At 43.3% G+C, this 71211-nt stretch overlaps 5 protein-coding genes across 5 annotated transcripts; all 5 read right to left on the bottom strand.

Annotated features, from left to right (window-relative positions):
• Positions 1 to 46547: 46547 nt before the first annotated feature.
• On the bottom strand, positions 46548 to 48318 carry LOC137915818 (hyaluronidase-1-like). The gene is made up of 3 exons (XM_068758937.1): positions 47422 to 48318; positions 47254 to 47343; positions 46548 to 47135 (listed from the first exon to the last, which is right to left on the bottom strand). The coding sequence occupies exons 1-3, from the start codon at positions 48316 to 48318 to the stop codon at positions 46809 to 46811; spliced, it is 1314 nt and encodes a 437-aa protein (XP_068615038.1). The 3' UTR covers positions 46548 to 46808.
• A 2426-nt stretch (positions 48319 to 50744) lies between these two features.
• On the bottom strand, positions 50745 to 52254 carry LOC137915817 (hyaluronidase-1-like). The gene is made up of 3 exons (XM_068758936.1): positions 51358 to 52254; positions 51190 to 51279; positions 50745 to 51071 (listed from the first exon to the last, which is right to left on the bottom strand). Exons 1-3 carry the CDS (start codon positions 52252 to 52254, stop codon positions 50745 to 50747), a joined length of 1314 nt encoding a protein of 437 aa, XP_068615037.1.
• A 2203-nt stretch (positions 52255 to 54457) lies between these two features.
• LOC137915819 (hyaluronidase-2-like) lies at positions 54458 to 56930 on the bottom strand. The gene is made up of 3 exons (XM_068758939.1): positions 56001 to 56930; positions 55400 to 55489; positions 54458 to 54835 (listed from the first exon to the last, which is right to left on the bottom strand). Exons 1-3 carry the CDS (start codon positions 56928 to 56930, stop codon positions 54458 to 54460), a joined length of 1398 nt encoding a protein of 465 aa, XP_068615040.1.
• Positions 56931 to 60825: 3895 nt separating this feature from the next.
• Positions 60826 to 63067, bottom strand: LOC137915820 (tumor suppressor candidate 2-like). The gene is made up of 4 exons (XM_068758940.1): positions 63026 to 63067; positions 62208 to 62440; positions 61622 to 61742; positions 60826 to 61537 (listed from the first exon to the last, which is right to left on the bottom strand). Exons 2-4 carry the CDS (start codon positions 62354 to 62356, stop codon positions 61472 to 61474), a joined length of 336 nt encoding a protein of 111 aa, XP_068615041.1. The 5' UTR covers positions 62357 to 62440; positions 63026 to 63067; the 3' UTR covers positions 60826 to 61471.
• A 187-nt stretch (positions 63068 to 63254) lies between these two features.
• On the bottom strand, positions 63255 to 70771 carry LOC137915816 (ras association domain-containing protein 1-like). The gene is made up of 7 exons (XM_068758935.1): positions 70734 to 70771; positions 69439 to 69791; positions 68893 to 69017; positions 65019 to 65123; positions 64651 to 64936; positions 64458 to 64573; positions 63255 to 64376 (listed from the first exon to the last, which is right to left on the bottom strand). The coding sequence occupies exons 2-7, from the start codon at positions 69755 to 69757 to the stop codon at positions 64230 to 64232; spliced, it is 1098 nt and encodes a 365-aa protein (XP_068615036.1). The 5' UTR covers positions 69758 to 69791; positions 70734 to 70771; the 3' UTR covers positions 63255 to 64229.
• Between the last annotated feature and the right edge of the window lie 440 nt (positions 70772 to 71211).

Below are 71211 nucleotides of genomic sequence, written 5' to 3'. Positions count from 1 at the left end.
TTGAGAGGAGTTCGACATTTGATAACCACCCACTGCTCAGGCAAGTGATTCAGAAGTGTGGCCAATCGATTGCAGACTGGTGCAGGTGAGGAGGAAGAAGAGAAGGACAAAACCTTTGAGGTGTCTGCACACAGCCAGCCGCTCTCACATCAATCTGAACAAGCAGCTATTTATTTCAGACAAACACATATACCAAAGACAAGTTACACTGTCTCCGAATCCTCAAACAGAAGATAGATCAGACCTACACATGCATGCACACACACACACACACACACACACACACACTGCAAATAATATTGTACTAGATGGAGACGAGGAGAAAGGATTTGCAGTGTAGGCCAAATGAAACATCTTCCTCCAACAGGGCCGGAGTTTGAGCAAACCTCTAATCCTGTTTGACACATAATGCTATATTGTCTTCCTTTGACCAAGTGCAAGGCCTTAGTTTCTCACAGAAACGCCACCGCTACCATGAAAGCATCGGCTTTTTGCTTTCATTGAATTAACCCAACGTCAATTAGTTACAAAAAGACTGCCCCAACATGCACCGCAGCGAATGACAGAGGGATTTGTTCTGTGCTGCTATCACTGAAAGAGTTCTCCTCCGACTGGGCCTTCACAGCTCCATCCGTTTATTTCACTGCATTGTAATTAACAAGCTCATGTGAAGCAACAAACTGCAAGATGTTCTAGAATAGATCGTGTCCTCTGAAGATGCAAAACCGGAAACGACAATCAGATTTATAGGAAGGGACGGATCTACCATCAGCTTCAGAATCGAAGGTTTCTGAGCTAACATGAGAATCCATTCCAACATAAATAATTTGTGGAGGATTGATTAGAAATACATTCATCCTAATAAGATTAGCAGGTCATTTTCAATTCCAATTTAAAATGAAATATGTTTACAGTTCTGGAGGCTTTAACAAACAGTTCCGCTGGATGAGAACTTTTCAACACGTTGGTTAAAATCCCAAGCAGAGATTTCCATTAAAATACAAGAAAAACAAGAATAAGAAACAGAAGACAGGAAACCGACACCATATAATCTACCGTAGTTCCATTTCTTTTTCTTAGCTGTCACATTTATATTGATAAGCATATTTCAAGCAATTCCTTTTAACACCAACCCAAAAATATCTGCATGCAGGGCTGCATTCTGCAGATAGATGCATTTTTATTTAAATACACACCGCTAACCAGCGCCAGGCCATCGAGGCAGGGGGCTGAGGAATCCTTGTAACCTTCCCCGGTGTGTGAGAACCAGATAAGTTCTAGGGTTTCCAGTCCCGGGGAGTCTCGGGCTGGGAGTAATGGAACTGACCAGCTCCCACACTGCTTGGCTTTTAGCTTGCTGCTGGTTTTATGTGCCGCTAATGTCCACATTAATTTGCTGTACGTCTGATGTTGTTTTTGTTTGTGGTAAATACATAGGAAATTTTAGAGTTGGCGCACTGGGAAATGTGTGTATGGAAAATGACTTTGGCTAACATACCATGACTAAACTCTCACAACCCTAATGACCCCTCCCTCAAGGGAACGGTTCAAATCGATGAGATTGCTGAAATGGATAATAAGACAAGAAGGTTGCAAAGCGGATGTTATATCCATGAGTCTGCATCCCAATCGGAGCCTGTTAATAAACCTCAGGACTTGATTGTCGCTCATTCCTCAAAGTAATAAAACAAATGATTGTTAATTTTATTTCCATCTAATTAGCATCCAGCCCCTACCTGAGGCAGAACACGCACTTTGTGCTGAGAACTGAACCCAAAAGCTGCAAATGTTCTGTTTGTGGGACGTTGAGCTCGACCGGACATGAATGTCGAAGGTTTGCTGCTGATGTAGACGTGCTAAAATAGCATTCATTATTTACCCATTAATTTAGAATTAAACACCCCGATAAGAGCAAATAGATGTGTGTGTGTTGATGCGTGTTACAAAACAACTGAAGGTTATTTAAGACAGGCATTAAGAGAGAGGAGAGGAGCAGCCCATAAACTGTGTCCTAAACTAGCCTGTGATGTTTCACACAGCCAGAGAAGCAGGAAAGCTGAGAGAGGAGGCCCATGAATCTCTCTCTCTCTCTCTCTCCTTTAAAGGCAACTGCTCATGGTGGGAGAAGGGACCTTCTGGTCTTCCTGTAAACTATCTACAGACATGAGAATCTATTAAATCAAGAAACAAAAGGCACCGATCGGCCTCCACGTCATCGCTCGCCCCTGAGCAACTGTTTCCCCTGAAGTAGGAGAGCGGTCTGAAGAGAAACTCCATGCATCTGCCATGAGTGCTAAAACCACACATGTAGTTGTTGCCTTCCTGTTGTTAATTATTTATATCATCTGTTCGCTCCAATGTCAAGGCTAAGAATTAAAGCAACATTTTATTTGTGCATGTTTTCATTCTGTTCGTGTCTCGATGGGAATGCTTTAGCGCAAGTCAAATGAACACATGCTGCTGTGTTAATTTGGCTGACTTCTCACTATTACTTTTATACTTTCACAATGGCTTCGGACACCAGAAGCATTCAAAGTAAACCGCCAGTTCTTGTAGGAAATAACAACACAGTATACCCTCAGAATGAACCAGAGGTTTCACTGATGTTATCTACAAAACTACAGCCTGCTGGCCACACACACACACACACTGACTGAAAAGCAAAGGGGTATTAAAACATTTGCAGAAGTATAAATGTAATTCCTGCTTTGTCCTTTCCACCGTGCTGTTATGAGCGAGTCAGTACACGCAATGCTCTCGGATTTCCACCAATCAAGAGGAGCAAAAGGAAAGCGGAGCGGTCGTGGAGTGGGACAGACGGATCCTCATAGTGCACAGCTTTCTCGAGGCATTTTGAAACGAGGCATTCAGGAGCAGTCATGTGTATCAGAGTAAATTATTCACGTTGATTAGACCCTTCTTATTGAAATAATATTGAGAGCGTTTCGAATATGTTGCACAGTATTGCCATTTTAACACCACATTGAACTGAGGTGTGGTAAATTCCAATTCACAGATTAAGAGCTAATAATATGATAAACCTCTAAATTATAAACAATATTCACGGAAAATTCAGAAACAGGGATTTCCAACCTCTTTGGCTTGTGACTACTTACAAACAGTCGGACTCTAAAGGGTTAATCTTGATCGCGTGTCATGACTAAAAACAAGAAAAGATTTATCCTTTAAATAACTCTGATGAATTTATATAAATAGCTGAAAGACTAAAGAGGTCAAACATTTCACAAGGAAAAGATTGGAGACAAGTCTAAAGAAAAGAAATGAATCCATTCCTATTAATCCCCTCATGAGCTGTTGGATTCAGGATGACCTGAACCACTGAACTATCAAACGCCAACACGTGGGGGGAAATGCTAATGGTATTAATTTACCGCCATCTGAATTTGTATTCCACCAATGGAGAAAGCATGTTGAGGATATGAAAACAATGTTGTATTAGATAATAATACTGCTAATATATATCCCTCTTTCCATCCTTCCATGTAAAATGAACTTGGAACTAATTTACACACACACACACACACACATAATATCTTTATCTGTGAAGAAAAATGGTGTGTGAGATAGGGAGGTAGAGACAATCTTGTAACCAGCCAGTATAGCCCTGGGAAGATTTCTATCAGACACACGTATAGAGAGGCATCCATTTAGAAAATAGCTTTCCGAAGCATGCTGGACCATTTAGCACACCCTGTGATGGCTCCGGTTTGGGGCCGTGATAAATGTTTCTTCACACCTGTTTTGTGCACACAGAGTCAGGTGGGCCAACGTACGCCGTGGGTAGAATAGGATGGAAACGTGGGCTTCATTGGGGTTGGATCATAGACACAAACTCGGTAACATGTGATGAGCTCAAAGCCACAGAGCTGAAGCACACTGAGCAGTGAATGTCATGCCAATGTCATATCGCTACAGCCGGTCTTTTTTAGCAATCACATATGCTTCACAAGCAGTCAAGAAACACGAAAAACATATTAATCCTGTACAAACAGCACATTCAGCTAAATACAACAGACCCTGTACGAACCGGCTCATCAATAAATCAATCAGCAACTCCCTTTCAAGCACCAATATGAGCCTGAACCTCACATCAGCCTCACATTAGTGACAATTTGCCCCTTGTCTTCGTCTTTGGCTTGTTGCTTGGCTGAACAGATATTTGACGAAGGTCTGTCAGGCTTCAAGATCCTGCGTTGGAGGCTTGTAAATATGTGTGATATTTTACAGGCCAGTCTATTGATAAAACTAATTCAAAGATGAAAAAAATAAAAATAATAATAATCCTTAGTTCCATCCCATTAAAACAAGGTTGCTTTTCAAGCCCTGTCACTTAAAGTCCCTTCAGTGGGAATGCACACACACACGCGCGCAAAGTGTGAAGGACAAACATCTTTGCATGCATTTTCCTGATGCTGGGTGAGTGCTAAAAAACAAACAGCCTGTCTGTGCCATGCAGCCTGAAAGCCTGCCTAATAGTCTCTAATGGTCATCAACTTTTGAGAAGCACAATCCCCGGCACCTCGCGTCCTCCTCTCCGGGATCCACCAGTGTCCCCGCTGCACCGGCCGCCATCGCACTAAACGCAGCAATAGTGACGCATCTATCTCAGGGTGCACGCGGTGAACAAGCGCACGTGGCGCATGGAAATATGATGAGATGGTGTCAATCACACTCTGCGCCACCATCTGCTCCACCACAGGACCGACACGTGTTTGCACACAAGCCTCACACGAGAACACACAACCAGCACCATATTCTTCTCAATCTGTTCCTCTTCTCAAGTTAGTTTGTGGTTTCATTTAATGAATGGCTTTCCCTTTTATTCCCTTTTGGCCTCACCTTAAAACAAGGGCATCTGAAAGCTCAGTCCAAATGCAAAAAGGCAAAAAAAGGTTTTGAAAGGTTGTAAAATGTACATTTTAATTCACATTTTCTGAAACAGCAACGCTTTTTTTTGCAGCGCCTGCACACAACACTGGCACATAAACACACACGCACTTGGGAGATCCAGAGAAAACTCACTGATAAATAATGCAGGATAATGCCCCGTGTCACGTCCTAGCATGACGTCGACTTACCGATCTCATCTGCTGAGTGCCGGTGACGTGCTGCAGCACCTTCTCCAGCTCCTTCTCAATCCGTCCAGCCCAGTGAATCATTCTGGAAGAAAGAGATCAATCAATCAAGCTTCATCGCTCAACATTATCACCACAACACGTCATCACAGGCACATTTGTTTCTCTATCACGGCCTTTGAGTGAATGAGTGTATTTATAAGGAGCTGATAGGATGTGAGTCTACATAATCTTGGTGTATCTCCGTTGTTGCTGTCAACCTGACAGACCCCCCCCCCCCCATCGCATCTTGCATATATCTGGCTGGACTTGGCAGGACTGCCAGCCCACGTGGCCATCTTGGCTTGGATGGGATCAGCGGCTCTGCGATAAAACAGCTCAGGTCTGACAGAAATGCAGCCTAAGCAGGAGCTGATCTCCCGTTAGACAGAGCCAAGTCAGGAATTAAGAGATCAAACAGCTCAAACTCATCGCCGAATATCTCCCAGCAAGCAACAAATGACTTAATGGATGGAGATTTCCCATAGATCCATTTTAGAGCAGCAGCAGGGACTAAGCTATACCTACCTGGACACGGAGAACAGTCGACAAGGACAGCCATCAAGAACTTGTCACTCAAAATTACCTTCCAGCAATCAGATATATAAATTCTGTCATGTCTTTTTACTTCCGACCTTTTCCTTACAGCAGTCTGCGGATAGCTAATCGCTAGCATCAACAGAGAAACACGTCGGTGTCGTCTGTCTTTCATGGCGATGAAATCAAATGCCGTCAGTCAAATGTCAGATTAGCTCAGAAGAGAGCAGGGCAGACGGATCTATTTAATTGCATGCATCGCCATAATAATGGGGGGGGGGGGGGCAAGATTAAGAAAAAGCCAGAGGGCCTCCAAAAGGACACTGCAGAGCAAGACTGCTGGGCAGAGGCCAGTGACAAAGAAAAGGTCACCTCAATATGAAAAGGAAACAACAGCTAGAGCAGAGAAGGACGCTGTGATACTAACAGTGAGGGACAACGCCGCTGCTGCAGACGGCTTATGCAACTTCATTAGTCTACATTCTAAGCACACGCACACACACACACACACACACACACAGGGTATGTACAGTTTTGACAGAACGTCCATTTCAATGATCCGAATGGCTGGCTGGCTGGATGGATGGATGGATGGATGGATGGTCAAAACATTGACCAGATCTGCAGACCTCCAACACACTCACCTTCCACCCGGTGTGTTTCAGGCCCCACACACCCAGTGGACAGTCACAGCAGCTCCCAGGAAATGACTGCTCATAATACAGATTACACGTCACCAGAGCTACACGCACGATACTGTGTTAACACAATAGTAAAATAATAACCTATTGTGATGAAACTGCATTAAAAAGTTAGGGGAGCAAGTTTATAACCACAGCATTTAATTATTAAGAAAAATTATTAAGAAAAATATTATTAAAATAAATTCAATCAAGTCTCATCCAAAATCGCACTCATTGTCCTGCAATCATAAATTAAAGCTCTATCTGCAATAGTCAAACTTTAAAATCAGGTGGATGTGGATTTATAATTAGAGCTGCTCAATAGTGCACAGAATCCAGAAGCTTTTCATCAAAACCCTTTCATAATTTCTTGAGAGCTAAATATATGTTGAAAACACCCAATCTCACATTGTTATAGAAGTTTGTTTGTTTTTATTGTTGTGAAACAAACAAATAAACTATAACATTTCACCAAAATGTGATGGGTTTATCCTGACCAGTCCTCCTCCCAAACTGAACAGCTGGTCGTTTTTATATAATCCTGCTGTGATGCCAACAAACACCTTGATTTGTTCAAGTCTCTTCTTCTTCTAAGGATCAAATCATCAACAGCAACTCAGTGAAAACACGGATTGAAGTGATTTCCCTTTGAAAGTCACCTTGGCCGTCCGGGACAGCGCAGCGCTGAAGATCTCAAAGCGATCATTCGGGCTGGTGCAGCAGGCGGCGTTTAGATTCTTGCGTTTCACTGAACCTGCAGCTGACTCTACAGGCCGCATGCCACGCCCACATCAGATCATACGTCATCGCGTAAAGAAGAGGACGACGCCGGGATTATTGCCGGTGCGCAAAACGCTAAAAGGCTATTTTTAAAGTCACTTTAAAAACTATTAAATATTATATCGCTAATAAATTATTAGTATTGATTTGAACTCTTCCGCAGGAAAATGGTGGTAACGCTTTACGCGGTCTGTTCACCCCCTTGTGTCACAAAGTGAAACAGTTGGAAGGCTCGCATTTCATCATAAATTGCGCTATTTATTTATTGATTTATTTAGATAGTTAGTTAGTTTTGTTATTAGTTATGTACTAACTCTACAGTTTGTTTGTTTTCAAAATAAGACACCAACGAGCGGGCGCTGACGAGCACCAACAGGTTTACGCACAGATGTTCGGCTGTGCCTGCGGACAACAACACAATGATGCCCGTGCGTCTCATGCCTGCAAGACAAAAAATAATAAATACATCATTTTATCACGAAAATAAATAATAATCACAAATTAAAATGAATTGTTTAACAAGCAACGAGCAGTCCGAGTATAGTTTGAGAGTTTTGGAGGAGACGCTTCCAGACTATCCTGGGTGGGACACGCTGAGGTTGTGACTTTCACGCCACATGTTTAGTGTCCAGAGGAGGACTTTGTTTAAGCACCGCGTGTAGCTCTGCATGTCCATCATGCGTAAATGAGACCCCCCCCCCCCCCATGCAGCGACATCAAAACAGCATCGACTCGTGTTATTTTTAGCCCTCTGGCTGTTGTGATAAAGGATTTTTGGATTGCCGGCTGTGACACCTGTGCGCGCCGCATGATGCCATGTTTCTGGTTCATAATAATAAAAAAGGACGCTTTGGACTTTTAATGTCACGGATGTCCCACAGCAAAAGCTACATTGTCGGCTTTCTGGAGGCATCAGAGACGGAAGCTGCGTCCGTGCGTTCACGGCAGGGACAGCAGCGCTGCGTGGGGGGTGGGGGGGGGGGGGGCTTGTTACCCCGGTTTACCCCCTAACTGTGGAGGGTACTTACGTGTAGTGCTGGGGGAAGAGGTGGGTCCCGTCTGTCGGCGTGGAGACGCAAATGATAAGTACTGTTTGGATGGTGAGGAGGCAGAAAACACCGTAGGACTGTGCGCTGATCGCCATTTTCCATTAAATATTCAAGAAACTGGGATAAATAACAGAAGGACCGGAAGGACGGTCTCTCACAGCTGAGCTAAGAATAACCGAGCTCCAGGAGAAGAAGAAGAAAAAGTGTGTGGTGGGAGGTGATGGTTGGTCGCCAGTGAAATCTCAATTAGACACAGAGAGGACTGGCAGGTGAAGACACTCAGGATCAGGATCAGGATCAGGATCGGGATCAGGATCGGGATCAGGGAGATGTTCAGTCGCTGCTGCTGCTGATGCGCCTGCCTCCCTATTTGTGCACCTCGCTGTCCTCCTCGCTCCCTCTCCGCATCCGCGCACATTGGCTCCTTTTCTCTCCCACTCCCCCCCCAATGTAAAGACCACACTGAGTCAAGTTAGCCACGACAAGACCAGAGTGCCGTCATCCTTTCAAAATAAAACGATCCAAAGAAAGCCACGCAAGCGAGAACCGGACGCGTTACACATGGATTCATATCAGGTACCCTTCCCTCTTGTCTCAAAGTAAAACGACTTTATTTGGGACAAAGCGCAACCGACTTGCAGAAGCTCCACACGAGCAGGCGCTGCTCTTAGTTTGGAATTTAAAGTACTACAAAGGCAACTTGGGAAGAACAGGACGAAGAAGAAAGTCGTTTTGATGGAAGCTCCGTGCTGCAGCTGAAAGGCTTGACTCGTGAATGATTGTAATTTGAAAGAACACCGTCCCCACATCCTGTGTTTACTCGGTCTGTCTGTTGTGCTTGACGTCACCGCTGGCAGAAAATGGTCCTTCCTCTATTCCAGGAGCCAATTCCTGAGCGACAGGCGGGGGGGGCGCATCAGAGCGCACTCCTCTTCCTCCTCGTGGCTCTCCTCTGTGCACTCAGTCCTCCTCAAACTCTGTATTTTATGCAGGAATCGTGGGTTTATTTTGATCATTAGAGGCATGACTCTGCATGGAGGGGCAGATTGCATTAAGTGGAGTGTAAATATTACAGATTACCTTGGGACCGCTCTCCCAACTACTCGTTACTGGTTTATCTGATCCAGCGGATGAAACCTTTAATGCCAAAATATTTAATACAACTATTAAATGTAACATGTCATGCTGTCACCTCCTATTGACATTACAGGACATAAAACCTTTCAAATACAACTTTGTACGGGGGGTAGGATATGTCTCATTGTTTCTCGTATACTCGTATAGTTTGGAATATTTCAGTGAATGAAGTTTTCCTCTGGACATCAGTCAGATACTGTTCATTTTAACGGTAAACAAGGAGGAGAGATGCACAGCAACCTCGGAGTAGATCTAATTCAGCATGGAGTTACCCGCCAGAGAAATGAATATCTCCTTCTGTCAGCTGTGTGTGTGTGCGTGTGTGTGTGTGTGTGTGTGTGTGTGTGTGTGAGTTTACCTGTACCTACCATTTCCTGTTTGCTTTCTGATCATCCGATTTCAAATGGAGATGACGGTTACACATTTGAACCTAAAAAAATACATTTATCGGCTTTGAGGCAATAAAGCTTGGCACAGATTTTATTCCAGGTTTGTTTGTGGGCCCAATATTATATTATATTATACAATACTTTGTATTTCTTTTCCATTGTAGAGTCAAAGCTCAGATTCTGGACACTCCATCCTTTTACTGCTTTTGCAGCTCCTCTTTCTCTTTTTGCCTCGTTCTTCTTTACCCAGTCAGTCAGCGGGGGACACGCAGCAGTCGGCAGGGTTGCTGCACCGCCTCCTGTCTCTTCTGTGTCTTTACAGACAGGGAAGACAGCACAGTTTTTGTTGAAAGGACACGCTGTCGGGTACAGACCTCAGCAGGAGGCGGGGGGGCACCTAGTGAGGAGGATGAAGGGCTACAGCAGCGGGCCCCTCCCTGCTCATGTGCTTGAAGCAATGGATCATTCATTCGTAACAAATGTCGTGATCCGTTCCTCAGGAAGTGGAAAACATTTATTCACTTTTATTCACCAGAACTGCTAATTCCGGAGACACAAGACCAGCCGGCCTACAATTGAATCTATAGCAGAGAAGAGCAGCCGTGTTTTAATTCATTCTCGTTTCTGATGCGTAGGAAAAATAACCTGAAATGATGGTTCACTAATTTACTGTGGCACACTTCCCCTTCGTAATGATAAAGGCCCGCCTACTCACAACGAGTATTTGTGCTGACTCACAGCCACCCCTTGATTTCTCTCTTTTCAAATCAAACTCTAACTGCTTGACGGACCTGGAGAATAAAATATGAAGGCAAAATGTGATTTTCCTTTGAAGGTTTTTCTTTTTTTTAATAAGTGCTTAACTTTCCTCTAATGGTAAGACATTTCCGGAGATTTATTTGTGAAGGCCTCGGAGTTTATAGATTCCTGTCTGGATGGCTACGATGCCTCTGGGTGTTCTGAAATGTGTAGGACCATGAAAAGAAATGATTCCTCATGTATGGTTTGGTCACATTCAGCTTTATCACGTTGCTACAAATGAAATGCAAATCACTCACCCTGTGGGAATAGGTGTGGCGTTTGTGGGTGAAAGAATGGCAGATGATTGCCACCCTGGATCAATGAAAACGCTGCCATGCTTATAGAGAAGCTACTCTTTATTGGAGCTGATCGATCAGGCTGGCCAACGGGATTGGCTCAATGAAAACACGCAGATCAATGACCTCAAGCTCTGCTGATCCTCCTGATGGTGAGAAAGGCTGACAAGAGGTGAACCTCGGGTGTTCAGGGTCCTTCTCATTGGCCGTTTCTTTTCTCCTGAAGAGATTGACCTGCCAATCTGTTATTGATCCGGATAGTTGAACAGGAGGAGACATTTTCCCCATATTTGACATCCCTTGGACTCAACCAGACCCATGCAGGTCAAGTCAGATGGGGTAATATTAATCACTCCTTGGTTGTTCAGTCTATGGGCCTTGGGGAAGCTGCCAGTTGAGGTGCAGCCCACACAACCATTCACACTCGAGCTGTTTATCTTCATTTCCCTCTTCCTTATCCATCTTTCTCTCTCCCTCTGTGTCCTGTATGCTGATGTTCTGCTGCGCTGGACAGAAAAGAAAGGGTTCAACGCTGTAAAACCCAGTCACGTCAGCATGCCGAAAGCTAAGATCTTCTACGTCTGATTAAGGGACCGCTCATCGGTTGCGTTCACCACAGGCGATCGAGCCAGCTGCCCTTGTGAGAGAGTCCGGACACTTTCGGCGAACTTCAGCGATCCTCTGCAGTGGTCTCAGTCAGAACAGGAGCACGATATACCGTCACTCATCTATCAAACACTGTATGTTATGACATTCAAGGGCAGCGATGCACTGAGGCCCTCAAAGCTCACCTACTGAATTATTATCTCATTCAGTGTCATCGCTCCAAAACAGAGACATCCCGACTCATAATTAATTAAAAAAAAGAACAATAAATAAATCTCTACATCCTGCAATGTGGTTATTCCATACGTGACATCAAAGGTTTGCTAAAAGAACAACACAGACCTTGCTGCTCTGCATACCTTCTTTATTGTAGAACACAAACACACACAGCAGTGTGGAACCGCAAAGCACTCTGGGACTTTCGTGCTCAAATGTCAGAGCATTTCATCCTGATGACGATGACTCACTTCCCTTGCTCTTATTCTGCATGAAAGGACAACAGCACCAACTAATGACCCAGGCTCCTCTCATGCAACAGTCGGAAAACAACCACTGTATCACACGGAGCAGTGAGGCGCAGGGACAGGGGCCTTCTGTCAACACAGAGCCTCGTGATAGGGGTAGATACATTTAATGCTGCGTTTATCGTTTATCACCCTCGGGGAACACCCCCCACCCCCACCCCCACCCATGTAGAGAAGTGGCTGCATGTGAAAACAGAGCAAGACTCAGCACTCATTGACATGCACTACTAGAGGCCTAATGGCCCCTGGGTAATGGCCTCTTTGGTCTGGAGGAAATCCTCCCTCATGCATACATCAAAGCTGGGATTGAGAAGGATCGGGACTGGAGAGGGACGGGAGGAGAGAGACATCAGTGCCACACGGGGAGAGGAGCGAGGCGTTGGCGTTAACACGCCGAGCAAAGGAGCTCCGAGGAGTGTATTATTGTTTTATATTCATGGCCAGATCAGCACGGCACAGTTTAGACTTGATATTTGCATTATGGCGGCACCATGCTTATCCTGTCAGGGGAGGAGGGCATCAGACCTCAACGTGTTTTTGGAGATGACTGAACGTGTCCTAATCTGGTCAGATCTTGTTTGTTTGTTATTTGATCCTGAATTAATCATGATTTTTGCCATTTTCAAAGATTATTTATATGTTTCCTTATCTCCGGAGAATATTAGACAACTTTTGCTGGCTTTTTTTTCTTTTTAAGAAAACTTTGTTTTTCTACAAAAGAAAATCCTTTTTGAGTCACTACCACAAAGCAATTGTCTGGTTTCAGACTAGCATCAAACAATTTAAATTATTCCACTTCACTAACGCTTTAGCCTCTCTCTACTTTAGTTGTGAATAATTAGACATAATATTCCCTCAGTAATTGATTGATGAGAGGTTAATGTAAAGATCTGATGGCTTTGATGATCACCTCATCACTTGAATCAATCAAAATTGATTCAAAATTTCAGCATTTTGTTTTGGATTGGTCAGGAGAACAATGTCGTGGGTCCAAGCGGCTGAAATGAGCTTCCTCCGTAGGGTCGCTGGGCTCTCCCTTAGACACCGGGTGAGACGCTCCGTCATCCAGGAGGAGCTCGGAGTAGAGCCGCTGCTCCTCCGCGTTGAGAGGAGCCAGATGAGGTGGCTCGGGCATCTATTTAGGATGCCTCCCAGACGCCTCCCTGGGGACCCAGGACACGCTGGAGAGACTAATGTCTCTCAGCTGGCCTGGGAACGCCTCGGGATGAGCAAGAAGAGAGAAGAAGTGGCCGGGGTGAGGGAAGTCTGGGCTTGCCTGCTCAGGCCGCTGCCCCCGCGACCCGCCCCCGGATAAGCGGTTGAAGAATGATGGATGGATGATTTAGACTTAGTTAGTCAAATAAAAGTCATGAATTAAATGTCCTTTCTGGTTCTGTTATCGGCATTATGCATAAATATACACCATTATGTCAGTCTGACATTTTACTGATTATGGAGTTACCTCATCAAGGTTCTTCCTCCTTATCTACAATCCCATCCTCTATTTATCAGTCGCTTTTTTCTTCCATTATATTTCTCTCTCTCTCTCTCTCTCTCTCTCTCTCTCTCTCTCTCTCTCTCTCTCTCTCTCTCTCTCTCTCTCTCTCTCTCTCTCTCTCTCTCTCTCTCTCTCTCTCTCTCTCTCTCTCTCTCTCTCTCTCTCTCTCTCTCTCTCTCTCTCTCTCTCTCTCTCTCTCTCTCTCTCTCTCTCTCTCTCTCTCTCTCTCTCTCTCTCTCTCTCTCTCTCTCTCTCTCTCTCTCTATATATATATATATATATATATATATATATATATATGCTTGCTGACACACAGTTGCTTGCTGACACACAGTTTCCCAGAGTTTCCATCAGGCTGCTAAAAGAGGAGCCGCCGCCTCCCCTCTCTGTCCATGAGCAATCTGCTTCATCTGCACATCACAGATCTGTCAATGCAACCTAATTATAATTCACACTAAAGTGTCCATTTTGACCCTGACTGCATTAGCAAGTTTTGTCTCGCTCCATGTGGTTGGTCCACAGAAAGGTCCTGTGTGTAGGCATGCACTAATGTATGTGGTCTCCCTTCTGCATAATGGTAGCAGGGCTTACTCGACCACCATCAGAGGAACCTGGGACCTTTACGTGTCCTACAACATGCAGCAGAGCATGTCAATCCGGCCCCTCGCTTTGATTTTGAACTCCTCTCCCGGTTCAGGCAAGACTTCCTTTATCCAATGCTTTCGTTTCATAAATGATTTGGAATGAAGTGATCTGAAATGGATGGAGTTTGAATCAAGAGTAACCTCAAGCCTCGCAGTGAAATGAAGTTGTCCTTCGCTGTGAGTGGAGCGAGTAAAATATTATGTGTCTCCATGCGGAGCATAATAAACAGGCCCAGCGTTCGAGGCAGAAGTGACAGCTCGACGGTGCTTTGGCGGCTTGATAAGGCGAACGGGTGGTCCTCGCTCGAACGTGCTCTCGTCTCTTTCTCTTGTCACTGTGGACTGAGCAGTGCATAGCAGCCTGCCCGCCCTGTCGTCACATTAAAGCGCATCTTAATTGGCATTAAAACTGGTGATAAGAGCTTAATGAAGGACTTAATAGATAACACACATTCTGGAGCTTATTCTCTACAGTCACAGTCTGACACGCACACAAACACACACACACACACACACAGCGGTACTCAAACTGGCATATTTTACAACCACAGACGGGGTGAGTGGGAATTCATAGAAAACGGCTGGGCTCTAGCAAGAGGAAGAACCGAGGCAGGAAGGCTCACGTTGCCTTGCAGGACAACAGTCCATCTTTTCAGGCAGAGCAGCCGCTGTCTTGTATGGGATGGTGTACTCTTTTAATCTGATAGCAGTTACCTTTAAAGGTGTGGAAAAGGACTTCAACTTTTATGTGTAGTTTACATCACTCCTATCCTGTTGTTGTTTTATTATTATTATTATTATTATTAGATTATTCATTGTTGAATGTCCCAGAATAGTATAAGCAATATGATAAACAATAAAAAAAAAACATTGTGCCCATCTAGGTTCAAGCCCCAATACATGCACAGATTGTTAACACAGAATATACGGTATATTGAGTATCACATTGTTTTTGAATACAAGTTAAAGCGTTTAGAGATCTATGTGTTCACAGTCAAGAGTGTGTAAGAGTGCCTTTTTCCTACTGAGCCATGCACCGACGTCAGGGAATATTTGTATTATTGAGATTAATCTATTGCCTCCAGAGATCAAATGGCATTTTTGGATTGCCTATTTTGTCTGATTAAATGTTCCAATCCACAAGTATTAAATTCTGATCTGCTAAAACTCGGAAAAGCATGAGATCCTCTAATTTTAGAGGCTTGAATCTGAATGTCTGTCAGTGTTGCTTAATACAGGATGAATCGATTATTCTGTCAACCCTGTTTTATTCACAGTGCTGCTGGCGTGCCATCTCATATCTTATATAAGGGGAGAGTCCCTGAACAATAATTTAATGATGTATCCATTATTAATGGTGCATCCTGTTCCATTAAGCACAGACCTGGAGCTGACTCACGCTTACTGTCTGTTCTAAATGTGCACAAACACATATGGTCCATTTGCCCTGCTCGCCATGGTCTCAAGGATTCTTATTTCTCACACAGCGCTGTAAACAGGTGAGCAAGCAGGTGAAACGTCCGTGCACTATTCAGGGGTTGCTCTTTACGAACCTGCCGAAGCCAGCGGTGTTGTCCTACCATCCATCCTTTTTCTTCCACTTCTCCACGGGTCACGGGAATTGCTGGAGCCTATCCCGAGCTTGCTATGGGCAAGAGGCGGGGTACACCCCGAATGCCTCGCCAAAGCATCACGGGGCCACACGGAGACAAACAACACATTCTGGACAATTTGGAGTCATCAATTCACCTAAATCACATTTAGCATGTTTTTGGAGGTGGGAGTAAACCTGAGAAAACCCACGCGGACAACATACAGATTCTGTACAGATAGGACTCGAACCTGGAACCTTCTTGCAATGAGGCGACAGCGCTAACCACTAAGCCACCGCGCCTCCAGCAGGTAAAGATAAGCAGTATTATATCCATGTAATCAAATTTAATTCTTGATCATATAAAGAAAATTAGAGTTCAAATATATTTGAACAAATTACTGCTATTATTTTTCTCATTTCTGCCTCTTCCTCTGTGTGTGTGCGTGCTTGCGTGCGTGCGTGTGCGTGTGTGCCACTGTTTTGGGCTATTTCCCAGAAATGTGTTATACAGACAGAGGGAGGCAGATGCTTTCCTATCCTCCCAGAGGAGAGTGCGACACATGTGGAGAGTGGCTCGGCCGGTCATATTAAACACACCATGTGCACCCTGCATGTGACCGTGCACAGTCAGTGTGGCCTATAAAACAAGCATGGAGTGAGACATCTAGTGGCAACTGCCTGGTACCTCAGCAATGATGGAAATCAGCCTCTCAAACAGTGACTTATTGTGTTTCCAATAAGTGAAAACAAAATAGAATTTAATATGTGATCTCCCAGATACAGTATTTATTCTGTGTGTGTGTCTAGGGGGGGGGGGGGGGGGAGAGAGATTCTTCATTCATCCTCTGGCGTGTGCATTTGCGGTTATGTTATTGCGTTTGTCAAATTGTGGATATTGCAGCAACATGATACCATCTTTCCTGCTGTCATAACAATAGATCTTGCAGTTGATGGTGATGTATCATCTGTCAGACTATCAGTACCAGGACATGGTCCACTGGTCCCATGAGGCTACAGACATGATTCACCGCAGCTTTATGGTGGGTGTCTTCTTTCACCTCTGGAGTTACCGCCGGACTGCTGGGCTGTCAGCTTTCCCTGGCTTCCACCAAATGCTGTACTAACCTTTGCACCACTAAGCACTGATTATTAATTTGTACAGCAGATATTTAGGATCTATGAGCAGCACGGCGAAGCTGATCTCTATTCATCTAATGGCTCGGTAATCAAGACAGTAAAAGGGCCTCTGCAATCCCTCCGTAGTTATTAGTAGCAGATTACGCTTCTACATTTTGGATCGATGTCGCTCTCTGGCAGTGCATCATCGCCATAACTGAGTCATAATAATAATAAAAAAGGCAGGATGAAAGATGTACGTTATCTAATTCATCCATTAATGCATTTCCTGTAAATTGAAAAGGGAAGTCATGAAGACAAAAGTAATTTAAGAGGGAAACTTTGATGATTTTGTTGTTTTGAGAATTACTATGGATTAAATGGCCTCAAGTGATGTCACCTGAGTAGTCCTAACTCCATTAGTAGAACTGGGGTTTTATTGGGAGTCATCAGTTTTGTATCTCTCCATCGTAATTCCAACTATTTTTACCCCAGTTAATGAATGAAGTGAATTTGTTGCAATTCCATTTGATTGATTACTGTTTTAATAAGTAATTATTCTACTGATTAAATTAATTATATCATCAAGATCAATGCCTTTCTCCAGTACAGTATACAAAAATAAGTGAGCATCAGGGTTAAACACAGAGAGACTGATTTTAAGATGCTGCTTGCTGGAGCCACCGCAAGAATCTCCAGCCTCTTTGTCGCCAATAATCTGGGAGGCGGGTCCTGCCAGTGGAGTAGCAGACAGGAGATTAAGACTTGAATGAATAATAAAAAAAAAGCAGCAGATTAATGGGACAGTGAGTGTTTGTATACATGGATGGGTGGGTGGGGGTCCTTATGTGTTTCTGTTTTTTTTAACAAGCATTCAACTCATCAAGTCACACACACTACACTCCTCAAAAGTGTCCTTTTAAAGCCTATGATGGAGCCGATAGATCCAGGCATTGTGTAAACAAGGTGGAAGGTGATTTTTGAGGACAGTAATACGTCATCTCTCAGTGTGTATCTCCTCGGTGCCTCAATCCTCCTTCACAACACTTCACACCTTTGTATCCCGAATCAGCCTCGATATTCATCAGTGATCAGCAGATAACGTGGAGGGCAGTTTACTCTGCACGGCAGCACGAGCAACACTTTACCCCTATCATTGGGTGAGACGGAGCGTAAAGAAAGGTGTACCTTGAATTCAAGCCCCTCCTCGGATGTGGTGGCGATTAAGTTCCATTGAAGTCCATTGAAAATGAATAATGGCTGAGGAAGAGCGCTTATGGAAAAACTCTCCCGTCTGGACCTCCTGAAGCATCTTCTGAACTACAATCGATGCATAAAACTTCAGCCTCAGAAAGATCCTCCGCCCTGGATGTGACATAAGTAATAAAAACCCCTCTGAAGGTTGTCTTGTAAAGATGCATAATAACTGCACCAGAAAGGTTATTGCTCATCTGTGTGTTAGCTCTATGCCTCTTTAAGCCAAAGATGTAGTTTGTTTACATGTTTAGAGGCGGTCAGGATGACCAAAACAACAATCACTTCCATTTCAGAGGTTACAGGCCTGGAGTAATAATGAATCATAGGTTACCTGTTTGAGGTGTTCATCGGGGAGATGAGTGAGTGAGAATTGCAACTGTAGTTTTACGAGGATGCGGGACCAGTCTCCTGTGGAAAAGGAAAGTGTGAGCCTCACAGGGGGGAATGTCATGAGAGATCTCACTCTTTGCACGCTGTCTACTTTTTTAAATATGTTTATTATTGCTGAGATATGAAAACATTTTGTCACCGAAGAAAAATGTCTCAGATTATTGGACTTGGACAAAAAAAAATATGCTCATTTATAAAAAACACTCGACACTGTTTAAAAATAAAAAAATAAAAGTTAGCAATCCAAAATCTCAGAAATTAAATAGCTCAATACAATGTTATTAGCAAGGAAGCGTGGCTGCACATTAACTGATGTAGTAAGTAGTGGAATGTTTGGAAGTTCGGTGACAGACAATATATATTATTTACAAACTCGCAACATGTAAGAGCACCCCTTTAATTAACCAAGTAAAAATAGAATTATGTGACAGATAGTAGATTAAGCATGTTCGGGGTTACTTCAACGTGGCAAAAAGAAAAGAGGACTGTTCAGGAAAAATCAACCCAGTGGTTCAGCAACGAGACAATTTTAATTCAAGTAAACATAGCTGGGGCGCCGAATCATTAATTCCCTCTGAAGCTCTCTCTCTGTGACACCAGTTGACATTGTTGTCAGGCCTGGGGCGGCTCTTAAATGTGAGGCTTTCCTTCTGTGCTTGCACCTTTGCTAAGTACGCCTTGTTTTATTCAACGGCCGTGGATCACTTTGAATAATGGGAAAATCCATCCATCTGTCAAATCCGGCAGATGGATGAGCAGCATCTCGGCAGCGACTGGTGCTGACCGAGCTGGAGATAAAGGGGAGAAGACCGCAGGACGTATGAGGGGGAAGAGAAATCTAAAACAAAACCAGTTTGCTTTGGAATGGACATTTTTAGAGGATATGGGCCATTGATTTCAGGCCAAAGAGCAAACCGAGTGGTTTGATTCCTGTAAAATCTCTGTCCTGCCGTGTAAAGAGGCTCAGCCATTCAAGCTTGAAATATTGCGTTCAAATACTAAAACTTTCTCTACATGTTATACACACGTGTTTACAGAGACGTCCGTGCAGATAGAATGAGCTCAAATGAAAAACCACTGAAATGTTTCCCATCTGCTTTGTCCTTGACTTGTCCCAGGAAGAGAGAAGAGATTCCCTCTATTTGTTACTCGAGAGGCAGCGAGCGGCTGTGACTATAGTAGAATTTAAAACAGCAAATAGGGAGGTAATGGGCTTCGAGCCTACTGTCATCTCCAGTCTACCCCTGGCTATCAGCCAAGACATTAGAAGATAAATCTGAATGGCTTCCATCTGAGGCAACGCACAGTGGTTATTGATCAGGCAACTCTGTGCAGAGAGGGGGGGGGGGGGGCAGAGTTTATTAATTAGGGATTGACAGCCAATTCCCTCTTCTTATTCACGGCCGGACAGCCCAGGAATCCTGATGAGCTGTGCCCTCTATGCATTTGTCGACGCCAACCTCCATGCTGACTGCAAACGCATCAACACTGCACCAGCACAAGACTGCACCGGACAGATGACCCTGCTCAGCGGCCCTGCAGTGTTAACCTGGGCACAATGAGAGATCAGCTGCTTATTCAGGTGTGAAATGGCCCCGATAACATACCCTCTTCTCAGGTCTTTATTTTCGTAGCCTTTGGTGCTGCGTTGACCCCGTGAATGCTGCATGATGTTATCGCTTCTGCTTAAATTTCAGGATATCATGATGGTTATTCAACCTGTAAAATTAATTGCTTGTGAAAATGCTTCTTCTAGTTAAGTTTTTTTCTTCTTCTAAATTCATGGCACCTTGATTTTATATGGATGTCTTAATTGCTATTCTCTGGCAGCTCTGCATCTCCTCCCTATACTTGAATGTAATAGAAATCAGGGCCTTTCCATTGATTGGATGGCTAGAGAATAAAATTGGCTCTTAACTGTACCAGAGTTCTGAACAGCACCCTAATCCAGCCACCCTGGGTTGCCAGGCTCCATTGCGCTCTCGCATGGCCTGATATGGATCTGATCCCCTGAACAATTTCATGCCTGCTTTGGCCTCTTCTTCAGCAGCAAAGCATCAATTACTCCCATAAAACAAATTCTGCCCGACTCAGAATCTTCACTGAAGCAGGGCCCCTTACTCCACACTGCCGTATCTCCATGATGGAAAATAGCTCAAACTCTCCTCAAACTTTGACGCCATTGTACATCTCTAGTCCTTTTAAGAACACTAAATATTGTTATGGACATCACAAAAGAAAACACTGAAGATTTATGAGAATCCAAAAATCGTGCACGACGCATGTCTAAACAAATAGTCTTGTGGAAAGGGGAGATTCTTTCACATGCTATAAGGGCTTGGATACCAGGCAGGTGCAGCAGGAAGCCTCCCTCACTCTCCGACCCGTGACTTCCATCTCTGCCGGGATGATTTACAGAGGAGGTGAAGGAAATATAAAGAACGCACAGATCAACAGTGTATCACTTTCATGTACTGTATTTGCAGTGGAATCCGAACTGAATTTGATGTGTTTTTGTGCAAACCAAAGGGATATTACTTATTTTGTTGTCGTTATGCAATTCCCTTGTTTAAATTGCAACACGTCACCAGATTATTTTTTTATATGCATTTATTTTTGGAAGAAGACATTTAAATCACATTCACAATTTCATTTTTTTCTGTGAATTGTAACATTACCGGTACTTATGAGAGACGTTGGGAATCCACAGAACACAATGCATTCTTATCAGGAAGCTGCAACACAGGGAAGCCTGACATTGTTCTGTGACACAGAGCTCAGCAACAAAGAGGCTGGCTAAGTAGCAGAGGGCAGTGCGGTTGAAATGTGAAATTAACTACACAAATACGGCTCTTTTGCAACACTGATGGGCCAAAACCTTTCCATATGGATTTGTTACAGTCTAGATGTTTTTAAATATGCTATAAGGTCTTATTTCAGATTGGAATTTCCTCTATAGCGCAACTGAATCTGCAAACAGTTACAATAAATAACCAACGCAACATTTGATTTCATTGTCCTGTCATCCATGTAACATGTTCATTAGTAATTAATTACCTATTTACAGCAATTGCAATGAAAAAGAACATTGCAGTTTTTTAAACCACGTATTTAGGTGTTACTCATTGGGTTTTTGCTTTTGTAAGTTAATTGGAATTTACAGGTGCATAATTTCAAGCCAATTATGACGTGATTGGCTGGTACACATGGTAAGTTGTGACCTGCTCTCCATTCTGTTAAACCCTTGTGGATTTCTGCATTAATAGATTTACCTTTGTGCACATGTGTGCCTGCGTGTGAGCGCGCCTTGTCATGGGTGTCTGTGTACACAAATACAAAAAATACCCTTTACCCTCAACTGCCTGCACGTGGGGTCTTGACTGTTTTATCTGCTCTCAGTCAACCAGGCAGATACCAAGTAGTAGGTGGACAACATATGCTGTGCAAAGTGAGACTCTAAATACAAGTAAGCATTGTAAACACAAGGCATTCCATCAATATAATTACTTTCACACAACTGCTCGTGGGTACAGACACACACACACACACACACACACACACACACACAGTGTGGATGTGCAACAATACAACTGCAGACCTTCAGAGGGCTTGTGGTTCATGCTCTTTCTTGTAGTGTGACAAGAAAAACAAAATGTTTTCTGCAGCAGCTACATTGTCCTGTCAGCTTCCACTCGGAATGTATCTGCAAAGAATCCCATGAACACATGCTGCAAAATGTCTTCAGATTTCTCAAGTTAATTAGGGCATCAAATTAATGCATGACAAGAGCCAAAATAAGGCGGCCAGTGCAGGGGCCTTTAATCCTGTTTGTTCCCTGGACTCGCCCTCATGGCACCTCAAGCAGCCACTGTCTACCGAACAGAAATCCCAGCGCTATACACAATCATCTATAAGATTGTATATATATATGTATATTTATACACACACACAATCAGCCAATCCACGTATACATGTGGATTTGTGCAGCTCACTTTGCTCGCATGTTTTTGAAAAGAAAGTGATGCATAATTTAATTCAGACAGTGTTATTTTAAATATTTTTCTTGATTTTCATGCTTAATTTTTTTTAATTGAACCCAAGTAAATAGTTATTCATCGCTCACATGGAAACACAATTCTTCATATGTATTCAATTGTATGTTTCCCCAACAGGAAAATCTCAACCTGCTGCACATCCATCTAACCTGCTGTGTACAGATTGAAAGACTTAGTTACAGAAGCTTAGCAATTAATCAGAGTTGGTTAATTGTATCTGTGCCAAATGAAGTTCCTTTCAGTACACTCAAGAGGAAATGAGTTGTAATTTATGGTCCTGTATAATGAAGCCTCTCTGATATTCATCTGTCTAATGACACATTTATGATGCAGGAAAGAGTGAAACATGGTGCATTCCACTTGCTGTGCCCTGTGTAGATGAAACACTTACTTTAGTCCTGAAATAATGTGATTTCACTGCTTGGATTTTTATCTCACAGGAAACTTTCTTCCTGCTTGAGCTGTGGCCAGTCACTCCTTGTTTTTCTTGTTATCTCCGTCTTCATCTTTTTTTTTTCCGTGGAAGGATGTGAAAGTTGAGATGGAGGTGTAACGTGATCCAGGGACATTGGCCTCGATTCCAAAATGATATTGCCTCATTCAGATTGTGGTTTGCTCGGCTGAATGTTTAACACACTCGTAACACAAAGAGTCCCGGCGCTAACAATCATTGCAACTTATCAAATGTACAGCAGCTTCACAGGACCCAACTACGTGTGCATCTACATCACATGGCTGGAGAGTTAGCAAGTTAAGTGACTAAGATATGGAAACATAAAGACATGCCTCAGGCATTTTCTTCTTCCTTAGCTGTGGGGTTTATTGTAACGGTGCTGGCTGATGGGGGTTAAACATTCCCATTTAGAATGAAATATGCAGCATATGTGCCTGTCTATTGCACCCTGCAGTGATGTATCCTCTACTAAGTATATTCAGTTTTTGTTGAAGTTGATATAGATGCATTAAATATATTGTATATTTTAGCACTGAGGTCATGGCTAATGTTACTCTTCTAATTTCCTGTCCCACTCATGCATGTTAATGGGAAGGAGTAAAAATTAAAAGCAGCTTTCATTATAATATCGTCCACTACACCGCCTCTATGTATTTGACCTTCATAACTGCATATTTAATTTGCCCTTTTCTGTCATTGAAACTGAACTTTAAGGTAGCTCTTAGTTTGTACGGCGTGCTGAATCAGGTTACGCTGAGCTGTATAGCTAATGCATCTGTGATAAGACATTTACATACTGTGTATGTGCGCACTGTGATTTGATATATGTGATGTGACACTGTATAGCTGATGAACCAGGAATGAGCTGTAATATCTATTGACTGATGGGGTTTTCTATGTAGTGTTCACACCCAGGCAAAGACACAGGGGCCAGGCAAGGACCCCCCCGCCCCCCCACTCATACTGTAAATGAGCAGCGCTGGTGGAGATCAGCTCCTCCTGGCCAAGGAGATACAACACAGTACAGAGACGGAGGTTGTTGACAAACGATGCACAAAACTTAGATATATTTAGAATATGAAGCCAAGTAAAGACTGCATTAAATCAAGATGCTACACGCAAACACACACACAGGGAGAGAGAGAGAGAGAGAATGTTGTACAAACCCAAAATGAGGGATACAAAAAATTAAAATTTGGCACAAAATTACCTTCATTACCTGAATGTTTTTGTCTGCACGGTGCTGCGATTCAGCACAGGGCCCTGGTGACCATGTGAGTTTAATGGCGTGCTGATGAGGTCAAAGAGAGAGGGGAGTCGGGTTAATTGGCAGCTGCTCAGCAAATCTCAGGTTGAATGATGATTACAAATCCTGCAAATGTTAACAGGGGGTGCAAAACAGGATAAATATAGCTTCGAGTTCCGTTGATTGGGAATGTGGAGCAGTGTGATGACAGAAAGTCTTCCCAGGGGGGTGATATCACTCAGAATTAGGTTATGATACCACACTGGATAGAGGAAGGCACAATTACTGCATCTCCTCCCATCCAAACACACTGAGCAGCTCATAAGATGCTCTGTGGGTTCTGAGTTTTGTCACCAGGATCAGAAAAAGGGTGAAAGCCATTTTTATTCACAGACAGTGATGTAACAAATTGTCTATTTTTTTTTTTGTATTTTAGTAGTACCTTTGTATTTTAGTAGTACCTTTGTAATGTGTCAGTTACTGTGCTTGTTAAGAGCACCGTACGACACTTAGTTGTAATATGCTGGTTGAAATGATAAAAATAAACACACTTTTCAGAAAATGAAATGGATAAAGTGTTTGCTATGTAAATTAACATTGGTGGATGAAATATATTATATTATGGTGACCGTCTTTCAGTTTAAACCAGATCCTCGCAGTTGAATTTGGCTTATTGCATCATATTTGATCATGATGAAGACTGTATTTGTAGGATGATGAAGCAGAATCGAATTGCCCGCACCAACCCCCTGGGCCAGCTCATCCATGCATGCATAACTCACACATACTTAATCACGCACAACAGGTGTGTTATCACGTACCTTTTACAGCAGCTACCAGACTTTATGTTGCCGGTGGGTAAATGTAATGCAGGGCTACATGATCACATTAAATTATATCCTACTAGCAACATTTTCATGATATGGAAGGAGCAAGCTGATTGGTACAGAAACTGTGTTCCATAAAATGAATTTTTAATCAGGAGAGCCAAAACAAATGGTCACAAATGTTTGTTCAAAAAATTCAATTAACATTCTAAAACAGTCTGTCAATTTAATGATTTTTTTTTATTGCGTTACCATCTGAAATATATTTATAAATCTTTTGTATAAGGATTTTTATTTCTATTTATGCATGACAATATGGCATTATTATTTTTTGTGTATTACAATCTTTTTTTTTTGTGGTGTAAATTCTAAATTGCATTCATTACAATTGAGATTCACCCCTCTCCACACAATGGATACACAATACTACATTTACTTGGCATTCACACTAGCAGCCATAATCTTGCCCGTGAAGCCATTTTTGTGCAAAGCAATAATGACTGCATGCTTCCTTGCAACGGAGGAAGAACAATGATTTCAAGCGCCACCCTTCTATTCCAGTTAGTTATTCTAACTCAAAAAGCATGACAGAGCGATCCCCAGCCTCATCCTCATCAACGGTCTCACCTCTGTTAACAAGGGAATCACCGACAGGATGTCAGCTGGTCCTTTTGTGCAGTTATAGATACTACAGTATATAGTTGTATATATAAGCAAAGCGGGGCTTTCTAATTGATTTAAATTAATCTGATTGCTCTTCATAACATTCTGGAGTATATGCAAGTTGCCATCATAAATCTGACGCAGCATATTTTGTGAAGTTTTCTCGACTTTTGACCACATCTGTATGACCCAGAGCAGACATGAGGGAGTCACTGTAGTGTGTTGCCATTTATTATGAATAAACCATTAAATGCTACCACAAAAAGACAGAAACCCAAGTTACATCAGGAAAAGGTGCTTCCTGTCACAGACCTGATGTCTGAGAAGTGTTTGTGTAACGGTGTTTTCCAGTTGGGCCAAATTGTCTTGAGAAAAACGAAAAGGAAAACAACAACAGAGGCAGAGAGATGAAGCAAACACAAATAAAATACTAGGTTATTGGCCTCGTCATGCTAAACATGTTGGTGTTTCTGTTCACTGTGTTTCAGGTGCATTGGGTTACTGAAGCACAAACGTAACTGATGCCAGGAATACACAAAATAGAGTTTAGAGAATGCAGCCATTATAGTTTAAAGTTTAAGGTTTGTTGTTTTGTTGTCTTGCTAGAAACAGTGTATCAATTTAATGCCCAGCTTTTGACTTCTCTCTATGATTGCGCATGCCACGCAAGACCCTACCCACATACTCCTACACGCACACACATAATACTACACACACAGACACACATAATCCTACACACACACATAATCCCAAACACACAAACACTCATGAACTGAACATTTTTAGAACCCCTTCCACACAGAGATAGCAGCACATATATAATTGCAGTTATGCTTAGAGGAAATCATTACCTCCACAAAAAGAACAATTACTAACCTGGCAGAGAGTTAGAGTGGATTTTAATGCTCCTGCCAGTGACGACTGCTCACATCCTGCTCTTTGTTTGTTTGACTAATGGTTTCTTTTGAAGGGTAAATAAGACACATTTAACAATACTAAATCCTGCCTGGGTTTGTTTTTGTTTGTTTTTTTACACACTTTTAGAGGTAAAACACATCTTGCAGGTTGTGTGACAATCAGGCTGAGCGGGGAATGGAGAGCAGAGAAACAGGGCTGGAGGTTGCTTCTTTTAACCAAACATCAACAAGCTTTTTAGGAAGTGTTTCTATTCAATACTTATTATGCATTTTTGATGAGCTCATATGTCATTTTGATGTCCTTCATCTGTTACGAATGAATGCTTTCCAAACTCCCTGTCAGAATGGGATGCTTATTCATTTCCTGCTTATATATCATCATGAGAGGATCACTAAAAACGATATGAAGACTGGACTGTGAATGTTAATTGCATTGCAATCGCTGAGCTCTGTGTGCAGAAAATGAAAAATGTGCATTAAGGCTCGTGGCCGCGCACGCACACCATTAGCAGAAAGAAACGGGAAATATAACTGCAGCAATTTTGTTTTGTTTTTTACTACTCCTAGCAAATCACTCTGTTAGAGAATTCATCACAATCTGTTCCCTGCCTGCTCCAGAGAATATGTCCATCTATCATAGCCTTTGCTCGTGCTGACAGGACCACAATATTGTCTAGTCATCGCACCACCGCTGTCTCTGGGCTTCTATACTCTGATTTTACAAGATTGCCACTGGGGATTATCAATTGGCATCATATCCTCTGTGAAATTGCACAGCATTGACTAATGTTAACTTATAATCAAAGAAAGTCTTGAAGAAATGAGCAGTAGTTCCTCGCTCGTCTGCAATAACTTGTTCAAATCCAGTCACTAAGAAGACGGTCTACCCCGGCACAGAACTAAACTAAAAATTGAAGGTAACCGGGTTTAAATAACCGGGTTAATAAACTTAACTACTATCCAGTAGTGATGGGAAGAAGAGCCACATCAGTGTGGACTTCAAATCACATTTCATTCAGGTGAATAAGTTGGTCTCCATTGATTGGATTGAAAAAAAACTAAAACCTTGTGAGCTTATTAGAATGCTAATGGCTGTGTCTAAGTTTAACCTCAGAGAGCCGCTAGCATGGCTCTTGCTTAATAGTGGACAGATGGAGTAAGTACTTAACGAGACGGCTGTTGAAAAGAGTCACATCTTCCTTCCCAGATATGATTTGAATTCATTTTGTGTGTTTATTCTCCCTAATGTAATACAATAGCATCACAATATGCATAATGCCAAATGAGTATTGGAAGGAAGCCAGGCTTTAAATACAACAAAAGCACATCATGATCACGTTCTCGTGATTCAGCACGCTAGCAGGTTGCTTGCTGGGCTCGGGAGCGATGAGCATCAGTCTCGCTCGCGGTTTAAGTAACACAATCTGGGGTCTAATTTCAAACAGCTGTCTGAAGGGGCAGAGGGCCAGAGACACCTTGATGATTCGCGGCCTGCAAAACGAAGATGTATAAACTGGCATTAAGAGGTTTCATCACAGTCATCCAGATTATGCACGATTGGCTGGCAAGCCGCTTTTCCACTTTCTATCTGCGAGGCTGCCGGCTGTTACACAGTCAATTATATGGTGGGCTGGAATAGAGTTGAGGTTTAATATGCATGAGGAGGGATTTTTTCTGGAAATTAAAGTTAACCGATACCTGCTTTATATTCAGTCATGGCTGGACTCATTTAAAATGCTCCATTTTGGGTTCCATGTCATATTTAACATTTACTTTCACCTCATTTTTCATGAATGAGTAACTGGATTTAATTTTGTTTTGATTTAATGTCCTTAATCCTGTTAACTAATGTAGAGTGTTTTCAGAGTGGCAACGTTCAAGCGTCCCATGTGTTCGCCCCCCTGTCTGTTCCTCCCCTGACTAGGTTTGGGGGGGGGGGGGGGTTAAATTGAGTGCGTGACTGCGTATAATTCACTCTCAGAACAGCCCCATTTCCCTCTGCCCGCATGCTTGGTCACACTGATTCAATGCACCAGTAGCAGCACGAAATCTTTATCAATAAATTTCACCTCCAAGCAGTTGCATGTCCCATCAGCCAGGGCTGGCCCCAGCAAAAACCAAACCACATCTGGTTAGACACAAGAATCGGGCAACAATTGCTCCTTGGTGCTGATGTCTGCTTGTTACTACCCTTTTTTCCCACCATTATATTGTTATGATTACTTACAGACTGACCTTTCAGGACACAGCTACACTGTCATCAGCGTATTTATAATATGTTGTTAAATCAAGGCAAACCCACAAGGCCGACCGCACTGGTCATCTCATTTGGTGCGTAATGGCTGAACGCTGTCTCCAGGATTGATTGTGTTTATTCGATGTGCATCTCAGCTCGGGTTACTGCCCGGCTTGGACCAACCACAGCAGTCAGACTTCAATACTCTGACTTGATGCACGCAACCATTCCTACAAGCGACGTTCTGATTTTATACATTGCAATCCCTTCACACACCATTAACCTGCCCAGGGTCTTCATGTTCTTATCGATTCTCAGTGGGTGCAAACATTCCTCATCCCTCTTTGCATAAACATCTTAAGTCTGACATTTCTGATATTACAGAAAGACATTTTTCTCTGAAAAATTGTAACTAAGGCTAACTAACTAACGCTGGAGCGACGATGTCCCCCCCACACACATTGATAGAAAGGGTTCTCAAACCATAACATTTGGAGGAGCTAATCTTGTTATCACTTGCAGGAGAAGATTAGAACACATTGGATCATTATCTGTGATGAGCACCCTGATGCCCTTAGAAATATCACAAATCATCCTGGGACAATTATACGTTCAAGAAGAAAAGGCTTTACTATATAGAGGGGTGCATTCTCTGAGCTCATGCATGCACGCTTATTGCGTTAACGTGCATGTGGTTTTGCATGCAAAATGTTGGCTTGTCGTTGCTGCTCTTAATGAAAAACCCACAAACCGCTTTTGATCTAAAGAGTCACTGAAGGAAACTGAGACAGCCAAAGTGAGAGCTGAGTGATTTAATCTGTCTTGACAATTTGGCTATTTAGACCGGAGCCACCAGCGTGCCGTAAATCCATAGCCCGAGATCCTCCAGAGCCTTTAATATTAATTTACAAGATGATAGTTCAGCAAAACATTATCGCCATTGGTTAACTGGGCTATGCAACAAGTGCCAGATTTTCCGTGCCATTTTTCATGCATGTTGGAGTCTCGTTGAAAAGGCCCTAATTAAAGGAAACGTGTTTAAATGTGCAAAATGAGAAAACAGCAGTGCCTCCATTTGCTTGTCCAGAAAGAGCAGTAAAGGGTAAGCAGCATTAGCATTCATGATTATCTTTTGCCTTCTGATGAATACCAATTCAATATTCACCATCCATTCAGCTCTTTGGGTGTTCACTAATGCCTGATGGGAAACATCTGGGTGTTGTAAGTTCGATGCTGTGCAGGGAGAGCTTACATTCTGCAGCTGAAAACAATACTTCTGAGAGCGGAGATTGAAAGGAGCAAAGCTGGCGCCTAGCAGAGAATTAACAAGTTTGTATGAGTAGAACTGTGAACGACACAATCAGGTGACGGCCTCAAGAAAAAAAGCATCAGAAGCCAAGCGTGAAGAAAATCTGGATCCCCACCATGTGTGCACTTAATTGAAGAAAGACAATTAGAAAGATGTTACCGGTATGTTGTTCCTGTTAATTGAAATAATTAATTACATATCCAATTAAAAAAACAAGGTCAATAATGAATTAAAAGATAACTTTAATATGACACAAATAGGCACCTCTCCATTATATGGGAAAAGTGATTGGATAATTTTTGTTCGTTTTTTTTTTTTAGTTATACGGGAAAAATTGCTTTGACATACGAGCAAATTGAGTTACGAGCTCGGTCAAGGAACGAATTATACTCCTACGTCAAGGTATTACTGCACTTGATAGATGTTCACACATTTCAAGCCGTTAGTTGGTCACTAATGGAGGAACAAACAAGATGATGTCAAGAAGATAGAAGATGATGGAGGAAAAGTTTCTGTCTCTCTTTCCTGCAAACATGGTTTGACTCAAATCCAGTCCTATTACGGAGGATATGCCTCAAGTCTTCCATCAAGTCTCCTAAACAATGACCGCCCAATAGATCTCACATATCTTCAGATGTAGGGGACGCGACCAATAACATGAGAAGCAGCTCTAATAGAAACAACTATTGCTGCTTTCAAGTGGATGAGAGTGGATGATGGCCTCAGCGCTGATACTGAGGTCCACTTGAGTTACATCGATTCATGCTGAAAATGGTCTGCTACTTAATGAGCTTCGGTAATGTTGATGTGTGTGTGCCTTTATGTTTGCGTAATGTTGTGCGAGTGTGTGAGTGAGGCAGCAAATCGTCCATTTGCAGTATATCCGATGGGCTCAGGGATGTCATTAGTCACAGCGTGCTCACTCTCATTAAATGACCTAGTCGCCATGGCAGCCCCACAAAGGCCAGCCCCTCCCCCACCGACGCATGGAGAGTGACAGGCCAATTAGACCAGGGCACTGTGACGTGCAGTCTGCTGTGATTACAGCTCTGAGGGGAGAGAAGCCAGGCAGGGGACACCATACATGGGCAGCGTCCAAACAAGACCCGTCTCCAAGCAAACACCATGAACCAGGGCCCTGCAGGTCTTTGTGTTGCTTCCCGCTCTTGACATCCATGTCCTTCCATTGCACGTGGCACCTGTCATCAATAGCAGTTAACACCGATACCAATGAAGAGATAGCAGCGTGAATCGCACCGCCCAGAAGGCTTTGGGGCCGCATTAAACACCAACAGGCTTGTTGTTCTGTGCTGATGTTGGAAATCATCATCGACACTATTGCAGCAGGAAACTGTGGTATGTTCAGGTCTTGATATTTGATCCTTTGTTGAAAATCTAATCACATGTAAGTCACATGCAGTGACAGAGAAGCGAATTGCTTGGACAATTGCACAATGACATTCCTAAAAGGCAAAATATCCAGAAATAATCAGATTTTAAATGATTGATTTCATGGAAAATTTACTACTGCCAAGGAGTCACTATTACAGCGTTATAACTATTATGGTACAGATGATTTTAGTTGCGATGACATAATGAGGAAACAGCGTTTGTTTAGATGACATCATTTCCTTTTGCACTAGTTGGTTTTGTCTCTGGCTGCATTTTCATGTCGTCCCTTTACTTTTCCATTTACTCCTCCTCACCTGCCTGCCGGCTACTGATTCCTCATTCGGCTAAACTCCACCCACCTGTTGCTGCAGCTTCTTCTGGTTTCCATTTATACTGCGTGCCCGGTATTGACTCTGCATGTCTCTGACTACCCATTCTATGTCTGTCACAGATGTTTGTCGGTTCCCACCCGGATTATGTCTGTCTCTCCCCTCTTCTGTGGTTTTCTGAGACTTAAAGATCATCACCGACTTACCTGCTCTTAAATCCTAAAAACATACCGGGTGCAGGTTTGGCATAGGAATAACCTGGAGCTACACGTTGTAATGATTGAATCAGCAGTGGTTTGGGGGTAGATCTTACCCCTCATGTGGGGAGAGACAGATTTGTTGACAGTACATCTGGCAAAAACGTTTCCTGATAGAGCTCTAATGTTACAGATAGCATCATGATGAAGTAATTATCTTGCAAATAGATGGCTGAGCTATTCATAATGTGCACAGTGCTTGTGTAAGAGTGCCTCTGTACTTAATTAACCACAACATATCACTCAGTTGAAGACACAGTAGTCTAGCATTGCATTTCAGTGCTGCACCATTGTGGCATTATAAAAATAACTAAATGAATTGATGAACTGAAGTGAAAGAATATTTTAAATCATGCAAATAATTAAACTATAAAAATAGTTTATGGGGTTTGACGAGAGCTCGGTGTCAGAGGAGTAATGGGCGAGAATGAGGAGGATATGTCAGGTGCTTTGTAGAGAAGTGATTCCTCTCTCTCCTGCATACTGGAGCATGGAATTCAAGAAAAAGCTGAAATACTTGGAAGTTATTCAGGCCCAAAACAGTCAGTGGAGACACCATGACATTACCTCCACTGTTGGGGGTTGAGCTACCCGAGATGTCCTTTGAAGAAGACTCCCCCAGTCCTCCCTGGTGGCATTTAAGTCAAATAGCAGGGTAGTCCATGCAGATGATGCCTCCACTGCAGGGGCAGACAGGAGAACTCGGTCCAGTGAACAAGAACTTTGGCGTGGTGCAAAAGGTAATGGGGCTCTCATCAGAGGATGTTCTGTGGAGGTCCTGGGTTGCCAGGTTGGAACCCACTGATCATCCCTTCACCTCCATACAGTGGCTGATTGCAGAAAACAAGAATGTGGCTGCAGCTGGAGGACTAATTTGAAGATTTTGAAGCAATAGCTTCTGAAATTTCTTTCGAAAGTCTTACAGCAGCAGAGATGTCCAAATGGGTCTTAAACGGTACGCTTCTTCATCCGTCTAGCTTCATGTATCTTTATATATATATATAGGGTATAAATGGTATAGAGTAATATGGGACCTTTAAAACCCTGTCGACAGAGGCCCTCTTCATGCAAGCCTTCATTATTTCTAGCATTCTTGTTTTGCCTACACAGACAGAAAGAAACCGACTAGTGCCAGAAAAAAAAAGTTGTTGTCAGACTGTTCTGTTTTATTTGTGCTGCAGATGGAGTGAGTTCATTAATGTACAGGGCTTCCTAATACACAACCACTTGATGTCACTTGACTGAAGACAAAGTCAAGACCATTAACTGAATTCAAATAGCTAAATGCTGAATATTGGGATCAGAATTTGTATCTATTATATAAGGAATGAGTAGAATCTCATAAAAAATTTTTTACAACATCTTATATAAAATCTCTAGAATTTCAAGAATCTCTAAGATCTAGAATAGAATAAATCTGTGATACAAGTATGGCCATGTGTCCATGGAGAACAGATAGCTGTGTTTAGCTGCTATAGGCCATGTCTGCCAAGAGCAGAAGACTTAAATGCCACTTAAAGCTTTTTCTGTAAACCATAATAGAGAAAACGGAAAAAGGGGAGAAGAAAAGAATACTGTCAGGGCAGATCGCGCCACTAGCCTCTCTCACTGCACATCTTTTGTATTTCTGACAGAATGGTTCACTGCCTTTTGACAATAAAATCCACAGGGGGAAAAAAAAAATCACATAATTTTCTTCAGGCAATGCTGTCTTCCTTTGAAAGCTGCGACATGAACAGCCTTACAAAAAGCTGGAAATTCACATTTTGGTTGCCGTTTTGTATGAAATGCTTTTCAACTCGTACATAAACATGCAGTTCTTTTTCTTTCATTGTAGGGAAGCATAGACCGCATGGTTGAAGTGAAAAGCTGTGTCACTGTAATGACTTAATTGCTGGCAAGGAAGAGAAGAAAGCAAAAAAACAATGATTTTGTTCATTATTTTTTATCTTGTTTTCCATTTCCGTTATAATCAAACACACGGCTTTAAGCACAGAAACAACACGTCTTGTTAATTGGTTTCATTTATTTCTATTTTCAACTGCCCACTTCTGGGTTTTTTTTACATTAATACACAATTTACATAAGCAATTAATTACATTTGCTCAAATATAATAAAGAAAATAGAACCATGTGTGTTTTTGGAAACCAAACTGTATCCTTTTTATATTAAAGGAAATATGAATGAGCAGCAAGAGGAACTCTGCCTCACTCTTGCCTCTTGACCTTAACACATGCCGACATCAAAGACATGGCCCCACCTAAACACAAAGGGGCTGCACATATTTGCTCCGACTCTTCACCCACACACACAAAGAAATAAAGTAAAATACAGAGCACAAGCAGGCACACTTACCTCCCTTCCATTATTGATCCATCTATTATGAACATATAATAAAAACTAAAAACAGCACACTACATTGAATATTGCACCTAACAATAAAATATATATGCTACAATGAAAAAAAAAATCAGCAATCCCTACATGTAAGAAGTAGAGAGGCTGCCCACTGCAGAACCTGGTCTAGTCCAGTCCACATCCAGACGATGCTTCATCCCATGACCTAATGATTAGGATCAGAGAGGTTTTGTTGCACCATCCATTCGGCTCTTTAAGAAGCAGTGCATGCAAAGGGTATTTAGATTTTATATTATGTATTCTAATAAATTATTTATTTTGTAGTTTACATGTCTTTATTCTGACCTAGAGATTAGATCAGGGTTAGAAAAATAATTTTATATTCTGAAAAGGTAAGGAGTAATAACAATAATGTAATAATAAATACTAATAAAACACAATTGAATGTAATGAATGAGGCCCTCCCTATCATCGGCCAGAAACACTGACCAGTGGGGAATTCTTTATAATCCAGGATTATCCATCCATTTTCTATAACCATTTATTCTGTGTATGCAGAATCCTGCCTGCCTGTAACAGCAGGCAGAGGATGGGGTACAAGCTGGACAGGTCGCCAGTCCATCACAGCACCAACATGATTAAAAGTAGCTGTTATGAGCACACATGAGCAATCCAGAATCATCAGCTGAACAACAATGTATGTCTAGGGGACGAAGATGAAGGTCGCAGAGGGAACGCACACAGACCCGGGGAGAAGGAGGTGCTCGGAAATGGGAAATCTGAAATTCAAGTCTGGGTAAAAATCAGACCCATTTCACTCCCATGAACCACCACACTCCTGCCACACCCTTACTTTCTGCCTCGCTGCAGAAAGGGCCGCCTACTTCCTGGAACTGCAGATTTGAATTGGACATGCATTTCAAGGTCTGGAATTATACAGTATCAACACTGGACTGTGGCAGCGATGGTTTTTCGTCACTATTCCAAGACCACGGTTTGCCTACCAATAATCAGCACATCCGTGCATCATCATCCAGCAACATCTTCCATGATTGCCATTTCTGTTTCTTAATTCTGTCTTCTTCTCGTTCTCCCTGACAGAACTCTAACAAAAATGTTGAATTACAGGCCAAGGTGAGTGAGAATGGGAGAAGCTCTGAGTCACTTAGGAGTAAGAACTCCAGAAGCAGAAACAGAAAGGAGAGTGTAACGCAAGCCGAAAGTTGGAAGAAATCCCTTTTGAGTGGCAATTTTGTTGAGGGAGTCTGGGCCTTTGAAAATGAAAGTAAAAATGTAAAGAGAGAACGTGAAAGAGAGAGGACAGTCACTGAAGGGTTAAGGACAAACCTGAAGTCTATGTGGGAGAATCAAAGGCACAGGAGCAACAGAGAAAAGCTGTTAACAGGAGCTCACCGTGCCTTAATCGATTGCGAACTGTGCTGCAGAGCACAGCCAATCACAAGAGCTCCTGGAGACTTCTCAGGGTTAGAGCACTTACACGCTGTCTGCAGCCCGATCAGGGAGACGGCACAGGGAGAGGAGAGTGGAAGAGACACAAAGAAAAAGAGGAGAGAGAAAAACAAAGAGATGAGAAGGCAGGGTGATGTTATTCAGGGAGAGGGAAAAGCGGGACCTCAAGATGGTTTTATGGTTTTTCATCTTGGTGACCTTGAAAGCCCTTGTCATGGGACGCAATTTGAATGTCCATCAAGCGTTCTGTCTTTTCATATCTTTTCCTCTCATAGCTCCACCTGTTTTTTAGCTGTCCTTTCGTACACATTGTTCTTTTTCTACATGGCGATAATTCAAAGGTGTGTGACAGGCATCAAAGGGAGTCATAAACATGATAACAGTGTATGGATGCATTTTGGAAGGAATGTCAAAAATGGATAAAAATCCCTCCAACGTAAAACTTCTAAGATGTCTTGCTCTTGCAGAGTTTAAAAAAAAAAAAAAAAAAAAAAAAATCCAGATATTTTGTCTTCGATGCAACATCAAAGAAAATGCCCAAATAAATCATCTTTCTCTGACATAAAGCCAACAAAGTATGTCGACCCAGCAAAGCAGCTTATATGGTCGAGCTGTCTTTGTTTGATCTCACTATTTGGGGTCTTGGCATCGCGGAGACGAAACTAATAACGTCTCTGGGACTATTCCAGTCTAATTACCTTCTGATTCCTGTAATAGGAAAATAAGTCATCTCTGTTATTATTATTATTATTATGTATGTTTCTATATTGCATGCATTTATATGGACCCCAGGAAGACTAGTTGTTGCCCCGGCATCAGCTAATGGGGATCCATTCAATAAACAATGAACAGTCTCTGTTGTTGTTGGTTGTGTTACAGTGAAAGCTACACAGTAACGCGTTGCCTGATGCTAAACTGTGAACCAAAACAGTCAATAAATCAAATCAATAAAATGTTGAAAATGTATGCGAGTAATGTTGCATAAACTACTCTCTCATTATTGTCAGTTTTTCTAATTTATTGACACGTAAAATGTTATTACAAATATTTCTTTGTAAAGCTTGATAGGATAAGCAGCGCCGCCGTTTGCTTTTCGTAGACTGGTTGAGAATTAAAGCTAGTCAGTGTCATTAATAACTACCCTGTACGCTCCGCTAGTTAGCAAACTAACATTAACGTCAGCTCAGGCTGACAAAAGGCTCTTCTGCCATCTCACATAAATCTACTTCTCCTCTCGCCAATCGATGCACCTCATTGTGTTTCTTGCCGCGATAACATTCCTCCACGCCAGTCTAATTCTAACAGCAGCTAACTGGCAGTATTATTATTATTTTCTGGGATGGATACATATTTGGTATTTTGTTCAGGTGACAGACAATTATGTTAACATTTTCTCGACTCTCTTATTATTATTAATTCTTGATTATTGAAATGCTGGCCTCTCAACCAAGGAGAGAGAGAGAAGAGCAGGCGAGAAGAAAGGCGAGCTTGCATGTTGCTGATAATAAACATTGCATTACTTTTTATTGTTTTTTTGTTTGTTGCTTTATTATTGAACTGGTGTTTCCTTCAATTAATGGTCTTTTACCAGTCTGAAAAATCTGCAGGATCAGTCACTTCATAATAAATGAGAAAATAAATGTAATCATTCTGAACTATATTATAAAAGTTTGAATTAGTGCTGAGCTTTTAAGCACTAAAAATACATTCACCTGCAGACATTTTACAAGGATTTGGAAGTTAGAAATCGCTTCCAACCAATCTAATGTATCTCGCTCATCTATTTAATGAGTTCTGAAACCCAGCATTTCCCCCCCATGATTAAAAATAGTTTCTTCTCTTTGTTCTTTTTATAAGCATAACTAACTGATTATGCTTGATCAGATCCAGATGAATGTATTCATGTAATTTATTTTTATGTTTAACAAACTTTCTTGTTTCAGGCAAAATTCTTAGAACCAACTGATGAACTTCAAACCCGTTGACACCAAGTGTGGCAACTTGGTGTTCCCTAAAGCCACATCAGTTACGACCGAAGATTCCAGTTGGGCAACAACGATTACCCAGGAACTGTGCGAGAGGATTGAGGAGAACACTAGAGGTCAAGCCAGAGGTCAAGCCAGAAGCCCATTATGGTTTGAGGAATGAAAAAACATAACTACTGCCTCTGTGTTTGGTAGAATTCTAAAACGTAAAACAATTAGTGACAAATGTTTGCATTTATTGACATGTCCAAAAGCATTTACTTCGACTCAAGCATCTCATGGTTTGACTAGAGGAATGCTATTGAACTGTATCAAAAAGACAAGGTATTACCTTCATGATTGTGGTTACATTTTCATTTCTGGGAGCTTTGCCAGATGGGAAAGTTTGTTCCAGTGGCATCACAGGGATAAAATGTCAATTTAGTGCAAGAGACATGCCAATAAGGGAAGACGTTGGTTTGCCAAATTTTTGCTTGAAAGAAAATGTTGAGGAAGAATTTTGTTTAAAAACAGACCACATACCTTATTAGCAGGTACAAGGACAGCTCTTGATATCAGGTGCACCATTTTGTGATTTTTTGGGGGGATTACAAGGAAGGATATTTTCATTCATTATTTGCATTTTCTGATCACTTTGCACATGAGGCTTTTGGTATATCGTGCTCAAAACAAAAGATCCTCTTGGGCTTTATTTTCACACCCTATGACTTTACTAAAAGTGAAAGCTCCCACATAGATTGCAACTGATGTCGTTTGTTACCTGCAGCGAAGGTAACAAATTCTGAAATAGTCAGACGGAATCCTTAACCTAGTCACAGTTTTAACGGGCTGGTCGTGGACACCACAGCCATCCCTTTAAATGTCAGTTGTCTTGGAAACAGGTGCAGAAGTGGAGGATTTAGATGGTGAATAAGCAACTCAGGAGTCAGATGGGAGCAGAACAAGAGCGTGCCACCCTGTGGAGTCACATGGGGAACGCTGCGATTCGAGCAGGCTGGGCGCCGGAATGCCAGAAACAACAAGATATCATTTCCTCCCTTTCAGTGTGAGCCATGCAACTTACAAGACATATAGGAGCCAATAATAATAGTTCTCGTACCTGGCATTTCACACAAGACTTTTGCCAAATAGTTATGTCAGCATGATGAGATTGATGAATAATGAAGAACAAATATTTAATTAAAGTTGAATCATTTGCCTCTTCCTGCACTTTGTTACCCCAGGCTTAAATCAATTTGTGATTTTAGGTACTGTCACTTACATCGCATCAGATTTCCTTCTATAAAGGAGGCACAGAAAGGAAAAATCTATACAAATTCAGGAACTTGGCCTGAAATGGCCATTTTACTGTAGAGGACACATCATCTCTCTATTCACTACTGCCCCCTGCTGTGAACAGAAATACAAACATTGACCATAATGTCTCACCTTCTTCAAGGTAGTTGTACTATACTTGTGTATTTATATTTTATGTTAGGCTATTCCATTCTGAAACACCCTTTGAAAATATTTTACATTTCAAACTTCAGATTTTATATCAATGTTGTTATCGTCAATTTTCAGATACTAGTTGCAAAATATGTATCAACAAGTAAAAGACGTCCAGCATAATTTACAGTGAATAGAATGATCCTCTCTTGACGCCATAAGGACATCTTTCACTGAGTACTTTTCACATAGTCACACTTTTACTCAAGCAAACAGTCATAATATATCTCCACCAAGATTAAATAAAAACTGCAGCTGCTTTTGTTTTTTATGCAACATGCTTTCTGCAATGCAGATCTCCATTCCTCTACCCAAGCTGAAATCAAGGACATCCAGTGATCCCCGTGGTTTTAGCAAGGAGCTGACGTTGTCAGTTTCATAACTCATGACCCAAAGTGACAGATGCACATGCCAACATTTCAGCAGCCACATCTGCCGCTAACGCTACCTAGCACATCCATCTTTTCTCTGCATAGCTCTACTCCTATCCGACTCTCCTACCGATCTATAAATAAAAGCAGCATCATTTCAGTCCTGTTCTCTGTCATGTTTCCTCACAGCTTACACTGTCTGCAACACAGAATTACCCAGCGATCACTGTCTGACTACTGCTGATTAATTGGGGGCAGGGGAAAGTACAGAAACAGCAGGATGGATCAGATCAGCGAAACTTTGAGCAATATAAGTGCTGGTGTTGCTGAACTGTGCATTATAGCCGGTGGGCATGACTTGGATGGGGACCTTTCAAATCCAATTGCAATCTCGACGGTCCCGGGTCCCATCCCAGGCCAGCTATCAGAGCAGATAACGTGCTCCAGCAAAGGTTACGACTCACCATGACATTTGTGGTGAGAACCAGCAATCTCTGATTCCTGCAGACCAATCTTGAATTCGTATAGAGTATGCTCAAGCGTGTGTTTCCATGCAGTGAGCGTGCATGAGGGCTCCAAACTCAAGTTGTTTATAATACAAGTGGGTATAGGCTGGATCAAAACAGGGGGAACAGTCGATTAAGATAGCGAGAGGAGTCATGAATCCCATTAGACCACGCTCTGCTTTTATGCATTTTAGGCTGCAATGTTTGCACCGAGAGCATCAGACCAGAACGCATTCCAGAGGAAGGAAATTAGTCTTCCGATGCTTTGTTGACCTTATTCATGCCTTAAATATTGTAAGTGAAATAAGCTATGAGACTACATCGATGCTCCTTATTTCTCACAAATGACATTTTTATTTCTTGCTCTCTTTTGGTCTGCGTATTACTAAAGTTGCAAACTGCGCTGAGGTTTTAAAAGTCGAATCGGAAATATTCATGAAGCTATGAGAGGATATCGTCCAGATTGATAACATTGTTCTTTTTCAGGACGCTGCAAACACTTCTTTGTGCATGTGCTGACTTGCATTTCTTTATTCAGCTCACGTGCTCTACTTGAAGGAAGAAACAATACCAAGAACAAACATGTTTCTATTATCTCATCGCCCCACGCTGATGGAAAGTCTGAGTCTTCTTTTGGACATTTTTGGAGAATCCCAGTAAAACAGTTTTCTCCTGAGCTGCTGTGGGGAAATAGGGACAAATAGAAAATGATCCATGCAGCTTGTACATGGTACAAAGATTGTAGAAAGTCTTGAAAGGCGAGGTCCCAAATCGTTTTTAAAAATGTTTTTTAGCATTTTTAATCTTAAAGCACCACTGAGCGTCTTCAGTAAGGTGACCTGTCTGTGTATTCCATATGAGGTCAATAAAAAGCAAGCAATCAGAGTTTACGTTTACCTGTTACACATTTCTTTCTCTCAGAGTATCAGTCTGCACATGCACACCATGAGAGCTGTTCAACTCACCTCTTTTAACATGTGGCCCGAGATTTATTAGCTAAACACATGATGAAAATTTGCATCAAAGAGTTACTTATATGGTACTTAACATTTGCACTTTTACTTCACTAAGTACTGCATGCAGGAATTATAATATGTTGTAATAGAGCATACAAGTTATAAAAATGCTTATGTTTTTTTTTGACCAAGTGATTGGTCAAAATTATGAGGACCAACTTACTCAGTTCACTCATACGTGTTTTTTGAACCGTGTTGCCATTCTTTATAGCAGTATCCACTCTTGTTGAAAGGTTTTCCATGTGGTTATAACACCATATTTATATCACAATTGTGCTTCACTATTGTAAAAGTCGAAATCTAAGATTATTTATTGTGACTTCTGCCTAACAATCCAACATGGGGCCTATGATCAAAAGCGTGAAATGTCTATAATCCCACTCATTCAAAAAAAAAAAAAGATACCGCGTGATTAGTAATCATTATCATCAATGCATTGAAATGTATCTGGTATCTAGTCAGCGATTTTCCTGCTGATGACCAGTGTGACAAATTAGGGCCACAACCGTCGCCACTTTCATCATAAAAGCATTTTTCTTCTAAGATCCACTTCATTACTCAGACTAATATGGAACAAAATGTTTATTCAAATTAGCCAAGATCAAATCTTCTAACACGAAGAAAAATGCTAAAATGAATTATATGATCACAGAGATGAAGAAAAATGTATTTGAATTAATGAGATAAAAGATCTGAGAGACCTGGAAAGAGATGCCGCTTCTCATTCCAGTACATTGGTTATTGTCTAGATTGCATGTATCATTGCAGACTCACTGCAATCAATATACAGTATGCATATGAAAAAAGGCAATATTTACACTTTATATGGATCAACATGTCAATTATATCCAGTGTGAGCCTCTGATTGGCTGTTGTTTCAAGAAGAGGGCACAACTGTGAGCTTTTATTTAGCTATTCCCAGAGAAAAGACTTTTTATTTTTATTTTCCACCCGATTAGTTACTTTCAATAGTACAAGAATGTGAATGTGAGATTCAGGTGTGGGTTTTTTTTTTCTCTAAAATGGTATTGCCTGGACTCTGATGGGGTCTTGGAGTGGGGGTTGAGCACAGCGCTGCCCATCTCCGGAGTCCCATGGGACAGTCTGTCAGGGTGCCTCTCATCAGGAGGCACACAGCAGAGAAAACAGATTCTCTAGAGAAACACACACCATAATCATATTTGCTGTGTTTATTTACACCGATTTACATGCAAACACGTTGATCAGTCAGCTGTGCAACCCGCATTGCAGGATGTGATCTGGCTGCCACAGGCAGTGTTTCTGCCAGTCAACAAACAGCCTGTAAGTGCATGCAGAGATATCAGAGTTCCATCTCTTAAGAAATAGGACACAGTGACCTCTTTTATACCCCGTCTGCCTGCCTTTTCATTTAATGTCTCCGATTACCTGCTCTGGTTCAATTTATTTATGTGGGCATGTGATAAAAACATGATTCGATGTCCCCCGTTCATCAGTTTTTACGGCGCATTCACTCACAATCAGATGCTTTTAGTGTGAAATTGTAAAAAAAAAAAAAAAAAGAATAGCGCATTCAAAACACGTTCTGTGGCATTTGCTAACTGTGTACAAGCAGAATTTAGTTCTATTAATTACTTTAAAACAGTTTAACAGACCTGTGCAGTTTCAAAGTAATAATTCTGCTCATCGTAGAGCCTTAAACTGTTCAATGACAAATAGGAAATGACAAACCAGCAGTCCCTTTGGCATCAGTTACTATAGCAATCATTTGGTTACAGGTAGCGAATGAAGACGTGGTAGATCATGGTTAAAACCCAATGTGGACTGCTATGAAACAGGAAATGGACATTTTTCTGACCAATCCAATACTCAAATGTCTTTCGCCTGTTGACTTTGTCCTTTAAAAGCGACGTCATAGTTCATACCTTTGTCAAGTCAAGCTGCTACCTGCTGGTTGTCACGTCGTATTTAGCGCATAATTTAATACTTTGTGTCTGTCAGCATGACAACAAATAAATCGATTTCCTACAATGTCAAAATCTTATTCACGCAAACATTGATGCATCAGATCTTTAAGAAAAGTAATCATGTGAAAGAACTCATCTGTAGGACAACGACACAGAAACAGTTATTAAACCAAGAGCAGGCGAGGCAATCACCAGACCGAAGCGTGGGGAAAAGGAGACATGACCATAGAGGGTTGACAGAGCGAGACACCAAAATGAAGAAACAGAGAAATAGAAGGCCTGCGAGACCCGACAGAGGATGAGGACAGCGAGAGTGGGGACGGCACAGCAGATTAAAAGATTAGAATGGTTTATGTCCGTGCGGTCAGTCACGATGTCGACGTTTCAATTTACAAGCTTGCAAACATGCATAAAAACTTCATGATTGCTGTAAAGTAGAATATATATATATATGTTCATAAGGCAGAGTCCATTAAAAACAACACAGCATTATTTACTTCCTTGTGCGTATTTAAACAGAGCGCATTTAAGCTGCCAAACATATGAATAAAGATGATGAACATAAAGACAAGCAGCACTGAATATCACCATTATCTAAAAATATGCTTTAGGATAGACATTAAATTGTGTCCTTGTGCTTTAAAAAACCATTTTAGCAGATTATCTAGTTCTAATCGCAGTAATTAAGTAGAAACAAATATTTGTAATATATACGAGTACACGAGACTTCTTTTTTTGCCTCTCTGTGTTTTCCCCCCATTTATTTCACACTTATTGCTAAAAACAATGGCCCAAGGCTGTGACCTTGATGATTTTCCACTGGCTGTCTGACTGCGCCACCTGCTGTTGAAACACGGTCACACCACTGCTTTAGACGAAAGCCTTTAACATGCACGTTTCAACAAGTTGTTAACTGTTGTAGTCAAGACCAAACCAACCGAGACCAAAGAAAAATCACAAGAAAACAGAACCAAATGACCAGAATCTGTTTTTTTCATTAAGTTTGCAACAAAATCTAATTCTGCTATGTTGCTTTTGAACCAGCGCAATGAAACAAATCTCAAATCTCAGCAAATTTGTTGGTTCACTTCTACAAATGACGCAATCATACTTATTAAAACTGAACTGTCCTGATAAGCCACGATGAATGTAATTTTACAAAGGAAATTTTAAAGAAAAAACCAGAAATAATTTTTAAGTTAAATGAAGTGCTTGAAACTCATTTTCTCCGAGGGCCACATCAGCATTATGGTCGCCCTCGAAGGGCCAGTTGTAACCAGAACATAGTGAAAATGTAACTTAATGTAATTTAATTTGATGTAAAATAAATGTAACTCCTCCTTAGCACGCTGTTAAATAACTATTTATTTAGTATTAAAGTTACAATCATTGCATTTGCAATTGCTGTTATTATAACATAAATTTATCAGGTTAAGAAAACCACGTGACTCAATCGATCAAACTTATTCAAGTAAATAATAAATAAGGAAAAATATCATCCAACACAAGTTGTATTAATTTTGTTCAAAGCTCTTTTGTCACAGTTGAGGAGCAGAACTGCAGAACAACCAACAATTCCAAGCTGCTAAGAACACGTGACAGATGCAGCCTTTTACAAAAACAAATGTCATCATACAGCTCTCGCGGGCCACAGAAAATGACGTGGAGGGCCACATGTGGCCCCCAGGCCTTGAGTTTGACACATGTGCTCTAAACAGTCTGAGCTCAACACACACACAAAACTCGCAAAGGGTTGGTCATGAAAGCCCCTCCCAATCACGTTACGTTACTTTACCTGGCTCTCTCTCTGACGGTGTTCCGGCGGTTTCTGTGAGCAGTGCTCCGCAGAATTTGCGCGTTGCAGCGTGTCTTCGCTCACATGTTGTATTGCAGATGAAGTCCTTCTGGTTTTGGAAACCAAACTTAATGATTGAGGAGTTTGGCAACATTTTTAATGGCTAACTATCCGGAGCGCTGCCTCTCCAGTCGACTTCATCCACTGTATCCGCTTGCAGGGGGCGTGTCCCCCCCCAGGACAGGTGTCCCGACAGGTGTCCCTCCAGGTGACACCGGGAAGACAGCGCAGCGGCGGCATTCTGCGTTTGTGTCACGCCTCGAGGCGAGCCGGTGTCATTCCCCCACTAACTCTCCCCGTCTTCCCCTCTCCTCTGCTCCTGCAATCACTTCATTCCCGTCACCTGTGTTCCTGTCAGTCATCAGCCCGGACTCTATATATGCTCAGCTCAGTCACCACACCCCTGCCGGATTGTCAGTTATGTTACCTGCTCTCCAGCACTTCAGACCGACCTCCCGTGTATCGAGGTATCGTTCCTTGTGCCTGCTCCCTCAGATCTGTCTGCCTGACTGTCCTAACCGACAATAAAAGCTGTTTTTGTATTTCCGCTCGGCTGCCTCGCATTTGGGTTCGTACCTGCCGTAGGCCGTGACAGTTTGGTTGCTTTCACACTTCCGCTGTTTGCTCCCCTTTAAACTGACCAGAGTTTCTATCCTCGGATAATCCGCTCCGTTTGGGCTGGTGTGAAAGCACGTCGGGACTTTGAAGAGGATCAAAAAATTCTGCCTGAAAACTTGGGTCTCAGATCTCACACTGCACCAAGTACAGCACAGTAGTACCGGTACTCGAGTGTGGACAACCAAAACTGCCATAATTAAAAATAAATATAAATGGGGGAAAAAACAAAAATAAAAAAATATATACATAAATAAATTAATAAAAAACAGTTAATGTAACTGCAAAAATATAAAACAAGATTCAAAAATGTAAAATGTGTCAATAAATAAAAGCTCGCTGCTCTAATATTTATTTTTTTCATGCTGCAGACAAAAAATGCAGCAAAAATCTTTCTTCAAATGAGGGGGCGGTCTTCAGTGTGGCTTGGGTTGAACTGAAAAAAACAAGTACAAGTCTCCTCATCCGAATGTATTAAAACAGGAAAGAAAGAAAGCACAAGGGTCTGCAGGGATATTGAGCAACCAATCATAAGCATGCACAGATTCCATGAAACCAATCAAAGGTATGCACACAGCTTTGTACAGCCAATCACACAAAAGCATGTCAATCTTTTCAAGGAGCTGCTTTGAACTCACAGGCAGGTAAGTTAAAACCAGTTTATCCAGTCAATCCTGAATGAGACTGTTTCAAATTCAGTTTCTAAAACAGGTCAGTGTCTTGACTTTTGGAGGTAAAACATTTGTGCTCTAAATATTTATTGACAAGCCTCAATTAAATCCTCGTCTTCCAAATCTAAATGTGCTTCTGTCAACTCTTAAAAGCTTGAACTCCAACCAAGACTCATCTGAAATATCAACAATTTGCACACCAAAAGAAATTATAAGCATTGTCATAGATTTGGACATTTTCATTCAAAGGAGACCACATGCATTAATGTATATCTGTTCTGAGACATTTTGCACTTGTAATGACATTAAATACCTATTCTATTCTATTCTATTCTATTCCCCCCTCAACCACCTCTGAATGGATTAGCCTTCTGGCAGTGGATTGCTTCCCTCAACTTAAGTCTTCTATCTCTGAGTGGGTTTGGAGCAGCTCTCACCGCCCCATCCTTGGTAACACATGCACTGAAACTCAGACTTCATGAGCTTCACCTCATGTGATTTCATCTGTCCTAAAACTCTGTAGCTCTTTCCGGCTCCCGGCTTCCTCTCAGACACCACCTTCCACACGGCAGGGTCGAGGTGGAGGTAGGCCTTTGAGTTTGGGTCCTTCCTCTGGCATCTTCCATGAGAGGAACACAAGGTCTGACTGCAAAGCGTGGCCGCTGACGTCACGTTGACCACGTAACTGCCCAACGTTTCATCGATATAGGATTTGACAGCTTCACAAGCTGCCTACAAGTCGAGACAAAACGAAGAGAAATCTTTCTGAGAGTCATCCACAAACATTGACATAATTACCTTCGCCGAAGCGATAAATAAGATCACATTGGTAACAAGTAAGTTACACTACCTTAGAATTACTGAAGAAATGGTCACCCCACAGCACGACGCCTGCAGATCCTAAAGCAGCACTTTCCCCGATGGTGTAGACCAGGTGTTCCTGCAGGAGGCAAATTAAATTCAGCCTAAATGACGCCGACACCAAAAGGTGCATGGAGTCCAAAGAGCTGCTACTTGCCTGAGAGAGGAACTCTAACGTGCGCGCATAGACGATGTGAGCGTACGTAAACACAGGCAGTGCTGACGGACTCAGCAGAGCTACTGCTCTCATGGCCTCCATGATGCGGTGGCGAGTGAAGAGCAGCACTTCTCTATCAAGGGGTTGCAAATTCGTGCCGAGGTAGATGCCAGGATAAAGAGCAGAGGAGACGTTCCACAACCACAACAGCTCGTCATTCCTCTTCTTCTCTATCTCTGGACACTCACCTGTGTAGTTTTCACTGTTAATGCGGTAGTGGTTGTAGCAGGTGGGAAAGTCATAAAAGCCCCACAGCCCATTTGGTCTTTCTTTTTGCCCCAGTTTCAACGTTTCCTCCATGAACTTCCTCGCAGCGTCCTCAAACTCCAAACGAGCTGCAGCAGCTACTTGCTCTGGACTCCAGTCTGGATGCTTCGCTCTTACTAGTGCTTCTGACCCAAGCCAGTACATCCGTTTCTCATCCCAGTTTCTCTCCCATACAGGTCTCCAGCTCTCCCAGTCCACCACAGCAAGGCCCTGGAAGCCCGTCTCAGGGATAAAGTTGTGGATATATTCAGAAGCCGCTTTAAGGTGCTCCTCAAGACTTGCATTCTGGGGCACCCCGCCATTGATCGGCTCTGCTTGGTGGGAGTACTCGGGATATAAACCAAAGCTTTTGTGAGGAAAGAGGGTTATGTTTCCACCTCTGAAGGTTTGATTCTGATTCTGGACAATGCTGAAAATGTCCAAGTCTAAGTCCAGACCATACTGAGAGAGACAGTTGGCAGTCGGGGCGTTCCACACTGTGAGGAAAGGAACCTGGGAGAACGGTGACTGCAGCCCTGAAACAAGGCCGATCAGGTTGAAGAGCAGAATCTCAGGATAAAAGGAACTCATGCCTGCAAAGAAAGAAAAGATAGCAATACTAACAACTGACTCAATGTTTGAGGAGAAAATTGCACACAAAAAACATTTTCTTTGATGAACTGGTTTATAATTGTAAGGCAAACCAGGGCAAATATCTAAATACAACAAATATACTGATGTGTTTCAATGGCAGATCACCATGTGGATGGTGAAAATCAAATTACGAGGGGCATGAGCTGCTTGGCGGAGGTTTGCGCTCTGAGTGTTTTTCTCGTGTAAATTAAAATCGTTGCTGTCTGGCGACATTCCCCTCCTTTATGGATTCGCTTATGGATACTTGGACGCTTGTCAAACCTTTTTTAGCTGCGTATTTTATTAATTTCTCCGCCTTGTTTTCAATCATTATTTTAGTATTTTTCATCCTTCAGTATTTTCTCCTTTAATGTAGCACTTTGAGATTTGTTTCAAATGTAAAATGTATTATTATAATGAGGCGCTTCAATTGTAACACATGGGATTTCATCTTATATCTCATATTCATAATGACCTTTGTCTATTAATTCTGCATGCCTTTCCCGATCACAAATGTAGTTGTTGTGTAGCTATGTTGGAATTAAACAATAGACTAAAATATACATTTGAGTGAAATCATGTAAAATTCGAATATTTACCTATTTAGCAATGGGACTTTTGTTCGGGTTTGTGGTTTGAAGATAGAAGAAAAAACACAAGTACAAGTCTCCTCATCTGAATGTATTAAAACAGGAAGGAAAACGGCAGAAGGGTCTGCAGGGATATTGAGCAACCAATCATAAGCATGCACAGATTCCATGAAACCAATCAAAGGTATGCACACAGCTTTGTACAGCCAATCACACAAAAGCATGTCAATCTTTTCAAGGAGCTGCTTTTAACTCACAGGCAGGTAAGTTAAAACCTGTTTATCCAGTCAATCCTGAATGAGACTGTTTCAAATTCAGTTTACTAAAACAGGTCAGTGTCTTGACTTTTGGAGGTAAAACATTTGTGCTGTAAATATTTATTGACAAGGCTCAATTAAATCCTCGTCCTCCAAATCTAAATGTGCTTCTGTCAACTCTTAAAAGCGTTAAATTAATGCTTTGCTTAGGAGCATACAGGATTATATGGAGCGGGGCTATGAGGCAACATCATGCAAAATGAGAACCTCCCAGAGGAAAAGCATTCACTTCAGATAATGTCCAATGATGGCTGATTTATTTCCCCTCGACTATTAATTTCCATGAAGCTGTATTATCTGTAAATGTCTATCTTCTTCTCTCGCTGCTGATGCACCCGTCTTGCTCCACTACTTTGATCTGTTTTCGACCCACAGTAATCCAATTTCCAGCAACGTCCTATGAGTTAACAACGCTGATGGCGGTCGTTGTTAACCCGGGCCTTGACCGATCTGGTATGACTTTCATATATAAAGTTGATTGCATGTTCAATTTTGGCAAAGCGTTACGCCCGGATGCCATTCCTGCAGCAGCCCTCTGCATTTATCTGGGCTTGGGACCGGCTCAAGGGAGACGATGGCTGTGCTACGCTAGCTCCTGCTAAGCGCACTACCCCGTGCTACCTCTGATGCTGCATTGGTAACATTTCCCTCTATATTGTGCTATCTTTCAAAATTCAAAAAATTACATGCACAATGGCCGCAACAGCTTTAGTTTAGACAAAAGTATCATTTGACTACAGAATGTAGAAATTTGTCAAATTGTAAGGCATAAAAAGAGTCCTTAATTTTTATTCTTACGTTACTGCTATGCACTTTGTAAAAGGAAAAAAGCTTCTAAAAATAATGGTTAGTCAGTCAACACAGAAATACATCAAATCAACAATTTGATATGCACTTATTTGTATTTTATTTGTATTTTTTAATTAATGCTACTCTCAGCCGCTGTTGCTTCCAAGGCTAATATTTCAATGAGGTACTTGAGGTTGACAGTGCCGCATTGACTGATGCATTTTAACCAATCATCTTAGATCACTTAAGGTTTGACTTGTTCTTAGACAGAGGGCCTATGCTAAAGTAAGATATTAAAACTTTCTTCCAATTTTAATTTGTAAGACCTACAAACACTTCCAGTTCTCACAACTACAAAAATAGTCTAACTTCTAAAAGGTTGTTTATTAAAAAAAACAAAGCAAAAACTTACTTTGTAAATAAGGAAAAAGGCAATCGCAATAGTTTGCAAAAAATATGACTGTCATCGATTTGGAAATTTTCATTCAAAGGAGACCACATGCATTAATGTATAACTGTTCTGAGACATTTTGCACTTGTTGTAATGACATTAAATACCTATTCTATTCTATTCTATTCTATTCTATTCGATTCCCCCCTCAACCACCTCTGAATGGATTCGTCTTCACATGGCTTTGATTCATTGGTCCCACTCTGGCAGTGGATTGCTTCCCTCAACTTAAGTCTTCTATCTCTGAGTGGGTTTGGAGCAGCTCTCACCGCCCCATCCTTGGTAACACATGCACTGAAACTCAGACTTCATGAGCTTCACCTCATGTGATTTCATCTGTCCTAAAACTCTGTAGCTCTTTCCCGCTCCCGGCTTCTTCTCAGACACCACCTTCCACACGGCAGGGTCGAGGTGGAGGTAGGCCTTTGAGTTTGGGTCCTTCCTCTGGCATCTTCCATGAGAGGAACACAAGGTCTGACTGCAAAGAGTGGCCGCTGACGTCACGTTGACCACGTAACTGCCCAACGTTTCATCGATATAGGATTTGACAGCTTCACAAGCTGCCTACAAGTCGAGACAAAACGAAGAGGAATCTTTCTGAGAGTCATCCACAAACATTGACATAATTACCTTCGCCGAAGCGATAAATAAGATCACATTGGTAACAAGTAAGTTACACTACCTTAGAATTACTGAAGAAATGGTCACCCCACAGCACGACGCCTGCAGATCCTAAAGCAGCACTCTCCCCGATGGTGTAGACCAGGTGTTCCTGCAGGAGGCATTTTACATTCAGCCTAAATGACACCGACACCAAAAGGTGCATGGAGTCCAAAGAGCTGCTACTTGCCTGAGAGAGGAACTCTAACGTGCGCGCATAGACGATGTGAGCGTACGTAAACACAGGCAGTGCTGACGGACTCAGCAGAGCTACTGCTCTCATGGCCTCCATGATGCGGTGGCGAGTGAAGAGCAGCACTTCTCTATCAAGGGGTTGCAAATTCGTCTCGAGGTAGATGCCAGGATAAAGAGCAGAGGAGACGTTCCACAACCACAACAGCTCGTCATTCCTCTTCTTCTCTATCTCTGGACACTCACCTGTGTAGTTTTCACTGTTAATGTGGTAGTAGTTGTAGCAGGTAGGAAAGTCATAAAAGCCCCACAGTCCATTTGGTCTTTCTTTTTGCCCCAGTTTCAACGTTTCCTCCATGAACTTCCTCGCAGCGTCCTCAAACTCCAAACGAGCTGCAGCAGCTACTTGCTCTGGACTCCAGTCTGGATGCTTCGCTCTTACTAGTGCTTCTGACCCAAGCCAGTACATCCGTTTCTCACCCCAGTTTCTCTCCCATACAGGTCTCCAGCTCTCCCAGTCCACTACAGCAAGGCCCTGGAAGCCCGTCTCAGGGATAAAGTTGTGGATATCTTTAGTAGCCGCTTTAAGGTGCGTCACAAGACTTGCATTCTGGGGCACCCCGCCATTGATCGGCTCTGATTGGTGGGAGTACTCGGGATATAAACCAAGGAATTTATTATAAAAGATGGTTATGTTTCCACCTATAAAAGTTTGATTCTGATTCTGGACAATGCTGAACATGTCCAAGTCTAAGTCCAGACCATACTGAGAGAGACAGTTGGCAGTCGGGGCGTTCCACACTGTGAGGAAAGGAACCTGGGAGAACGGTGACTGCAGCCCTGAAACAAGGCCGATCAGTTTGAAGAGCAGAATCTCAGGATAAAAGGAACTCATGCCTGCAAAGAAAGAAAAGATAGCAATGCTAACAACTGACTCAATGTTTGAGGAGAAAATTGCACACAATTTTTTTTTTCCTTTTGTTAGGTTTCTCCTTTTTCCCTCGGTTCTTTTATTATATCTCGTGTTGGAGGTGTTTATTCAATAATGAGTCAGGATTATAAATCGACTCAAGTTTACTGAAGGTTTTCAGTAAGTACAAAGCTGGTAAGGAAATACAGCGCTGGACTCTCCTACAGACGCGGAAGCGGGACTCTGTAGAAGAGTCCCAAATGTTCTATACGGCAGTGATCCGTATAGTGGGCATGAAAACACCCTCCTCCCAGGGGGTGCCTACACCCTCCTCCTGGGATGGGCCGGTAGGGCCCTGACTTATTCACATCGTGTGTCAGTTAACCCTATGTGATGCTTTATACGTGATTAATCTATGTGTGTGATTATTACCACAAAGTATGTAGAGATAAAGAAACTAAGAGTTTGTGCAACCTGTGTATTGTGAGCATGCATGCATAACTCAAATATCTAACACTTTTAAGCCAAACCAGGACAAATATCTAAACTACAACAAATATACTGATGTGTTTCAATGGCAGCAGAAAGGCCGTCGGTTTTTATCCAGCATTCACAGCGCTATTTGTCTCGTACGTGTGCATGCCTTGTCCAGATCACAGTGCTGCTGCACAGGGGGACATAAATAAAAGACTGTCATGTAAATTTTAGTGAAATTAAGGAAAACTCAACTCAAACCAACAAACACTAACTTACCTGTTCAACAACTGGACTGTCGTTTTGACTTTGTGGTCTGAATAAGGAGGAAGCTCAAGCACAAGTCTCATGATCAAAATGACACATACAGGAAAAAAAGGGGAAGGAGCAAAGAAGGAGGAACTGGGAGTTCTATCAACCAGTCATGAGCATGCAATGGTTCCCCACAACCAATCAAACGCGTGTGCACAGTGTTGAACAACCAATCATAAAAGGCATGTAAATATTTTTAAGGAGCTGATTTAAAGTCACAGCCATGCACGTTCGACCCTGTCCCGTCTTCTCCTTCCTGAATAAGACTGAAGATCGAGTTCATAAAAGTGAAGATTAAAAAACTCTACTAAAGAGATCCGGAATTATCGAAGCACTATACAATGTAGTTGTGCAACTTGTGCTCTGAGTGGTTGATGACAAGCCATAATTAACTCTTCCTCCTCCAATTTTAAATGTATGCTTCATTCAACTCTTAAAAGCAGTAAAAATAACTCCAGGCTTAACAGCAGCCTATAATTACATGGGGAGGGGGTATGGGACAGCTGCATGCAAAACGTGAGCCTCCCAGAGGAGCAGCTGCCTTCACTCCCCATTATAGCCAATGATGGCAGATTCACTTCCTCAGGATGCTTCATTTTCATTAAATGTACATTGGCAAATTACATTTTGAGATTATTTTGGGCTCCTTTCCCTCTTTATCCTGCTGACAAATTATTTAGAAACAATGCAAAAGAACATCAAACTGTTTATTCAGACAGAAAAATCTAATTTCAGAACAGCAGATACATATCAAGATGAAATTGTTAAGCATCAAAGTGTCAGTAATTTTTATTTTTACGTTATTTACGCTTCTTACAAAGAAGCTGCTCAAGACAATGGTCAGTCATTATAAATGTCATTATATAGTGTTTTAAGAGAAGATTAGTAGTCATGTTTTAGACAAAAACCTCATAAAATATTAATATAAAACACCTAAAATACATTCAAATAAATAGGAACACTAATTGCCTTCATAAAAACATCAGATGCCAGAGAAAGGTCATGTTTAAAAAAAAAAAAAAAAAAAGCAGGCACTTAAAATACATTGTGCAGTGACCAGATTTAAGTGCATAATTCCACTTTCACCACATCAACTCATTCAGTCATATTTCCCCCAAAAAATACTTTAATCTCTTTATTAAAAAAAAAAATACAAAATGATTTGACATCTTGGAAAACAGTGATTGAAGGGAAACTGAGAAAATGTAAACAATGTCATTTCCAGCATTATATATATAATAACTTTCCACAGCAATTTCCACAGTGTTTCTCATAAAACTTCACCTCCTGTCATCCATTTACCGTAATTGAAATTTAAGAAATGACACACACACACACACACACACACACACACACACACACACACAGAAGCTCCAGCTATGTCTACAGCATTTGTTGCGTTCTAGCTGAGGAGCAGCGAGCTAATCAGTAAGATGGCGCACGGCAGAGCTGCAGGATCGGTCGCCTGAGAAGGCACCTTTGCCAGAGCACAGCCCTCTCCCTCATAGCCGCTGTAGCACTGGCACTGAAACTCTGTCAGGAATCTGGCTCTCTCTGCCTCGCCGAGGTCGCCGACGACGACCGGCTTTCCACTTTGGCTTATGATGCTGTGGGTCAAGGGGTCCAGATGCAGGTAAACGTCGCTGTCTGAACGCCTGCGCAGGCAGCGGCCGTGAGAGCCACACAGGCTTTGGCTGCACAGCTGTGCTGCCGTGGAGACGTTCAGGAGGTACTGACTCAGAGGCCCCCGCAGATACACGTCCAGGCTGGAGCAGCTGGTCTGGAGAGGAAGCGACAGAAAAGGGCAAGAATTCGGTCCTTGAAACTGTTGCTATAGCGACGCCGACACGATCACAATCACTACGATGTCAGATTATATTACAGTTGGATTCCTGTGTGAACATGATTTCATTGATGCAGGAGGCTGAATGAAGTTTCGGCCATTTTATTTACTATTGTTAAATATACTCGAGTCTTCCTCTTTCTACGCGAGATGCATATCTAGTGCCATTAAGAAAGCAAATCTAACGCCACTAAGTAAGGATACATTAAATATTTAAAAAATAAAAAAGGGGTTCTTCACTACATCCATGCTTATGAATAAAAAGGATCCTAAATGTAAACTGGAAAAGCACTCAGAGAGCTTAATTGGATTTACACCGTCCACATGGTGATCTGGATCATCACTAAAAGGTTCTACATTGTTCTTACAACTGAAAGTCCAGCCGCTAACAGCGCTCGAGCATGGAGGGATAATTCCTACCCCTCCAATGCCTGCACACGTGCAACATGAATAAACTCAGACGATAGCGTCTTGTTTGCTAACCAGTGCACGGACGCTTACTCTGCTGCTCGCATAGGCGGCATCGCCCCACATGATGATCCCAGCGGCTCCCAGGGCGACGCTCTCCCCGATGGTGGAGACGAGGTCGGTCTGCAAAGACAAGACAACAAGGCAGATCAAACCTTTAGTGACTTTCTCCTCTTGAATGTCTAAGAATCCAAGCTAAACAAAAAGGAAAACTAAACTGCTGAGCGGAACTAGAAACGGGTCGAACCGTAAGCTACAGCACGCTCAGCACTTCAGTTACTCTCATCCGTTCATTCTCCCAGAAGGAAACTGCCCTTCGGGGGTCTGCGTGACTTCAGAGTTGACCGACACCCTTTTTGTGCACACGCCACACAAACGACAAGGATCGGCGTGTTTGTCCTCCGCCAGAACAGGAAAGGACTGCTGCGGCTGATAAGGAAACGCACCGATCGCAGGCAGAGAGAGGAAATGTGCTGACTGTTAGCGCCTTGAGCTACAGCTGAGGAGAGCTGATCTCGGAAGTCTGCAATATCCTACTTGCAGAGAAGCATGCCCTTATTTGCCCTTTCCGCCCCACCCTTTTACTTTTTAACAAGCATTAAAGAAAAAGCCCAGCAGTGTTGCTCCCCGTCACCTCCGTCAGCTGTTCCAGGGAGTTGGCGTAGGTGGGACGGGTGTACACGAAGACCGGCCGGGCCAGGCCGTCCCCCGACGAGGCCAAACGCATCCCCTCCTTCACTCGGTTCCGGACGAACTGCCGCCCAGAGGCTGAGGACTGCAGCACCGTGCCCATGTAGATGGAGGGGAAGAGGGCCGTGCTCTCGGTCCACAGCCATTTGAGCCGCTCGTTGCGCGCCACCTCCACGTCCGGGCAGCGGCCCGTGTAGCTCTCCAGGGTGCGCCTGTAGTCGTGATTGTAGCAGTCAGGGAACAGGTAGAAACCCCACAGCTGGTTGGGCCTGAGGTTCTTGGCGTGCCTCAGCGTCTCCAGCATGAACTTCCCGGCCGACATCTCAAACTCCTGCTGGGCCACTCGGCCCACCTGCTCCAGCGGCCACGTCGGGTTCTTCTGGCGCACCAGCTCGCGGGAGTGTCTGCGGTAAACGTCTTTGTTTTCCCAGTTACGTATCCAGAGCGGGCGCCACTCCTCCCAGTCAATAACGGCCAACCCCTTGGCTCCCGGTTCTTGGATGTACTTCTGCACGCCCTCCTGCATTTTGTCCAGGTGCTGCGAGAGACTGGCCATCTGCGGCAGCCCCCTGTTCACCGGCGTTTCATCGGGTTCGAAGTAGGGGTAGGAGCCCAGGCGGTCCTTGTAGAAGATGGTGAGGTTCTGCCTAACGAATCCCTCATTGGGCGAGGCCACAATCTGGAACAGGTCCAGCTGAAAGTGGATGCCGTGCCGCGGGGCGCAGTCCTCAGTCGGGGCATTCCAGGCGAGGAGCAGAGGCTTCTGGGAATACAGCGGCCATCGAGTGGGCGTGACCCCCAGGGCAAAGAGGCGTCCGCACAGCACGACAGCCAGCAGCAAGGGTTTCCAGTCCGGTCGTGCCCAGTACATCATGTCTCCAGATGTAAACCGATAGACAGGACTGTCACTCGCTGCACTGTAAAGACACGAGACGTGCACATTCAGGAAGCTTGATATTTAAAATGCTATTTAAACATTACAGGGAGGGTCTAAACTGAAAGCGTGCACAAATGTAATCCTCACTGCACCGCACATAAATAATCAAAGTGAAAAAAAAATCTGATAAAAAAATTACCAAGCAATTACAGAATGAGAAAACTAATGGCATTAAATTGCTGTTGGGTTTTCCTGCTGTGCATTTATATCTGAACTGATAACACAATTCACACAGGAATGAATATGCTCCATATATTATTTAGCTTCATTTTTAAATTCCCAGTATTTTAATTTAAAGTTAAGAGTAACGCGTCTCGACGAACAATGAACCAAATACATGAATAGTTCTCGCGTCTGTTCACACAAAGCCTCCTTCTCATTGCACTTTACATGTTTTTCCCCCAACAAAGTTGTGCCTCAACATCCGCCATGTTTCTGAAATAAACACAGTAGTTTTGTTTTGTTTGTTTCATTTAAAATGAATTAACAAAAATGTTAAATAAAAAGCAAACGTCATTCCCATCCTTCAGTGCAGCCGGACGAGCTTACCCTTCCTGGAGGGCTGAGGAATCATCCCCAGAAGCCGCCTCCGCTCCGCGCTTCTGTGTCGCCTCAAAACAAATGGGTGAAGAAAACGAAGAAAACAAACAAAAAAAAAAAGATGAAAATAGTTGAGAAAACGATGACGGGTTAAATGTACGGCGGCGACGCGCAGCCGGGCTCGTTCGGCTCCCCTCGAGATGTGGAGAGAGATGCCCCCTGCGACGACGTCAGCCAATTTGAGCTCGTCTCGCGGCCAAACTTCTTCCAGGATGTTCCATTCCGGCTGGGGGGGGGGGGGAGGGAAAGACACAAACCGGACACAAACCGGACATCCTAAGGTCTTTGTCAGCGTGTCGAGTGTGTTACGGCGATTGTTTCTGAAACCTGGAAGCTTCGCATTAAACTTTAGGTTTAAGCTGAGCTGAGCTCGGCTTTAAACAAAGACGCGGTTTGTAAAGAGAGTTCCAGCGTCCCGCTGCAGGACGGAATGAGTCAGTCCAAGAAGTTCGCTCCCCGTCGCCGTGAAGCAGACACACTGTTCGCAGCGACGCCGTGACTCACGCGGAGGGTCGGAGCTGCAGGCGGGCCACACATCTCCCCAAAAAAGAGCAGATAGAGCATGCTAGCGCGCTTTCCCAGATTGTAGATGTTTCATCTTGGATGAGAGGCAAAATGTTGTCAAGCTTTTCCAACAAGTCCAGTCTACTTTATTCAATGCAGAGATCTTGCCCATATTTTTTTTTTATGAGGCCTAACTACCAACACTATAATGATATGATCCCTTGATTATTGAGACTTCCTCGCATATTTTGGAATTATTACACTGTGTTCACACTTAGTAGTTTAATAGATAGTCAAGAACAAGTTAATTCTTCAGGCTCAAGCTACAAAATGTAATAAGTCAAACGCTTCCATACAGATTTAACTTTTATCCATCAATGGGTGAAATTGACAAAAAACAATCCAACAATTCATGTTGTAGTTGTATTCACTTTGTATTAATTTGAGCAAAGAAAGCATCAACCTAATAAAATAATAATAAAAAATAATGGCGTGGACTAATATGGTGGCTTTTTTTAGGGGACTCTGTGCACTTTTACAGTGAATCGATTATTCATTCACTCCACAGTCACACAGGTTGTGGTAATCTGAACCTAAATTTGTAGCCTCAGCTGCCCGGGTGCCGACTGACGGAAGCGTGGCAGGCGATCTGCACCAATGGCCTCTCCAACCACGATCCAAACAACATGTGTGATCTCAAGGGTTTGGAAAATTAAACAATATATTTTCAAATAAAGGCGGTGGAATAAAGAGAGTAAAAATGTTCCTTTGATTGTAGTAGAGGTCAATAAATTCTTGAGCAAATGCTTCTAGATCAGCCATGTGATCGTGTGAGACCGGTCCTTTAAGATGGACACTCGTACACTGTAAAAAATCCGTCTTGCTACTTCATTGGAGACTTCTAATATTTTTCCACTGGTCTGAACAGACTTCCGACAGCGGGTTTAACTCATCTGGCATGCAGATGTCACTGTGACAGCCAACGCCACACACCGTCGTGTTGCTAGGCAGATAGTAACGGTGCGGAGCCACAGTTCGCATGATGTATGATGACCACTGGAGTGTGAATAACCCTCATCTCTTAAAAAAAAACAGAAAAAACATAGTCCTTGAATGACTTGTGAGGCATGGTTAGACATTTCCTCTGCCCATGCATGTGAGCTGAAAGATGCCTGAGCACATGACTGGTGAGGGCGAGACCTGGAAGTGAGAGTCTTTCCTCCGTTTGTTTTTCTGACTTTTCCCGACTCACCTCGTCACGTCATCAGTTTCTGTCTATCTTTCTGTGTGTGTGTGTTTAAGGAAAGAGTAGAGGATGAATGCCCCCCCCCCCCCTCCATGTGAATGAAGGAGTGAAAGGAACAAAAGAGGGGTTTGGTTTCCATCGAGCCTCAGCTTCCCTTTGACCTCCCGCCTCCTGAACGTTGCGCTGGCAGACATCAGGAATCATCAGAAAGCAAAAACAATGGCGAGGGAAACCGGGGGAAACGTGCTGCCGCCTATACGTTACATTTGTACACGCTCAAGGAATGAACGAGGCCTGGAAAAGGAATGCTGTTATACATATTCCACTGCTGCATCTATACACGTAAAGCTACTTTCCAGGATGCTGCCTTCACTTTCCACAGAGCATAATTAGTTTTGCTGTAGTAACTCTGTTAGCCGCACTTTGCCTCAAAGACAGGAAGGCAGTGTGTGATGAAACATGTTTCACTGTGAAGAGCAACAGCAGGATAAAGAGCAACAGTATTTAACATACAGATTATAATGCACGTTATTGGGGGGGGGGGTTGCCACGTAGCACTTCTTGGCTCTAAACACGCTGAATAAATCCTACATTAACATGTTTTACACATAAAACTTACAATTAAATGCCATAGTCATGAGGTTGATATGATTTTGTCTCTTCAACAATCATTGACAACATCAAAGGCCGCTGGAGGGGAAGCGCTTCAAAGTGACGGACCTCTGGTCCAAAAAACACTCCCGGCCGCATTCCACACAATTACAGACACAACTACTAATGGCCGTAAAGGAAGCTCTGCCCATGATTGTGGTGAACCCTCTATATATGTTTAGATTGCCGATGAAGTTTGATGTTGTGCCAGCTGGCAAAGCCACCCTCAAGTGATCGTTCAGCATTTACTTCAGACAACCTTAAATTATATATTGAGGCTTTTTTTTTTTTTTACATCATTGTCATTACAGAGGGCGGAGTGAACATGACAAAACATCCTGTAATCGTGTATATAAGCCTTTTACTGCCATCTGGAGGTGCTGTATCTGACGTTACAGTGTAAATTAATCATATTGAAATAACCAAATCCGACATTTCACGTGGCTCGATCAATCAATCAATGCATAATGCCATCTTTAGTCATTACTTTAGTCTCAAAATGACAAGTATCTCTAGCACTTTGTACATCACCCTTTAGCTGCAAACACCAGTTCCTGGCAGCATCCCTGAGGAATCTTAGCCCATTCCTCATAGGCAACGGCCAATCTTCTCCTCTAAATCTCCATGAGAAAGCGAATGCCGTTATTTCCAAAGATTTTGAATGAAATATTCGTTTAATCAGTTTGAGATATATAACTATACCGCTCAAATAATGCTGGACAAGACGCAGTGGTTAGTACAATTACAGAAAGGATGAATAAAGTATACATCTATAGTAGGACAGAAAAAATTGAAAACATAAGTATCTTGGACTCAGGATATTAAGCTCAGTAAATCATTTATTCAAGTATTTACAGCTAAGAAATCCAAAATTATTTACAGTACAATATGTTCACTAGTGCAGGTCTGAGCTTCGGTGACTGGAACACACTCAGGCGAGACAACACTGAACAAGATAATCCATATATATTCAATAAATGCCACAATGCTTTATTATTCTACCCTGTTCCTACATCTCCAATCCCTCTCACACACATTCACTCAATGCGTAACGCACACACGCACCCACACAAAGACGCATACAGATTCATGCCACGCCCCACAGAAGGCATAAAACCATGAAAGTATTTTCACACCAAGGATGTAATTCCCTGCAAAACGACTCAGAAGAGAGATACACACACGTGTATTCTCTAAGACTGCTTACAAAGGAGCTGGGCAGTGGAAAACACAATGTGTACCATCACTACTTATGTGAATAGAAATGTGGGTTTTTCCCGGAGGGTGTCTTCCGACTATACAGCTGTTGAATAAAATGCATAATATTTTATTCACTATTGGACGTAACGGTTTCCCTTCTGGTCTCCAGAACACGGTTCCAAGTCTTCACCGTAATATCTTGAAGCGGGAACTAGATTTTGTTCGGGGTGACGTTTTCGTAACTGCACTTCATACTAGATCAGTCCAGCGCAATGTTTCACACCTCACAGAGAATAATTGGGAAATCTACATGAATGCATGGAAGGTCGAGTTTCACAACTCCCTGAAAATGAAAGGGAAAATAAAAATCAGTGTCCAAAGCATTATTCAATCAGATGCACACTGTTAAAATGGAGCCCAAGCTGACCTGTGGAATCAGATTTTTCTGAATCCTCTTCAACTTTGACTTTTTCCTGCCGTTTTTTGTCACCACCGTCTCCTCATAGAATTCATGGGCAAGGTCTCCATCCTCGTCGTAGTACAACGAGCTGCCGGAACAGTAAGCCAACATCGCAACGTCACCTAACTGCCTACTTAGATTATAGACCTAATACGTGTTATATTGACCACTGCAGATAGCTATCACGGAGCAAAGTGAGCGACTGGACACTGTTGACATGCAAGTCTGTGGAGTATCCGGCATAACCAGGAAACAGCCTCCAGAAACACAAAGAGCCGAGTGTAACTAGTGACATTAACATCTCCAGGACACGGACGGCCTGCCCTAGAGCTAGATCAGGGGGCGCCCATGAATGGCAGCACCCATTACAATCTGGGACCTTTGAAGCATGTCATCGTTCATCTCCATTCGTGCATAAGAGGCATAGTCCTTAAACACTCGCCTTCACTGCATAATAAATAACAGGAATATGAATGCTTATCTTGTAAAAACGAAACCACCCCCACCGGGAGCACTGAGCGCGTTTCAGCCAGTCTCCTCTTGTGTCATTTACCTCCTCCTGGTAAAAACAAACGGAGCTGCGTTTCTGCAGCCTTTGAGGCGAGCCACAGACTGCTCGCTCCCATCGCCGGGTGGATCACCTCCGGCTCCGCCGCCCGAGAAGGGCCAGACACCTCTCGCTTTGGACCCGCTGCCTCCCATCCTCAGAGACGAGGCATAGTCGGGTCTCCGGTTGAAGGTTTCGAGCTGGCTGAAAGGCTTTCAAGTCTTCACCCAAGCCAGGATCTGAAAAGTTCAGAAAGAGGTCACATGTGCATGTCAGCCTTTCTCTCTGCGCCTTGGTGACGTCACCTGAGTGACTGCTTCTTGCAGCCTACTGAAAGGGTCAAATTAGCCAAGTCGAACGTAATCAATAGAAACTTCCTTCGATCAAACAAGTCCAAAAGATGCTGTTAGAATAACTATTGTCTCAGAGGAGAGCGTTGTTTAAAAAATAATAGTCAACCAACTAGCCTGATACTTCAGGAAGCTCGAGAATAAGCTAACGAGCTCGGCCACTCAACACAGGCAGTAATAATTTACATTCACAATATTAATATATTCATTCAAACATCACTTCGTACTAAATGCACTGTTCGTCCCAGGAGAACATTCGGCCGATGCGGCTAACGCCAGGCTAACGCCAGGCTAACAGTACCTGCCCTTAATTGAGTTAGCCTGTTAGCTTCTGCCACTGACGCAGGTCCATTACAATAGCTTAGCGGTAACTAGCTGGACGGAGCAGGACCGACGTCTCCAGCAGAAACACGAACATCTCCGGCTTACAGTCCGAAACGGCGTCTCCGTGCGCGTCTCTGGGTCACGTCCTACCTCATGAGACTCGTTAGGGGGTCCCGGCCTGTCATGACTTTGACTATTAGCTGCGCTGCGCTAGCGTTAGCTGTTGTGGAGCTCGGCTAGCTAATAAGGTGATCAGCTGATGTGACGTGCCGGAGCTACCTACACGATTAAAGAAAAACACCGGAATAAACCCCCCGGTCTGGGAGGACACACAAAATTACAGGTTATAATGGAGAGAAAAAAAAACACGTTTGCATTCAGTTGTATGTATTTTAACATTTATCTATATTTGAAACAAAATACCAAAACTAGATGGAAATTCTTTCTCGGAAAATTCTTTACTGAACTGCAGTGCACATTTGTCAAAACATTTTGAATTTTGTTACAAGTATGTTTGTGCATAGACGAGTAAAATTAACTTGAGAAAACACAGATATCAAGAATGACAAACAGCTTCTAGTGAAACGCGTGTACACCAATATTCATTCAAGATTCCAGTCAAACAGAGTGGCATCGACACATCTGGCATTCATTGTTGCGTAAAACTGTTCACACACAGTGAAGCTCAAACAATAAAAAATAAAATAAAGAGCTGCACCCATCAGGGGTGTCAAGTGGACGTGGCAGACTCGACCTTGGTCAAATGGAAATTCAAACACCCCAGTAACAACTTGTGTACTTAACTTTCTAAAATAAAAGGAAAACAGAAACATTTGGGCTTAAAAGGCGTGTTTTTAAGGCAGGACGCCGACGCGTCACCCCGAGTTGATCTGAAATCGCAGCAATATTTTGAGTGGAAACGTTATTTTGTTTTCGGGAAACATAAGGAATCAGTTTACATTCCAACAACTATCTGCTACAATTCTAATTCTGTGCTCATTTGATTATAAAATTATAATCAAGACTTGTTTTATATCTAAAGTTAAATTGACCAAAAAAAAAAAAACCTACTAGACTACAGCCAGTCTCATCTGCCAGCCATCACTTCTCTCAACTCATTCTCTCAGGCACATCAGGCTCCCCGGGTGTAAGGCACGTCTCATCTCTCGCATCATTTCACACGCACATTCGCGCCAGCTCTCGCTCATCGTCTCGCGCCCATCTCACTCTCTCTTTCGCCGAGGAGGCGGTTTGAATCGTGTTCTCTGGGATCTTCGGCTGCAGCGATGACTGGTGAGCTTCAGCTGATTATCCAGTCGAGAGTTGCACGTTTAAATCCCAGCACAGAGTCATGTCAGCCGGGGGTCGAGCCAGCCAGGGCCTCGTGCATCTTGGTGCGGGCCAGAGCGTGCCGCCGCACGATCTGCTTGATGTGTTCGTCCTCTTCGCGCTGCAGAATGCGGAGGAAGTTCTTAAGCTCCGGCATGGAGAACGCGTCCCACTGTAAGGAAAGAAAAAAAGCTTTGCATTCATAGATGTGCATGATTTGGTGCTTTCATTCTCTTCTTTGTGTTCCACGTACATTGACTTCTCCGGTTTCATTCTCCTTCAAAACGAAGCTGAGGACTTTCTCGTTGGGCCCGGCACGCAGACGCAGAGGGATCGGACGCTCAGCATCGGACAGCTTGCGAATATAAACTGAAAGGAGGCAGGAAGTTTGAATGTACAGACTATCAAACGCTGCTGGAGCTAGAGATCGAAAAAGGAAGTGATACCTTGATCCTCACGCTCACTGCGCTCAAACAGAGCGAACTTTCCCGGATTGTCCACCACGGTAAACTTCTTCAACAAAGCCTCAATGACCTCGCGAGCGGAAGTGCGTGAGCTAATGTGCAGGTGCTTGGATGCATCTTTGGGCATGTAGAAAGAGGTGCGGCGCTTCACCCCAGCAGTCTTCCTGCCCCCAGCATCCCGCCCTCCCTTCTTTGGCGGCGGGACAGACACAGGCCGTGCCAACTTGAACTGAACCTTTATGAAGCCGGTGTAGGAACCATCCTTGTTCTGTTGAGGAAAATACAATGTTAGACAAGATAAAAACACTCTTCCATTAAAATACATCGATGCAGAAACGATTTCTACTCGCCATGTTCATGAACAGATTGCTGTTGATCTGAGCATTGTATTCCTTTATCTTCTGCTGAATGTCTGCAGCGCTCAACTCCTGTTTCCCCCATTCAGGTCGTTCATCCTGGAAGACAGTGCAGTTACACCGTTTAGCCAGCAGGTGCCAGTGAACACTTAAAAACTACAACTGAACACCAACTTCAAACAATTCAGAGAGGATAGGAATACGGGCTTGAGATTATGTATTATATATACGTACATATTTCAAATGTGCTACTGCTGTATGAATATCCTGTGTGTACTAAACTATGAAGGAACTGCCAATTAGTGCATTCATTTTAACAAATCTCTGAGGTGTGTAATAAATTCAGCGTTTCTCTCCCAAAGACATGGATTGCTCCAACGTCCTTTAGAAGACTACAACAGACACCTTGCTAAAGGTTTTGCTCATTTTCCATGACACGCCGCCGCGTCCGACAGCAAGGACCAGTTGCACCAGACTCCCAGCGTCCTGACGCCGTAGCAGAGGCGGGAGACGATGTCGGCCCGACCCAATCGTTTGGTGAGGGAGGGGTAAACAGAGGGAAAAGGGGGGGGGGGGGGGGGGGCAACGTGCAGCTGTTAGCGTAGACTGCATCGCATTCCTCACTTTGGTAATCGTGTAAAAATAGCTTCTCCCTCCGTGACGCTGCTGTAAGCGGGAGAGAGAACGCCCCCCCCCCCCCCCCCCTTGTTTCACAGGCGCATCCTGTGAAGTCAGCAGCCTCATCGACCGCATCGCTCCCAGTCGTGTTTAAGTCATGCGCAGACGGCCTCTGGGGTCTGAATGACATTTGCCCAATCGTGGCTTCTTTCCTGTTTCCACTGATCAGTTGTATTTCCTGCGATAGAACGAGGAAGCTCTGAGGCAGCACATTCTATTCTGGAATACAATTCAAGAATCTCTATATTTACATGAATCTGCGCAGATACTTTATTTGATTGTGTAAACAAGCATTTTATATACAAATATGCAAAGTCTATCCTGCATACAACTGTACAATGAAAAGTGAGAGAAGCAAAAGTCGCAAGCATCGGGGGTCTGGAGCTAAACAGATCAATAAGTGGCAATACTTGGACAGACCACAGGCTTCCATTGAAACCAAACAAGAACCATGAAAGGCCTCTGTGGGGGGGGGGGGGGGGGTCCGATTTATTTCATAATAGAGCCGATCCCTGCGTGGGTGTGGGTGACGCGGATGTTTGTGTTCGTGGGAGTCCCGGCCGGAAACATGAGAAGCTGGTTTGCGTCACCAAACATGACATTCGGGTTGGGATGAGTTCGGCTGCGGGTCAGACCCGCGTTTAAATGTCCGTCCACCGAAAACTAGAGGGAACAACGGCGGCTTAGCTTTAAACAAGCACCGGAGCGGAGCGCCATAACCGCGGCCCGGAAGAACCCCCAAATGAAACACTTTTAAACAGCACTAAAATGGCACAGATATATTAGGAAGAGAAAATAAACTGCGCGAGTATCTTCTGTTTGACTTACACTGACATGTATTAAAGCCCGACTTCAAAGGCTCACCTGTTTCGCGCTAGCATTAGCGTTAGCGTTAGCTTTCCGGGTTCTGGGGAAGAACGATGTCCTGGCGGTGAAGTACTGCTCCAGCCCGGAGTCCGAGTCCTCCTCGCTGCAGTAGCCGCTGCTCGCGGAGCTGCCCCACGTCTTCTCGAAGGACGGGCTTTTGTCCGCGCTGCTAGTTTCGCTCGACATGACGGACGAGCCTTAAAACTTAGTTAAAATAAATAAATAAAAACCCGCGACTGAAGGTGTTGAAGTCAATTAGCGGGCTAAAATAGCACTACGAGCGGGAATATTCACGAGTTCAGACGCTTAAATAATCTCTAAGGCGAACAAATACTTCCGTAGCGCGCTGATAAAGGAGTTTAATCAACAATAAGATACTCTCCCAAGAAGTTCACGGAACAGCCACGTTTCCAGTGCGTCAACAACCAAGCCTGTGCGAAACAGGATGTGGCCCGGCCCGGCCGCCCCGCCCCTCGTTTCCGCCCCGCCCCTCGCTTCCGCTTCCGCCCCCGCCCCATTCCGTTGAGTTTGGAAAATACACAGAACCACCGCGGCTCGTCGCGATTGGACGAGGCGGGCGAATAGCATAGATCTCGTCCCTCCCCCCCCTCATCCCAGCTAACCTCGCGCGACGTCCCGAGTCACGTGACGACGGAACTGACTGACCGTCCGCCTCCCTCACACAGAGAACATGAGGTTCATTATTCCTCGAATCACGAGGAAGATGTTAAACCAATCGACATCACAGGACGTCATTAAATGTTCCAGCAACTGAAGTTACATTTGTGTTTTGAATCTAGTTCGTTTGAGAGAAGGTTCTGGGTTCGATTGCCACTAAAAAAGGGGCTTTCTGTGGGGAGCTGGCGTGTTAGAATAGTGAGCATGAATGGCTGTCTTTTTATGTTACAAGTTATTCGTTTTAGTTTTTTGTTGTTGCTGTCTTTGCTATCGCACCGTCGGAGTAAGATCTTTTTACTTTGAGACTCACGTCATTATTCTTGGTATAAATGTTTATATTCATGTTACTGTAAACAAGCGGCTCTCAGCGGTGTTAAATAAAGATATAAGCTGACATAAAGCTGTGGTGAAAGTCGTCGTGAATCTCAGACGCGGCGATACGGAGTCTCCTTTTTCCATTTCATCATCTCCAAGTATCCCAACCACACCCTACCCTTGAAAAAGATCCACGCGATAACACGAAGAATGTCACAAGGTCACGTGCGTCAAACTGGTGAAGACGTTACTAAATAGCTCCCAGATTTGTCCTCGCAACCTGAGGTTGGTGAATGAGGTTGGAGGCTGCGGCACCCAAACAGAACATATTGATCATGTCTTTGTTGTTCTGCACGGCTTGTTTATATCTGTGGGCCTGTTTGTAACTGGCTAACAAGGCCTAAGCCTGAGCGCCAGTAAAACACGGCAGTAGCGCACGAGCTTTTACATTCCAGTCATCTTCGATAAGAAGAAAGTGTTTGACAGAAGGAGTAACAAACCCTGCTGCCTTGAACAACTACTACTGGCCTTTCAACTTGATTCTCCTCATAAAAGAACATAAAAGCATCGCAAGGACTTGCGCTCTAATTAACATCTTAGATGTATAGATGCCAGATAATTCATTCATTCATTCATTTGAGGATCACCTTCGGGATTCTCCCGGAAGAGCTAGAGGAGTTGTCTGGGGAGAGGGAAGTCTGGGAAATCCCTGCTCAGACGGTTGCCTCCGCGACCCGGCCCCGGATGAGCAGTTAAAGACAGACGGATGGATGGAAGGACGGAAGATCACCCCTGATCAATGCCATGACTGATTGGTATACAGTGTATATCAAAATGTTTTTATTCCTCTAAACTAAAAAAAAGATGGGGCTAAAAAGTAAATCACGGCGTATGCTTCTCATTGTTGTACCTTGTTTCTGACATAGATGAACCTGTATGTCAACGTTTCACTATTGAACAACCTTTTATTGCAGTTCTGAGGTCCAGTGAAGCAGGATTGCTTCCTGAAACATCCTCTCAGTTCTTTTAAATGTTCCATGCATGATGGCTTTAGGCACATTGAATTAATGCAGCCTTTAATTATACAAATCTGTGCGGGCATTGGATTTTAGTGAAGGCTGTACACTTAGTGGCGTGGAAAGTGGTTCCTATTTTTCAGCCGTGAAACAAATCATTTGATTTTAGGAGAATTCTGGTGAAATCACAACCTGCAGCAGGCAGTGCAACGAGACCTCATAATCTCTGCCTTGTTATAACATATGGTAATTTAAAAAAAGCAAGTAGTGACTTCTCACACATTTGACTGTGACGATGAACAAAAGGTCCTTACCACATTGGTGTCCGTTTCTATGGCGTACTCAATGGCGCAGGTGAGGTCGCCGACAGAGCCTCGGTCCCAGCTGCAGTCCAACTGGATCAGCGAGCGACACCGGTAGTGGCACGTGAATCTGCAATCTGCAGGTCGCAGAGTTCAGACAAGCACATTGTAAATGTATAAACACGCCACAAAACCTTATCTGTGATGAGCGTGCATTATTGCAGAGCGAGATTGTACATCGATGAGGAGGTAGAAGCACGGCGTGAAGTCTATGCGGTCTATTTCTATGCAGATTTCACATTGCACTCCTGTAAAAAGCGGAGAAAACTAGCCTGTGACTCGAGAACATGTCCAAACCAAAATGCGCCGGAAACAAATGCACACGTATTTGACGTCATTCCGTCCAATACGCTGCTAAAAGACAACGGGACGGACATTTACGACATCCTGATTTCTACGAGCTAACAGGTGGAGCGCAGCTTTTCTCACATTTCTGAACAGGCAGATGCTGAGGCAATCGCACGTACACGCCAGCAGCCTATATGCAAGTCAACTCACTGGCACAGCGCAGGCTCTGCTTGTACAGTCCCCAGATGAAGTCCCCACAAAGGTCACACCATGTCGGCTGGGCGTGGCTGCAGGGCTGGAAGTTGTGTCCCTCCCCGTTCTCCTCAGTGGGCTGGGGGTCGTGGGCGCTGCTCTGGACTCGGATGATGCCCACCCGGCTCAGTAGATCGGACACCTTCCCAGGGCTGATCCTCAGGGCGTTTGCTCTTTCCAGGCGTGGCGGTGAGCAGGGCGAAGACGTGCCCGTCAGCTCTATCTGGTCTTTGGCGGACCTCAAGTCACGGAGCTCGATAAACTCCTCCCAAGACATTGTTCCTTTCAGGGCCTGGCTCCCTCCTTTATCACTGACCACCAAAATAAAACACACACAGTAGCATCCTGTTACCTCCCAGAAAACTTCTGGATCACTTTAAAAAAAAAGAAATCTATTATGGAGTATTTTTGCAAAGTAGCCCGAACAGAAGGACGTTGCAATCGAAGTTTAAAGGCGACGAGACTGTGCACTATAAAGGGGGGGGGGGGGGGCAGAGGTGGCTGATGTAATGGGGAATGGGTCGTGGTGTTATTATGGGATGTGAAGGAGAGTTTGCTGTTGAGGATGACACTCATAACCTGAACCTGAGGGGAAGCGGTAATGGAAGAGTTATCAATTGATATGGTGACAAGTCTGTCCAATAGGATGGTGTCAAAGGTCGCCGGGTCTCCATCCAACAGGGACCAGTGAGTTCACTAGTAGTCCGATGGCCACCGCGGTCGCCGGGGGTCTCCATCCAACAGGGACCCTTTGGGGATGCGGTGGGATCGTCATATAGATCCGTATAGCCAACAAATTACAGAATGCCACGATGTAAATATGGAGCCAGAACTCTGAGGAATGTTTCCGACCCCTTGTTGAAAGTAGGCCACAAAGAGAGAACGCAGCTCTGAGGCCAGTTCACCCACTTCAGTGTTTCAGTGACGTTTCGGTGCAGAACACGAGGGTTTACGCAAACCACGCCATGCGTCCATCCCTCCCAAGTCCTGCAAAATGTTCGTTTTTGCTGTGAAGCGTTTGTGTTTGTGACACAAACGCGCCGTTATATTTCAGCGGGGCTCGGGATAAAGGTCTCCATACCAGAATAAGTGTGGAGGTAAGTGCGGTCCCGGAGACAGAAGAGCGGCTTTAACATCTTCACGGGACTTTCACGCAACGAGAAGTTAACGTTTGCAAATGAAACCGTCGGATGGTGAATGTTTTACAAGCGTCGCAGAACAGACACGAACAGAACGGGTCTGAAGCGACTCACCGAAGCGGGAGAAGAAAGCAGCCCGCGGCGGCGCTGCCTTTGTCCGAGCGCGTCTTCCATCCGAGGAGAACTTTCCGCAGCGTTCACACCCGCTCCGAATCACTGCGGCGTCTCTGGGAATAATCCTCCATCCTCACGGCTCGGTTCGACTGGGTCATGAGTGTAACGGAGCTCCACGCACGACACGCACCATCTTCTGATCCTCCTCACCCAGAGGGAGCAGCGGAGCAGATCAGCGAGCGGGGAGCGCAGCTGAGTGGGCGTGCAAAGTCCCCCCCCCCCCGGACCGAAGCGACCTGGATCTGGCTTTAATTTAGCACAACTGCACGAACACGAGCAAACACACATGCAAAATGGTGCTCTGTCTATCTGTCTGTCTGTCTATCTATCTGTCTATCTATCTGTCTATCTATCTATCTGTCTATCTATCTGTCTATCTATCTATCTGTCTATCTATCTGTCTATCTATCTCTCTGTC

The sequence above is a fragment of the Brachionichthys hirsutus genome, unplaced genomic scaffold (assembly GCF_040956055.1).
Source record: "Brachionichthys hirsutus isolate HB-005 unplaced genomic scaffold, CSIRO-AGI_Bhir_v1 contig_1445, whole genome shotgun sequence".
NCBI lineage: Eukaryota > Metazoa > Chordata > Actinopteri > Lophiiformes > Brachionichthyidae > Brachionichthys > Brachionichthys hirsutus.
The sequence above is the reverse complement of the archived record's forward strand: the minus strand, read 5'-3'. Positions and strand labels throughout refer to the sequence as shown.

Bases quoted from the DNA above. Each gene is read 5' to 3' on its own strand.
- LOC137915818 (XM_068758937.1), bottom strand. From the start codon at position 48,318: ATGAGTTCCTTTTATCCTGAGATTCTGCTCTTCAACCTGATCGGCCTT. The intron at 47,344-47,421 runs GCAAGTAGCAGC...TGCCTCCTGCAG, and splicing joins CGTTAGAGTTCCTCTCTCAG to GAACACCTGGTCTACACCAT. The intron at 47,136-47,253 runs GTAGTGTAACTT...CTCGACTTGTAG, and splicing joins ATTTCTTCAGTAATTCTAAG to GCAGCTTGTGAAGCTGTCAA.
- LOC137915817 (XM_068758936.1), bottom strand. From the start codon at position 52,254: ATGAGTTCCTTTTATCCTGAGATTCTGCTCTTCAAACTGATCGGCCTT. The intron at 51,280-51,357 runs GCAAGTAGCAGC...TGCCTCCTGCAG, and splicing joins CGTTAGAGTTCCTCTCTCAG to GAACACCTGGTCTACACCAT. The intron at 51,072-51,189 runs GTAGTGTAACTT...CTCGACTTGTAG, and splicing joins ATTTCTTCAGTAATTCTAAG to GCAGCTTGTGAAGCTGTCAA.
- LOC137915819 (XM_068758939.1), bottom strand. From the start codon at position 56,930: ATGATGTACTGGGCACGACCGGACTGGAAACCCTTGCTGCTGGCTGTC. The intron at 55,490-56,000 runs GTGACGGGGAGC...TTGTCTTTGCAG, and splicing joins CCCTGGAACAGCTGACGGAG to ACCGACCTCGTCTCCACCAT. The intron at 54,836-55,399 runs GTAAGCGTCCGT...CTTCCTCTCCAG, and splicing joins CCGCCTATGCGAGCAGCAGA to ACCAGCTGCTCCAGCCTGGA.
- LOC137915820 (XM_068758940.1), bottom strand. From the start codon at position 62,356: ATGGGAGGCAGCGGGTCCAAAGCGAGAGGTGTCTGGCCCTTCTCGGGC. The intron at 61,743-62,207 runs GTAAATGACACA...CTGTTCCGGCAG, and splicing joins TTTGTTTTTACCAGGAGGAG to CTCGTTGTACTACGACGAGG. The intron at 61,538-61,621 runs GTCAGCTTGGGC...TTTCATTTTCAG, and splicing joins AGAAAAATCTGATTCCACAG to GGAGTTGTGAAACTCGACCT.
- LOC137915816 (XM_068758935.1), bottom strand. From the start codon at position 69,757: ATGTCTTGGGAGGAGTTTATCGAGCTCCGTGACTTGAGGTCCGCCAAA. The intron at 69,018-69,438 runs GTGAGTTGACTT...TGCGACCTGCAG, and splicing joins GCAGAGCCTGCGCTGTGCCA to ATTGCAGATTCACGTGCCAC. The intron at 64,377-64,457 runs GTACGTGGAACA...CTTTCCTTACAG, and splicing joins ATGAAACCGGAGAAGTCAAT to TGGGACGCGTTCTCCATGCC.